At 43.7% G+C, this 72089-nt stretch overlaps 2 protein-coding genes across 5 annotated transcripts; both read left to right on the plus strand.

Moving 5' to 3' along the window:
- The first annotated feature begins 28714 nt into the window (after nucleotides 1-28714).
- On the plus strand, nucleotides 28715-31614 carry LOC123446687 (FT-interacting protein 3-like). Its single transcript, XM_045123249.1, has one exon. The coding sequence runs from the start codon at nucleotides 28859-28861 to the stop codon at nucleotides 31274-31276; it is 2418 nt and encodes an 805-aa protein (XP_044979184.1). The 5' UTR covers nucleotides 28715-28858; the 3' UTR covers nucleotides 31277-31614.
- Nucleotides 31615-57469: 25855 nt separating this feature from the next.
- LOC123415773 (carboxymethylenebutenolidase homolog) lies at nucleotides 57470-59150 on the plus strand. 4 transcript variants are annotated; one of them, XM_045106757.1, is made up of 3 exons: nucleotides 57470-57685; nucleotides 58089-58398; nucleotides 58510-59150. In XM_045106757.1, the coding sequence occupies exons 1-3, from the start codon at nucleotides 57547-57549 to the stop codon at nucleotides 59027-59029; spliced, it is 969 nt and encodes a 322-aa protein (XP_044962692.1). In that variant the 5' UTR covers nucleotides 57470-57546; the 3' UTR covers nucleotides 59030-59150. The 4 variants fall into 4 exon arrangements, with proteins under 4 accessions (XP_044962692.1, XP_044962691.1, XP_044962693.1 ...); XM_045106756.1 differs by having other exon boundaries at nucleotides 57502-57685; nucleotides 58083-58398; XM_045106758.1 differs by having other exon boundaries at nucleotides 57503-57681; nucleotides 58083-58398.
- Nucleotides 59151-72089: the final 12939 nt, after the last annotated feature.

The raw sequence follows: 72089 nt of genomic DNA on the forward strand, positions 1-72089 counted from the left end.
GCGCGGCAACCGAAATTTGAGGATCCCAGAAAATCCGCCGCTGTCAGTTGACCGGTCACGTCAAAAGATTCCGCGGAAGCACTCGGTCTCTGACGGTTCGTTTCACAGATATATCCACTCGGATCGCTGGTCAAGAGGATAAAACGGATCGAGGCAAACAACGCCAAAGTCGCATCCATACCAGTCGGATCCGTACTCCAAGCATCGCTTCATCGTTCCAACCCCGATCCATTCGGGGACTAATGATGGGGTTATAGTCCCAGGGTAGGGTCATAGGCCTGCCCTATAGGTCCTACCCAAGGACTACCCTTCATTAAGGGACAAGGCCCTTAGTCAGTTCCGACTGAATTAAGGACTTCCCATCATCCAGTCGGTGACGATTCCTCCATCATCCAGTCGGACATGAGCATTCGGAGCGTATCAAACTTACCGACTGGATTCCACTCTGTATATCGTAACCCCCCCTGGAGGGCAACGGTCATACGTTTTCATGTACCATTATTAGCATTTAAGGCATACGTTACCTGTAACGTAGGCATTTATTCGCCAATACACCACCCCTGTGTACCGAACCATTGTGAAGGGCAGCGCACTCTATATAAGCCGCCCTTTCCCACTGGTGCAGGGGTTGGTTTCTCAGTGTAACCCATATTCCACTCGACATCAAGCTCCCAAGAGCACTGAGACGTAGGGCTTTTACCTCCACCGTAGAGGGGCCTGAACTCATACAACCTCGCCGTAGCTAAGGCTCTGCCCATCCTTTCGTACCCTACACATCTACTGTCAGACTTATACCCACGACAATGGCAATGATCATGTATATATAGGCATCACGTCTATAAGCAAATAGGTTGACTGTTGCCTGCACCTATTACTGTTACTCCACCCATCAACCGCTATCCAACATGCATCTAGAGTATAAAGTAAAACGGAGTAATGCTTGGAGAACAATGACATGATGTAGACAAAGAGAACTCACTTAATATGAATTAACACCATCATTTTATCCTTAGTGGAAACAATAATGCAAAGACATGTCTTGTCCCTTTCTGTCACTTGGATATAGAGCACTGCCAGATTGAACCCACTACAACGCACACCTCCCACTCAAGAAATATTAATCTGGTGGGCCAAACCAAATCAATAGATTGGAGAGATTTACGAAGCTATAATAATCATGAAAATAAGAATCATATAATTCAGAGAAGACTCAAATCTTTTATCATGAATAATCTGAACATAAACCCATAATTCATCGGATCCCAACAAACACACTACACAAAGTGATTACATAGAATACATGAAATGGAAGATGCAATGATCATTGTATTGAAGATCAAGAGAGAGTGATAGCCATCCAGGTACTAACTATGGACACGTAGGTCTGATGTGAACTACTCACACATCACCATGGGAGCAGCAAGGTTGATGCAGAGGCCCTCCTTGATCGATCCCCCCTCCGGCAGGGCACTGAAACAAGGCTTCAGATGGGCACACGGCAAAATAGAGACTTGAAGAGGCGAAAAAAGTGTTTTCGGAGGCTCCTTACGATTTTTGGGATATATTGGAATTTCTAGGCCAGAGAGGGACGTCGGAAGACGTCAGGAGGGGCAAACACACATCAGGGCGTGGCCACCCCCTAGGCGCGCCCTATTGTCTACTGCCTCTCTCATGCAGGCTATGGTCTCCTCCTGAAGCTTCCAAGTCTTCTTTTGATCTAGAAAAATCGCCAAAACGTTTCGTGGCAATTGGACTTCGTTTGGTATTGTAAACCTGAAAAGCCAAAAACATGAATAAAACAACAACTCGCACTAGGCACTGGGTTAATAGGATAGTGCTAAAAATAATATGAATTGGTAAATAAATGCCCAAAAACTGTACTAGAATGGTAATTAGGGATGAAAATGGAGTGGAAACTTTCCGCTTTTCCGGAGGAAAAATGAAAAGGGAGAGGAAATATGAAAGCGGAAATGGAAATTTTCAAAACGGAAATGGAAATGGAATTTTTAATGCGAAAACGGAAACAAAAACGGAAGAGTGTTTTCCGGTGGAACATATGTGGAAATGTAACTTTCTGTTTTCGTCAATATGGAATTTCCCATTTTTACTATAGGCCTACAGCTACTTTGTAGCCCAACCACCAAATAACACACAATCACACAATGAGCATAATGGATCATTTGAGGCCCAACTTATACTACCATATATGTACTCATCTATACCCTATACACAATTGTCATGTACTAATACAATACTAGGATATGTTGTTAACATAATCAAATTATTTTGTAGACATGTTACCAATTCATTAATTTTTGTTGTTGTGTGTATTACTCTATGATTCAAGGGGTTTTAAAGTTCCTTTCAAAGCCCACTTCTATTTCTGTATCCGTTTTGCCTTTGCTCTGTGTCTGTTTCCGGTAGTATCTGTTTTCGTATTCATTTCCGGGGTTTCTGTATTCGTTTTCACTTCTGCAAAGCAATATGAAAAAAAATGTGATAGCACTCAGTTCCGTCCGTTTCCGCTCCGTTTTCATCCCTAATTGGTAATATTATAGCATGGAACAATAAAAAAATTAGATACGTTGGAGACGCATCAGCATCCCCAAGCTTAATTACTGCTCGTTGTGAAGCAGGTAAATGAAAAAGTGGAACTTTTATGTGACATGCTACCTAGCATGTAATCTATTGCAGGTATGATCATTGAGAAACGATGAATTAGTGAACATAAACATAGTAATATTCATAAACATAAGTAACATAATCATCAAGTTTCAAAATATGCAGTCCTTAAAGAATGGTTACCCCCTATTCATTTTATCATGTTAGCACGCATGGCTTCATCTTCACCACATAAATACAAATGTCAAGCACCACATTGTTAAGTCAGGCAATTGGATTGTACTTTTTAACGCGCTTCAGCTTTGTATTACTCATGCAGTATATGATGTGAACCATGGATATAGTACAAAGGTGGAATAGAGTATGGTGGTAGGTTTCAAAGGGATAAAACTAGAGAGGAAAGTCTCGCATCAACTAGGCGTATCAACGGGCTATGAAGATGCCCATCAATAGATGTCAATACGAGGAGTAGGGATTGCCATCCAACGGATGCAGTGATTTATGATATTCTTATTAACCAATGATCATGACTCATGCTTTTTCATATTACCACATTAATATCATTAACCATGATCTCTCTTTTATGTGCTACATGTGGTTTTGATTATGCATTCATTGAATACCTATTGTTTTTGGACTAGTCTTATAACCCATGCAATTTATTATCGCTGTTTATTAACTCTCAAATTAATATAAGTGAAGAACGGGAGTGCAATTATTTCTTTAAAATCTATATGCCATCGTGCTCTAAAAGATATAAGTGAAGCACTAGAGCAACTGCTAAGCTCAAGAGATATAAGTGAAGCACATAGAGTATTCTAATAAATCATGGTGATCTTGTGTCCCTCTCAAGTGGGTGTATTCAGGGAATAATGATTGTGGAAAACTAAAACAAAAACGAACTAAAGCAAACGACGCTCCAAGCAAAACCCATATCATGTGATGAATAAAAATATAGCTCCAAGTGACATATGGATGGACTGAGACGAAAGAGGGAATGTCGTTCAGGGCATACCCAAGCTTAGGCGCTTGAATCTTCCTAGAATATTACCTTGGAGTGCCTTGGGCATCCCCAAGCTTAATCTCTTACCGCTCCTTATTCCTTCATCCACTATGATAACACCCAAAACATGAAAACTTCAGCACACAAAACTCAACATAAACTTCGTGAGATCCGTTAGTATAATAAACATATCAAATACTCTAGGTAATGTTATAAATTGATTCATGTCTTATTATTGCGCAAGGCATTGTAAACAAACTTATGCATGTCTTATACCCCCCGATAAAATCCATGGCATCATCAAAACAACCAAACTATGCAAGCAAAAATAAAATCGATCTAAAACAGAACAGTCTGTAAAGATATAATTAAGTACCATGTTTGTGTAACTCCAAAATTTCTGAAACATTAGGAAGGGGTGAGGAATTGTTTTATATAAATATTTTGTAAAAAAAATTGGCTAAAAAAACGTTCTAGTAAAATCAGAAAAATTCTGCATTGGACATCAAAGTTTTTGTTTTTTGCATCGTATCAATTCTACTTATCATTCAAATCATCCCAAAGGCTTCACTTGTCACAAACACGAATTTAAATATAAAATCACAATCGTTACAGAAGCAATAATCATGTTATCACATACAAAAATAAAGTAAAAACAAAAAAATTAAGATAACTATTGGGTTGCCTCCCAACTAGCACTATTCTTTTACGCCCCTAGCTAGGCATAATGCATATGATTCAAGTGTTGTCATCTTTGACACTCCACCCATAAGTAGCCCTCATAATAGATTCATAAGGTGGTTTGATTCTCTTTGTAGGGAAGGTTTCCATCCCTTTCTTTAATGGGAATTGGAACCATGTGTTTCCTTCTTTCATATCAATTATTGCACCTATAGTTCGTAGAAAAGGTCTCCAAAGTATTATTCTACAAGATAGATTGTGTTCAATGTCATGAACTATAAGCAATTAATTTTTATAAGAACATCATTTATGCTTCCCACAGGTTTCTTGATAGTAGAGTCTCGAAGATGTAAATTAAGGGAGCACCCATGAATATCAATGAGACCAAGTACATCACATAAAGATTTAGGTATAGTTGAAACACTAGCGCCTAGGTCACACAAAGCATTGCATTAATATCCCTTGAGCTTAATTCTAATAGTAGGTTCCCACTCATAATTCAACTTTCCAGGAATAGAGACTTCTAACTCAAGTTTCTCATCATAGGCTTTCACCATAGCCTCTACTATATGTTGAGGAAAAGATTTTTTTGTTCATAAGCATTGGATGAGCTAATAACAGATTGCATCTAGGAAATACATTCTACTAAAGAGAAACTCTCATAATTAAAGTCCTTGTGGTCCAACATAGTGGGCACATCACTAGTAAAAGTTTTGACCTCTCCAAACCCACTTTTTCAGTTTTATCATTAGGATCATCACCCTTCAAGAAAACGAGACGCCTTCTAGCTAAAGTTGACTCTTCTCTATTCCCTTTATCATCTACTTTCAGGTTAGTAAAGAAATATTTAATGGGAGAAGTACCAAGCATTTTAAGATCTTCATCATGATTACGGTAAAAACCGGGTGGAACAACTTTTTCTAAAAATTCCTGGTTAGCTTTCTACTTAGCGATCCTCTCCTTACTTTCATTGATAGTAATTTGGATAGATTTGATAGTCTCATTAAAATAATGCTTTGGTGGCACATTTTTATTTTTAAGAGTTTCCACATCAAGAGCAATTCTATCCATGTTCCTAGCCATATCATCTACTTTACGCAAATTTTCCTCTACCATAGTATTAAAAACTTTTTGAGAACTAATGAATTATTTTATGGTGTTCTCAAGATAATAGGATAACTTATTATTATTGGTAGAAGGATTCCCATAAGAATTACCATATGAGTTGCCATAACTATTAGAGTAGTTACCGGATATGGCCTAGCATTGAAATTACCTCTATAAGCATTGCTATTGAAATTGTTTCATGAGAAAAAGTTCACATCAATGGCATTATCATTTTGCTAAATCAAAGTAGACAAAGGCATTCCATTAGGATCAACATGAGCATGTTTACAAGCAGCCATATTGATAAGCGCATCAACTTTTTCACTCAAAGTAGCGATTTCCTCAACAAAATTTACCTTTTTACCAGTTGGAGCTCTTTCGGTGTGAAATTAAGAGTAGTTTGTTATGATGTTGTTCAAAAGTTTGGTGGCATCTCCTAATGTCACCTCCATGAAGGTATCACGTGCAGCTGAATCTAGAAGATTTCTAGTCACAAAGTTTAGTCCAACATAGAAATTTTGGATAATCATCCACAAGTTCAAACCATGAATATGGAAATTTCTAATCATCCATTTCATCCTTTCCGAAGATTGTGCAACATGTTCTTGGTCATGTTGTTTAAAATTCATAATTTGATTTATAAGGGAGATGATCTTAGCAAGAGGAAAATACTTGGCAATAAATCATATTTACACTTATTCCATGTGCCAGTACTATTGCATGGTAAAGATGAGAACCAAGATTTTGCTTTATCTCGTAAATAAAAGGGAAATAATTTTAATTTCACCACATCATTATACATGTACTTTTTGATTTGCATATCACATAATTCAACAAAGGTATTAAGATGAGCAGCGGGATTTTCATTAGGACATTCCGAAAATTGTTCTTTCATCACAAGATTCTTAGCTTTTATAGCTAAATAAAGCGGCAATGTTAACCCTAAAAAAACTTCAATATTCAGGATATTTCTAATTCTTTTAATGTAGAAAAAGGAGATGTCCCAATTTAGTATTTAAAAGACCAATTAACTTTATTCTCCACGGTGATAATGTGTTGGAAAAGATAATATAGATTAGAGAACAAATAAAATGACAGCTAGATAGTTGGGGAGTTCCTCTGCACCCATGCCATCAGACTACTATAGGCCACTCCCATATTCAAGTAAGACAATTCACATAGAAGTTATTTACATCGTTTGACATTGAACACAAGTCATCCTACTCCAATAAGCCCTTACGCCACTCCTACCTGGCTAGGAAACCAACTAAATAGTTAATATATATAATCTTTCCCCAACATATGATGCTTGCCAACTAGAGAGTTAATAGGTAGGAAGAGGGATAGACATTTGTTGACTCTTGCATAAGAATAAATACCTACAAGTAAAAGAAAGGCCCTTCGTAGAGGAAATCAAAGGTTGTCATGCGCTTTTAGTTTTTGTGTAACATCCCAAAATTTTCTAAATTTTGGAATGTTAATGAAAAGATAATGTTGAGTGGATTGCTATGATTTTCAAGGGAAATTAAAATCTTTTTGAGTCTTGTTCAAAAATTTTCAAATTAGTTTTTTTATATTTTAGACAATATGAAAAATTCTAAAACCATATTCAATATTTTGGATTGAGAATAAAAATGGCTTTATCAAATGTGCTGGATGAAAATTTCATTCGAAGTTCTTTGAATTTTGGAGTTCCATTTTAAATTGGGTCTTATTTGGAGTTTCAATATCATTTAAATATTTCCAAATTATTCAAATAAAATTAATGAGAGGATATAATTTGAATTCTCCAAAAATATATTTGTAAATATTTAACAATGCATAATTACAATTTCGGGAATTTGGAAAACTCAAAATTAAGTTCTTGCGTAATTCATTTATGTCCATAAAGCATTAATAGTAGTTTGTGTAGAAAATGTATTTTATTAAATTCTAAAATGGTTTTTAGTGCACTCTAAATAATACTTATATTAAAGTATACATTTTTATTTTCTGTTTTAGTTAAAAACATTGGTCACTTAAATAAATAATAAAGCAGGCGTGGGACTAACTCCTATTGGGCTGAGCCTACTAGGTCTTCTTCTACCTCTAGCTCTGTTCCTTTGAATCTTCAGAACACATAGTTACACCCAGGGCAGTTACACCTAGCACTTGATTCGTTCGCCCTATCCACTTCTCGTCAACACGAAAAATCTTTAGAATTGCATGGAGAACCCATTCAGAGGATTGAAACGTCACTTTGATGCCTTCACTGTGCGGATCGACTTCACGCACCAGGCAGCCATTAATGGCCGCACTTACCTCGTCCTAGTACTACTCCAAACGAACGCCTCTTCTCCTATAAATATCATATGGATGTGAGTCTTGTCCCCCTCCCTTGTATTCCATAAAACCCCTCTCCCTATTCCGTTGTACACAGAGGAATCTCTCGCTGAGTTCCTCAATGTAGCCATGAATTGACGAAGGTAGCATCGCCGTACGTGGGACTCATGCCCTAATTCCTGCAAAATTATTATTCTATGTCACATGTTCACCTCTCTGACCCTTCAAACCTCTCAATTTCACAGCGGGAGCACTTGCCCGACGAGATCAAGTTCCACCGCCGCGCCGGTAGGATTCCAGCAAGCCCGTGGTGCACGTGCAGAACGAGTTCGTCTCCATATATATCCTACTCCATAGTCTTCAAAGAGACCTCCTCTCCACCGTCCACCACTCCTAATTCGCCGGAGCAGCCGTCTACTTCGTCGCCGGCAGTCAACTTCGGTGAGCACCCAGCCATTCATCCTCAAACGTGTTCTTATATGAAGGGGTATGCACCAACCACATCCTGCCACGTGGAGTATCTCTGTAAAATCTCGTAATTGATTTCCAGAAACATACCCAAACTTTGAAAATCCATATCTCCTAGACCGTAAGTCCGAATTTGACAAATTTCATATCCCCAGATTCCTTGGAACTTGTAGTTTATCATGGAACAAATATATTTCACTTTTGGTTATTTAAATTTGATACAAATTTAATATGTTAAATTGAGTAATTTTGCAATAACATCCAATCTATAGGCCTAATACCTCATGGCCTTTGACCTCACAGGCATCATGGAGGTGGCGAGATCGTTTAGGCCCCGATGTGCCCTCCTGCTCTTCGTGGCCCCGTCGAGGTGAGCTGGTGATCTTGGATGAAGCCTTGCGGCGAAGGAGGCATCGGTAGAGGGGAAAAGGTTTAAAACAAAACTTGAACTTGTAGACGAAAGCTAAATCGAACCTTGAAATTTCAATCTCTGAAATCAGCGCGCTAAACTTTTTGATCCTGGTCTATTTTAAACATTCGAGTGTTAGCTTGGATTTGCTGACGTGGCAAGTCAAATCGGACTAGCCCATTACTGCGGTAACTCGCGCTCGCTCTTCTCTCGTTTTTCTTTAATTTTTGTTTCCTTTTCATTTCATTTATTTTTTGGTTTTTACTTGTTTTCTCATCAGGATTTTTGGCTTTTGCTTGTTTTCTCATCAGGATTTTTGGCTTTCTTTTTTTCTTCTATAAACTTTTCTTTATTACACGTGTCTAAGTTTTCTCACTACACAATGTTACACATGAAACAATTTTTGATAAACATTTTGTATTTTTAAAATAGGTTATGTGCATTTGAATAAAATACATGTGTTTCTACACTTTTTGAATACACAGTAACATTTTTTCATATACATGTTTTAAATTTTTTGAATGACAACAAACATTTTATAAAACTATACAAACATTTGTTTACGTTGTTCTTACAAATTTTATGAAATTATAAAACAATATGAATTTTTTTATATTGTAAAAACATTTTTCTTACACATTTCTTCAGGTTCAAATTTCTTCTATTTTAAAAAAAATTCAAAAAGTATTCGCACTTTAAAAGTTTGTTCAGGATTCAAAAAAATACCATTTTATCAAAAAAGAATTTTTAGAAAGAGTTAGCTTTTCAAAATTGATTGTGTATTCAAAATGTTGTTTGTTTTTACAAAATCTATTAGGAATTTGAAAAACTGACCACACTTTAATTTTTGTAGAAGATTTACAAAATGGTTTACGTTTTCAATATTGATCTCCTCTTAAGAAAATGTTTTCAAATGTTGACGTAGTAATTTGTTGTTAAGTTGTTCTGGCCTCTCACTATAGCAGTAATAGTCATTAGTTCTAGTGGCTAGCGTGTGGACGAGAATAGCCAAGCTGCAATTTCGACTCCTCTGGTTGTCTCTTTTCTCTTTAATTTTACATTGCACGTTATGAAAACAAATCGCTTCGCAACTGGTTGGCCATCCCAGTATTTTTACATCGCGGGTTAGGAAAAAAAGTCGCTTCGTGGCTGGTTGGCTGGTCCAGTATTTTTTCATCGCAAGTTACTTAAAAAAAGATAGCTTCGGGCCTGGTGGGCCGGCCCTGTCATTTATGCAGTCAACAATCCCGGGATTTGTCGTGCGGTGTCGACAATCCTTGTTTGGAAACTCCGAAGGTTCAAAATAGACCGGAATCAAAGAGTTCGGTGTGCTGATTTTAGAATTGAAAATTCGGGGTGCAGTTTAGATTTTATGTACAAGTTCAAGATTTGTTTTAAACTTTTTCGTCGGTGGGGTCAACTACCCTGCTTCTCCTTGCATCACATCCAAGATGCTGAGAACCTTGGCGTGTTTCAGACCTTCAGCCCATTGTTCTTAAGATGACATCTCTGCTACTTTAATGGTGCTCTTCTTGGTATATATGCAGGTTCATTAGGCCATACAAGTACATCATACTGATGGTTCTACAACTTGCGGGTGATGGTGTTTCGGCAAGGGAAAATATACAGCCTTATCTGGTTGTCTCTTTTCTCTTTAATTTTACACTAGCAAAATGGCCCGTCCGTTGCCACGGAAGAAAAAAAAATTATCTTCAATGATGGTGACCACATTATGTTCACATATCATCGTTTGATTTAGAATTTTTATGCACAAATGCAAGAAAATATTTCTTCTTTTAAATTTATTCACAAGTTGAAGCAATCTTTACATTTTCAAAAAATATATATCATGGTTGTTAAAAATCTTGGTAACTCAAAGATTTATTCTGAATTTCAATGTTTTTTTTAGAGAACATACAATAATAATCCGATCCATCCAAGAGTTAATTCTTCAAAATTCATACAGGTATATTGTCACATGTATATACATTAGATCTTTTGTCAATAATTTTACAAATATAAGAACAATTTTAAAATCGAGAACATTTTTTATAATTTAAAACATTTACTAAAAATCGTGAATATTTATTATACTTTGAACGGGTTTAAATATTTTCTTTTGAATTGGCGACCAATTCAAGAAAAGACAAACATAGTTTTTGCTGTTGGAGGATTCTATTTTAAATTCACAAATATTTTTTGAAACGCATGAAGTTTTTCTGAATAAACAAACATTTTTATAAATCAGTAATATATTTATTAAATTCATGGACATTGTTTTGGAATTTGCAAAAAAGATATAAAAATCCGTCGCTTTTTTGAATCCTGTTTTAAATTCAAAATAAAAAAATTCAGCATTTCAGTTCAAATTTCCTATTTTTGAATATGCGAAAGTTTTTGTAATTCTAAATTATTTAAATTATAAGTAAACAAAAATAGAACAGAAAATTGTAAATAAAAAAAAACTATCAAAACATGCATTAGCCATTTTTTAAAATTTAGGACATTTTTTAATGAATTAATATATTTTGAATTAGAAAGATTTTTGTTAAATGCCTCTAATAATTTTTAATACATGGAATTGTATTTGAGATCATGGAATTATCTTATTGTACAAACATTTTTCTAAAATTACAAACATTTTATTGTATATGCGAGCATTTTTTACAAAACTCCGAGCAGTTTTTAAAGTCACAAACATTTTAGTTTTTTAAATATTTTGATTTATATTTTTCAGTTTATTAAAATTTAAAGATTATTTTAAGTTCTAAATTATATAAAATAAAAAAAATAAAACAGAACTGAAAATAAATAAATAAACGAAACTAAAAGCACGCGCCTGTGCATGGGCCAGCCCATACAGTGTGCTAGATATTCTCCCAGCGTGCAGAGTGTAATATAGGAGGTTTTTACATGGGCCGGCCGAGTTCAAGATTTTTTGCTTTGTGAAACGTTTTCTATTACTTACCAGTGGCATGGTGGGTAATTTATGCAAAATTTAGTGGTAATTTCCAAGACGGACGACCATGCTTTATTATCAGGGAGAGATTGCTCGTTATGAAAACAAATCGCTTCCCAACTGGTTGGCCATCCTAGTATTTTTACATCGCGGGTTAGGAAAGAAAGTCGCTTCGTGCCTGGTTGGTCGGTCCAGTCTTTTGAATTAATATATTGTCTGTTGATAAGAGGAATGATCTAAATAATGGATGCTCAATGATTGGGAAGTTGAATCAAGCAAATCCAGGAGCTGATGAGAATTTCGTGATGGTGACTACTCCCTCCGTCCAAGTGTATAGGAAATGCACGTAGTCTTAGGTCGTTAATTTAACTACTTAAATATGTATTATATGTAATAAATAATATATCATTAAATTCATGAAGAGACGTAGTTTTTAAGTATGTAATTTTATCGCATATAATATATATTTAACTAGTTAAATTTACAACTTAGAACTACGCGCATTCACCTTCTCGTGTTACATTATCATATTGTTTTGATCTCAACTATTCTGATGTTTTAGATCATGTAATATTAGTTTCAAACACGACTTTTATACCGATTGATAGATCGACTATGTTTCTTTTTTACCTAAAAACAGTAAGGCCTCACCTTACTGTAATTTTCTATTCCATCGTCAAGAAAGAAAAACAAACAAGGGTATGAGAAGAAAACTAGAATCTACATTGGATGATTGACTTAATGTTAGCAGTAAAATAACTCTTTATTTAGTGTCATGATTTCATCCGTTTACAAAGTGTGCTACCTATCATGCTATTTATTCCACGCCTATACCCCCTACACTGCTAATGATGACGAGCCAGGGAAGGTAAGTTTCCTTTGTTTGTTGACTAGAGGGGGGGTGAATAGGCAACGACAACTTTTTAATTAATCTTAGCAAGTTAGGGTAAGCAACATACGGGTTCACAAAAATAGCAACAACGGGGTGAACCTATATGAAGCTAACAACAAGAACTACTAAGACAAGTAAGAGATAGACAACAACATAAGCATACATGAAGTAAAGGTTAGAGATAACCACAAGTGGAACCAATGAAGACGAGGATGTGTTACCGAAGTTCCTTCCCTTTGACAGGAAGTACGTCTCCGTTGGAGCGGTGTAGAGGCACAATGCTCCCCAATAAGCCACTGGGACCACCGTATTCTCCTCATGCCCTCACACGATGCAAGGTACCGTGATTTCACTATAGGTGCCCTTGAAGGCGGCGACCGAACAATTACAAACAAGGTTGGGGCAAACTCCACACAAAGCTTGGAGGCTTCCAACAAGACCATGAAGCTTCACCACAATGGAATGTGGCTCCGAGGTGACCTCAACCGTCTAGGATGCTCAAACACCCAAGAGTAACAAGATCTGCAAGGGATTGGTGGGGAATCAACTTTTCTCTTGATGGAAGTGTAGATCTAGGCCTTCTCTACCAATCCCTAAAGAATCAAGTTTGATTGGCTAGGGAGAGAGATCGGGCACTTTTGAGCTTAGGTAGCAATAATGGAGCTTGGGAGGGTCAAAGGTAGGGTTCCACAGCTAGAAGAACCCCTTATACAGTGGGGGGGGGAATCCAACCGTTTTCCCACTCACAGCCCGAGCCTAGCGGTACTACCGCTGGCTGCAGCGGTACTACCGTTGGGCCCATGGTAGTGCATAAGCACTACCGGGCCAACCACCGCCAAGAAAGCTTCGCAAAAAGGTCCGTCGAAGTACAACCGCTAGGAAGGCGGTACTAAGCTCCTGGAGCGGTACTACAGCTGATCAGGGGTGGTACTACCGCCAGCACAGCGGTACTACCGCTAGGGCGAGCGGTACTAGCGCTAGGCCCAGCGGTACTACCGCTAGGCACAGCGGTACTACCGCTGAGGAACCATTTGCTTAGAGAGATAAACACAGAGGCGGGAGCCACTCCAAAGTTGCAGGTAAGGGGAAAGGAGAGATAAAGTGTGTGCGTGCAAAATTGATTCCACCCAAACCTTTCCACTACGGGCCCCCTCTTAATAGTACGACGTTCCTATGACTCAAAGAAAGAGAATCGTAGAGTACACCGTGCTTCTGTTCCATGGAAAGAGGGGGCGAGTCGTCTTGTGCCGTTGACATGTGTTATCTGAAATTTTAACACACACGGTTAGTCCTTGGCGGTACTATCATCAATCACTAAAATTACTTAGGCATAAACTATGCCCTAACAATCTCCTCCTTTTTGGTGGATTGATGACAATACCGGATTTGCATAGTGAATAGCATGTGAACATAAAGATAGTGATATATAAACATAAGGAGCATATGACTCACAGCATATGATGGAAATAAATCTGACACTAGTTCAAGTCTCACATCGCACAAAGCAAATATAGCAAATAAAAGCAAACACGATAAGATAAGCAAAGCTAAGGAAAGTTTAAATCTCAAATCTAGCTCCTAGACTCTCTCCCCCTTTGGCACAAGACACCAAAAAGGGGCACACCTAATGAGACAGGTGGTCACTCCTCATCCTCATCAGCCCCAGACCCGTCCGTGGCATCCGGATCGTCCTGCTCCTCCTCATTGTCCTCCTCAGACGCCTCCTCCTCTGCATCAGACCACGGATAACCTTGAGCCCGCATCCAAGCACTCTGGAGTGATGTCGTCCTCTGAGCCACTGGAGATCTCAACATCAAGTGTCCTCAGGACACGCTTGTGCCTCTGACAGTTCTCCTTCTGGGCCACATGAGTCTGATACTGTCCCTTGGCCTGCATACAGAAGAGAGTCTTCATCTTATCCTTCAGTTTCACTGCCCAAGATGGCATAGCAGAAGAGTGGGAGTGAGCAGCGGTGCCTCTGTCAGCAGTAGTCTCTGTGTCAGTGTCCATGTGCTAAGACGAAGTGGATGGGTTGGCCCATTTGTCCTTGATGCGGAGCCTGATAGGATCGTGCACAAAGTAATCAGCCTGAAGGTGGAACTCCTCAATTAAATAGGTGTCGTGCCACTTCTGGCGAATATAGGCAAACAAGTAGGGCCCGTAGATGGGAACCTTGCGGTTCATGATGCATTTCCAGAGCTCAGTGAACATCACGTCAGAAATATCGAGAGGGGCAGAGTCCTTAGTCATAGCCTCCTCACAAAGCAGAAGCATCTCACCTAAAGAACCATGCACCTCGTCAAAGTTGCCAATGTGAGGAAAGAGGGTGTTGCGGAAGATCCGATGCATGATATCCAGATGCTTGGGGAGCACACCTTTCTTCACATAAAGTTGCTGCAGCCTGTCCTTGGCGGGGGCCCTATCAGTGGAAGCTGGAGCATGAGGACGCAACCCAATAGGATTGTCAGCTCCCTGAAAGTCGACCTTGAGAAACTGCATGAATTCAGACCAGGAACCTGTCATCTTGTGAGTACCAGTCATCCAAATCATGGTGCGCTCTTCATCAGGCGAGAAGTGAACAGTGACATAGAATTGGGCGACAACATCTGAATCAAAGTCTTTCTTGAAGGAGATGATCTCCTTAATACCAAGCTTGTCAATCAAAGAGAGAGCATCACCAAAGTAATCCAGGTGCCGCTGAAGATGAGCCAAGTCAATCCATTGAACTGGAACAAAACTCTTCTTGAAGTTCTTGATGATGTCGCGATAGATCCTGCAGTGATCCCGCGACCAAACATGCTCGATATCCTTGATCACAGCCTTCTCTTCTAGATAGTGATTTTTGGTGCGGAACCGCAGAAAATCCTTAGGGGCATAGTGTGAACGTTGACCCCCTTGTCCTTGTGAGCTGCCTTCTTGAAAGACTTCTTTTTGGCTTGCAAACCGGAAGTGGCGGAGCCCTCTGGAGCCTCTTGATTGCGATACTGTTTCGACTGGGTGTCCCGTGGGGGGTTCGAGCGGCGAGCACCACCTGTGACACACAAGACACACACCGAAAAAGAGCGACAGAAGGAGTCAAGGCAATGAACAAAAAGAGGCATAAAAGTAAACTCAAATTGCCAAGAAAATGAAAAGAAGAAAAAAAATATCCTCCTGGCGGTAGTACCGCTACCCCTCGCGGTAGTACCGCTGGGGTCCTAGCGGTAGTACCGCTACCCCTGGCGGTAGTATCGCTAGGGGGTTGACTTTCAGATCTGAATAAGAAAAAGACCCATAGGAACGGCTAGATTGGAATTACGAGAGCCATGGGTACTGCATATACTCACTACAAAAGCCACCATAGCCCTAACCACATTAGGATCACAAGAAACATCTAGATAAAGACATGCCTAGTCAAGGGATTTAAGTTTTAGATTTAATCCAAAATAAGAAAAGAAGTGCTTGATCTAAAACATGAAGAACCTAGAGCATGGCAATATAACCGCAATGAATCATAGGACCTACACTCCCCTAGAATATCTCCTTCGTTCCATCCAAGAACAAAGCACAACCATAGCCATGGATCAAATCACCAATGCTCCTAACCCTAGAACAAGAAAACACCAACCAAGAGAATAAAGGGAGGAGATTTACCGGAGTCCATGGCACGTGGTGGAGGAAGGAGTAGTGGAGCAAACCCTCCAACTCAACGGAGAGAAGGGGCTCCACAGATAGAGATCCAAATATGGGGAGTTCGGGGTTGGGGAGGGAAGAGCCACGAGGAAGAAGAAAGAGGGCAGGAAAAAACGGGCTCCCCTCCTTTATATAGTCCAAGGGGTACGGGCCAGCGGTAGTATCGCTGGGGTCCTGGCGGTAGTACCGCTACCTGGCGGTAGTACCGCTGCCTGCAGCGGTAGTACCGCTGGGGTCCTGGCGGTAGTACCGCTCCCCCTAGCGGTAGTACCGCTCCCCCTTGAGACAGCCCTAAAAGTCCTAGTCAGGTCATGGTAGATTGGGGTCCTGGCGGTAGTACCGTTACCCCTGGCGGTAGTACCGTTGGGGTCCTAGCGGTAGTACCGCTACCCCTGGCGGTAGTACCGCTGCAAATGGCACAACGAGACATAGGAGATGAGAAAGACATGGGCAAACGACAAGTCAGTGAAAATAAGAAGATAGAACCAGCAAGACATACTGACTTGTCATTTTGTATCCTTTCTTACATATGAGAGAAAGGTGGGGGCGGTGGCTGAGGCCACCTATGTTTGAGACAAAGGTATGACACCGCGAAGAATTATCCTTGGGTTCATGACCAACGCTCGTCTTTGAAGCACAAGTGCAATTTGGTAATGGCTAAAGTGAAAGACTAGATCAATTTATGCATAATGGGGGGAGGAAGAGTTCATTGAGAGAACAACACTCCCCCTATGTCCATGCCTACATCTAGAACAAGATCGAATGCATAGTGAGGTACAAGGTGCCTAGCTTCAATCCACATTACTTGAATCAATGATATTTAGCTCATGCCTTAACTCCCGGAACCTTGCTTCATCTAGGGGCTTAGTGAAAATATCTGCAAGTTGCTCTTTAGTGTGGATGAAGTGAACCTCAATATCACCAAGCTTGATATGTTCATGAATGAAGTGATGGCGAATATCAATATGCTTGGTCTTGCTATGTTGCACTGGGTTGAGGGAAATCTTGATAGCAATTTGATTGTCACATAGAAGAGGCACTTTGTCACAAGTGACACCGTAATCCTTCAAAGTTTGCCTCATCCATAGCAATTGTGCACAATAACTTGCAGCTGCCACATACCCAACTTCGGTGGATGATAGTGAGACACAATTCTGCTTCTTTGAAGACCAATTTACCAGTGAACGACCAAGGAATTGGCATCCTCCAGAAGTCGACTTCCTCTCCACACAATCTCCTGCCCAATCTGAGTCAGAATAGCCAACTAGGTTGAAGTTTGCTCCTTTGGGATACCATAGACCAAAGTTTGGGGTATGAGCCAAATATCGAAAGATTCGCTTAACAGCCATATAATGACTTTCTTTTGGTGCGGATTGAAACCGTGCACATATCCCTACACTCAACATAATATCTGGTCTAGATGCACAAAGGTAAAGGAGGGATCCAATCATGGAGCGATATACCTTTTGATCCACTGCTTTACCATTGGGATCACTGTCAAGCTTGCATCTTGTTGGAATGGGGAACTTGACCGGCTTGACATCTTCAAGCTCGAACTGTTTGAGCATGTCTTGAGTGTATTTGGCTTGTTTGATGAAGGCCCTTCTAGGCCTTGTTTAATCTCGAAGCCGAGGAAGAACTTCAACTCTGCCATCATGGACATCTCAAATTTCTCGGTCATTAGTGCAGCAAATTCTTCATTGAAGGAAATGTTAGGAGAACCAAAAATAATATGATCAACATATAGTTGGCATATGAACAAATCCCCTTTAACCCTCTTAGTAAAAAGAGTGGGATCTATCTTCCCAATTTCAAACCCACGATCTTGTAATAACTCAGTAAGATACTCATACCACACACGTGGGGCTTGTTTAAGGCCACAGAGTGCCTTATTAAGTTTGTACACATGATTGGGGAGCTTGGTATGTTCGAATCCCGGGGGTTGTTTGACATAGACCAACTCATTTAACGGACCATTAAGAAAAGCACTTTTCACATCCATTTGATGTAATTTGAAATTATGATGAGAAGCAAATGCAAGCAACATGCGAGTAGATTCTAGACAAGCAACAGGGGCAAAGGTTTCACCATAGTCGATACTCTCGACTTGGGAGTAGCCTTGAGCCACCAATCTTGCCTTTTTCGAATCACAATCCCATTGGCATCTTGCTTGTTTTTGAAAATCCATTTGGTCCCGATGACATTATGTTCCTTCTTTGGTCTTGGCACTAAATCCCAGACTTGGTTACGCTCGAAGTTGTTAAGCTCTTCATGCATGGCCGTAAGCCAATACTCATCATCGAGCGCTTCCTGTATCTATTGAGGTCCACAATACAAAACAAACGCATGATGTTCACAATAATTCCAAATTTGTTGACGGGTGGATAATCCCTTTTTCGAACTGCCAAGTACATTCTTCATAAGATGTGACTTGACTCTCAGCTTGTTCGCAATCTTGGCTGCTCGACGCTCCAAGAGTTCTTCATTGGATAACTGGGGAGCATCGACTTGTTTACTTTGCTTGCCCTTGCGTCTTGAACCTCCCTTGGCACCGGCTGTTGGTGTTGCAGAAGGGAATTGCGAGACAGTATCCTGATTATCTTGACTTTTGACTTGAGCAGGTTCACTTGTTTGTCCTTGTACTTGTGGTTGCTCTTGATCTTGATCTTGTGCTTCTACTTGGTCTGGATCTTGTGGTTGCACTTGATCTTGATCATGAGCAGGTTCGGAACCTTGGGTAAGTGCTTGAATATCATGGGACACACCATCATTGTTGGGCAATTGATCTTGACCTTGAGCTTGTTCATCTTGTTGAGAGTCTTCTCTTTGTTCATCGGAAGCGTGTGGGGCTTGTGGGGGTGATGGCTCCACTTGAGTAGAGCATTGTCTTTCTCCTTCAGCCACAAGGGGTTCCTCAATGGGGAGTATTTGACCAATCCCCATTCTTCTTATGGCTTGGGGAGGAATTTCATCACCTACATCACAAAGACCACTTTGCTCCACTTGCGAACCATTATTTTCATCAAACTCCACGTTACACGTCTCCTCAGTGAGTCCGGTGGACTTGTTGAGGACACGGTAAGCATGAGAGTTTGTAGCATAACCAACAAAGATGCCCTCATGTGCTCTAGAATCAAATTTAGCTAAACGTGCACCTTTCTTGAGAATGAAACACTTACAACTGAATACCCGGAAGTACTTGAGATTGGGTTTGTTTCCAGTGAGAATCTCATATGGAGTCTTGTTCAAGCCTTTGCGGATATAGAGCCGATTGGACGCATGACATGCTATGTTGATGGCCTCTGCCCAAAAGTTATATGGAGATTTGAATTCTGCCATCATTGTTCTCGTAGCGTCCATCAAGGTCCGGTTCTTCCTTTCTGCCACGCCATTTTGTTGAGGGGTATATGGTGCTGAATATTGATGTTTTATTCCCTCATCACCTAGAAACTCATCCAAGGTGTAGTTCTTGAACTCGGTGCCATTGTCACTTATAATCATCAAGATCTTTGCTTCATGTTGATGTTGAGCTTCATTAGCAAAGTTGATGACAGTTTGTTGAGTCTCACTCTTCCTTTTGAAGAAATATACCCAGGTGTATGTTGAGTAGTCATAAACAATCACCAAGCAGTATTTTCTGCCTCCAAGACTATCAAATGATGGAGGGCCGAAAAGATCCATATGGAGGAGCTCCAATGGCCTCTTAGTGTAAATGAGAGTCGTTGGACGATCTCTAGCAAAACTCACATTTGTTAGTCCACGAATATGGTCCCCTTTTAGAAGACTTTGCAAAGATCTCATATTGACATGAGCTAGTCGACGATGCCAAAGCCAGCCCACATCAACTTTAGCCATTAAACACGTCGCAGTCTTAGTGGGTCGCTTTGAGAAGTTCACCAAATAAAGACCATTTTTGACATATCCAACATAGGCTACTTTAAGAGTCTTGCTCCACAGGAGGACCACAGTATCAAGATTAAAGAATGTGGGAAAACCCATAATTGCAAGTTGACGAACCGAAAGTAAATTGTAGGCAAGAGACTCAACAAGCATGACCTTCTCAATAGATAACTCTTGAGAGATGACCACCTTACCAAATGCCAATACCTTTGACGAGGATGCATCGTCGAATTGGACATGGGTGGTAATAGATGGAGAAGGATGCACATCCACCACTAAGTCCTTGCTTCCGGTCATATGATTTGTTGCTCCACTATCGAGCAATCATGACGCCCCACCAGAAGCAAACTCCTGCAATAGATTAAGGCTTGGTTTTAGGTACCCATTTTGTAATGGGTCCTTTCATGTTAGAGACAAGGGTCTTAGGAACCCAGATAGCCCATTCAATGGACTCATAGTAGGAACCAACAAATCTGGCATAAACATGCCCATCACTAGCACGACATAAGACATAGGAAGAATTGAGTTTGCCGGCTGTGTTAGTAGGAATGGTTTTTCCCTTCTTGACGTTACCATCGTCCACCTTGTTCCTGTTCACCTCCTTAGTCCCTTCGCCCTCTTTGACAAAGATGTCCATGAGGGTAGGGGATCGTTTGTTCCTATTCCTCATTTTTCCTTTTGACTTTGAGGTAAGTCCAAGTCCCTCCTTTCCTACAACACCCTTTTGATTGCTCAAGAGGTCGTTCAGGCTCTTCTCACCTTGTATGCATGCCACAAGGCCCTTCTCAAGTTTCTCCTTTAACTTGGCATTTTCCTCCACAAGATGTACATGCTCACAACAAGGATTAGTTGTACAAGCATTATCAATTAACACAAACGGAGGACAAGTAGAGATCTCCTTGGTAAGCTTTGCTTGGAGTTGATCATGAGACTCTTTTAGAGAGAAATGAACACCTTTCAAGACCTTGTGAGCCTTGTCAAGCGTGTCAAACTCCACTTTGAGTCTGTCATGGCCAACCCCAAGAGCATACTTCTCAGCCTTAAGCATACGAGTAAGAACAGTATCATGATCTAGTTTCTTTTGCATTTTAGCGCAGTCATCGTTGTATGAATCCTCAAGAGCCAAACGAAGGTTGCGCTCCTTTTCTAGAGCAATAGATAATTCAGCAATTTATCGGCATAGTCACGACTGTGTCCCTGAAGCTCGAAGATGGTCTCCTCATGAGACTCGATGAGGTCATTGGCCTCACCCAGTTGTTCCAAGAGAGCAACAAAGTGCTTCTTGGATTCTCCCTTAATGGTGCACATAAACTTGTCAAGATCATGCTCATTAAGTTCCCCAACATCACTATCATCAACACAATTTAACAATGAAGGAGCAGTAGCGATGTTGGTCTTAATGATGGGGGTTACCTGATTGATACCTTTTGCCATGAGGCACTTGGTGGTGTGGTTCTCGTTGGGGGCGTTGAAGAGAGACACCTTCTAGGGAGAGGGAGTGGCAATAGCAACAGTTGCCGTTGCCACTATATCATCATCATCATCATCATCATCGGAAGGGTACTCTACAAGGGCCACCATGCCCTTTGGGTGAGGTTTCTTCACAAAGTTGTTCTTGATTGGGAATGACTTGGTTTTGTCTTTGCGAATGAGCTTGCCCCCGTTGTCTTCCCTTTTCTCATAGGGACATTCGGCCACGAAGTGACTCACGTTGCCACAATTATAGCATGTCCTCACTCGTTGCTTGGGTTTGAACCCACTCGAGTTGTTCTTGGTGAGGGTGGGTCTTGAGTTCCTCTTGTTGCCCCAGAATTGCCTTGACGCAAGAGCCATGTGCTCATGATAGGCATACTTCGTGTCTTCAGGGCAGCTCTCCTCTTCCTCATCCTCTTCTTCTTCTTCAAACGTTGCTTTTGCCTTTAACGCAAGGTTGGGTGAAGCTGTCTTTGAGCGAACACGAGCAAGTGCATTGTCAGCTGTTTCGTTCATGATTGACATTGCAATGAATTCATCCAACACCTCAGTGGAAGACAAGGAGTGGAAGTCTGGTCGCTGACGAATGACAGATGACATGGCTTTATTGAAAGGCATGATGGCTTTGAGAAACTTGCGCTTGACCCATGTATCATCCACATCCTTGCTCCCATGGTCCTTGAGTGCCACAGCAATAGCAGTCACCCTCCGATAGAGATCACGAGGGTCCTCGTCTTCCTTCATCACAAACTCATCGGCCTTATCAAGTATCACTTCATAGTTGGACCGTTGAATGCTTGAGCTTCCCTTGTACAAAACCATAATGTGCTCCCAACAGTCCTTGGCCAAAGTGAAGGGACGCAAGTGAGGAAGATCTTCAGGTGGCACTGCAGACTGGAGAATAAACAAAGCAGAGTGATTGTATTGATTGTCCGCATCTTCTCTTGGAGTGAGGTTGCTTGGGTCATGGGGATAATATCCTTGCTCGGTGATTCTCCACAAGTTTTTTGAGCTGTGATTCAAATGAGACTGAATAGAAAATACCCAGTTAGCAAAATCACCTTTTACAAGCTTAGGAGGAGGACCAACAGGATTAAGACGCGGTGTGGGAACCTATCCTCCATAGACTAAGGGTGGTGGAACAGATGCATACGTCCCATTCCCATCATTTTCGAGAGGTTGGGAAGGTTGCATACCTTTAGCCGTTTCCCTGACGGAATTGGCCTCTGAATCCATGGTGGTGGGTTTAACCACCAATGCCGGTTCGGGAGAGTTCCTAATTCCCTCAATTAACTCTTTAAGCATGGTCTTGACCTCATTCGTCCTGGACGTCTTGAGTGCGGCCATAGTCGTATTCAAGTCGTCCCTTGTGATCGAAGTCAAGTCCATGCCCTCGGTTTGTGCACGGGGAACTCCCTCATCATCTTCCATACTCTTCGGGTGGTTAAACCCTTAATAAAGAGACGTGGCTCTGATACCAATTGAAAAGATCGATATGGTTGACTAGAGGGGGGTGTGAATAGGCAACGACCACTTTTTAATTAATCTTAGCAAGTTAGGGTAAGCAACATACGGGTTCACAAAAATAGCAACAACGGGGTGAACCTATATGAAGCTAACAACAAGAACTACTAAGACAAGTAAGAGATAGACAACAACATAAGCATACACGAAGTAAAGGTTAGAGATAACCACAAGTGGAACCAATGAAGACGAGGATGTGTTACCGAAGTTCCTTCCCTTTGACAGGAAGTACGTCTCCGTTGGAGCGGTGTGGAGGCACAATGCTCCCCAATAAGCCACTAGGGCCACCGTATTCTCCTCACGCCCTCACACGATGCAAGGTACCGTGGTTCCACTATAGGTGCCCTTGAAGGCGGCGACCGAACCTTTACAAACAAGGTTGGGGCAAACTCCACACAAAGCTTGGAGGCTCCCAACAAGACCACAAAGCTTCACCACAATGGAATGTGGCTCCGAGGTGACCTCAACCGTCTAGGATTCTCAAACACCCAAGAGTAACAAGATCCGCAAGGGATTGGTGGGGGAATCGACTTTTCTCTTGGTGGAAGTGTAGATCTAGGCCTTCTCAACCAATCCCTAAAGAATCAACAAGTTTGATTGGCTAGGAAGAGAGATCGGGCACTTTTGAGCTTAGGGAGCAACAATGGAGCTTGGGAGGGTCAAAGGTAGGGTTCCACAGCTAGAAGAACCCCTTATATAGTGGGGGGGGGGGAATCCAACCGTTTTCCCACTCACAGCCCGAGCCTAGCGGTACTACCGCTGGCTGCAGCGGTACTACCGCTAGCACTCCAGCGGTACTACCGCTGGGCCCATGGTAGTGCATAAGCACTACCGGGCCAACCACCGCCAAGAAAGTCTTCGCAAAAAGGTCCGTCGAAATACAATCGCTAGGAAGGCGGTACTAAGCTCCTGGAGCGGTACTACCGCTGACCAGGGGCGGTACTACCGCGAGCACAGCGGTACTACCGCCAGCACTAGTGGTACTACCGCGAGCACAGCGGTACTACCGCCAGCACTAGCGGTACTACCGCTAGGGCGAGCGGTACTACCGCTAGGCACAACGGTACTACCGCTGAGGAACCATTTGCTTAGAGAGATAAACACAAAGGCGGGAGCCACTCCAAAGTTGCAGGTAAGGGGAAAGGAGATAAAGTGTGTGCGTGCAAAATTGATTCCACCCAAGCCTTTTCACTACGGGTCCCCTCTTAATAGTACGACGTTCCTATGACTCAAAGAAAGAGAATCGTAGAGTACACCGTGCTTCTGTTCCATGGAAAGAGGGGGCGAGTCGTCTTGTGCCGTTTACATGTGTTATCTGAAATCTTAACACACATGGTTAGTCCTTTGCGGTACTGTCATCAATCACCAAAATTACTTAGGCATAAACTATGCCCTAACACCGTAGGGATGAAATGAAGTGGAAACATTGTGCTTTTTCGGAGGAAAAATGAAAATAAAGAGGAAATATGAAAACGGAAATGGAAATTTTCATAACGGAAATGGAAATGGAATATTTAATGTGAAAACGAAAACAAAAATGAAACAATGTTTTCGGTGGAACATAGGTGGAAACGGAACTTTTTGTTTCCGTGAATATGAAATTTTCATTTTTTGTATAGGCGTGTGGCTACTTTGTAGCCCAACTACCAAAAACACACAGAATGACACAATGGTCATAATGGGTCATTTGAGACCCAATTATCACATACGTACTTAACTAACCCTATACATAATTGTCGAGTACTATTACTATACTATGCTAAGGTGTCAATATAATCATATTATTTTTAGTCATGATAACATTTCATTATATTATTTGTTTTATGTTTATTTCTACACGACTCAAGGGTTTTAAATTTCCGGACAATGCCCACTTAAGTTTCTGTGTCTACTATGTATTCGCTCTATGTCTGTTTCTGATAGTATCTGTTTTCATATTCATTTTCGGCGTTTTTGTATTCGTTTCTGCAAAAGAAAATATGAAAACAAATTTGATAGCTCCATTTATGTCCATTTCCGCTCAGTTTTGATCCCTAGTTTACCGTGTTTTGGTGATGAGGCAGCGAAGACAGGGAAGGCAAGTTTCCTTTGTTAGGAGATATACTACTATGATAATGGCAACCAATGCACATTCTCAACCACATCAAAGAAGAACATGGTGGCCACACATCTGGAACAAACCAGAGAAGAAACATGCCATATGCATGGGAGGGCACTAGAGTCGTACTAATCACGACCACGACGAGGAAGAAGACGGTAGCCCGGGAGCTGCTCACACTAGAGTCGATGGATGGTCGCCACTCTGACCACCATGGCCACGCGGTCGTACCACACCCGTGGATCATGTTGGCAACATACACGGCCAAGCTGGTTCCTATACAAAGGAAAATGGAATAGACGGGTGCATTTTTGCTTGTCACGCTGAATTAAGTTTTCTTCATTTGCATAAAGTTTTGCTGAGAATTACGCACTCGGACTCTTCGACCGGAGGGCTGTAGAGATGTTCATGTGAACATTTGTGCTCTTCGGAAGCTTGAGTACATGCTAATTGTATGTTTTTCTCACTGAACTAATCTTACCATTTTATGAATATGCATATCTAACATAGTTTCCATCTGTACTGAAACATGATGTATCATTTTTGTATACTTATTATATTGTGCATATTTACAACAATTTTGATATATTAATGTATATATGTAGCAAAATCTGCAGGAAAGTCACAACTAATGGTGGGCACAAACTATTGGTAAGTGGAGACTGTCAGCCAACCTGGTGCCTGAGGCAAAATAATGGTCAAAGACAGGAAAGAAAATGAAGGCTCTCAAACCTTGTTTTTAGGGTAAAGTTTTCCATGAACATGTCCTGCTTTAGATAACCTCACAATAGTTGGTCATTCTTCTCGTGGTTCATGCATTGCTTAAAATGGATATTTTCACAAAGAATCTTGATGGGGAAAGTTTCTACTCACATACAAAGTTTCGCAAAGTAATGATTTTATGTGTTCGTTGGGGCGGAAATAAAATAAAACTACAACTTCTATATAGAATCGATTTTGTTTCTTTTGCACAAAAGGTCGTGGAAGTTATTTTTTATGAGACTTTTCACGTGCGTTTAAGATAAGGCCATATTTTTTAAAAAAATGGGCATTCTCGTATTGTTTGATCACTTCATATTTTCATTTTTCCGTTTCGTCTTGTTTGATCATTATATATATTGTTTGGTCATTATATATTTTCTTTCTCCCATAACAACGAGCACGGACATTCAGCATTCAGCCAGTAATAATAATAATCATATTTCTATGTAAGACTTCTACAAAAACTGTATGTACTAGTTTCTCTAAGGATTTCCTTGAACAGGAGAGAAAGTTCTTTTAGGATTGTAACTGCTCCACAGCTGTAGTAAACCGTTCTCAATTTGAATAGTATACGTAATTGTTTTTTGTAGAAACTGTACATATCAATAGCATCGCTCTATTCTAGTACTCAGTTTCTCCCACGCTTCGGCCAGCCATGTGATCTTTTTAGAGGTACACGTAGACCCTCGAACACTGGTCGCGCGCACATGAGAGTCCCTTTTTATACCCGGGTTTCTTCTCGGACATCATGGCTAGGTTGTAGCCGGAGCAGTTTATACTACTGTACTGTATACTCCAGTAACAAGACGTCGGTCGTGGATCCGGAACGGAATCAGCGACGAAGGACCGGTCTGCCTCGGCGACCGCGTCCCTTGTTTTGCCCGGCGGCCTGGGCGCCGGTCCCGCTGCCGTGCGCGGCGCCTTTGAACTGTTCCCGCCGCACGGCACGGCAGCGCCCATCCATCCCCCCTTACCCCATGCGCTGCGTGTATAGCGCGGCGAGGAGGTCGCTCCTCCATGTGCCCACTGACTCAGCGCTCTCCTGGCCCTGGGCCCTGGCCTAAAATACAGGTCGCCACCAACGTCTCTGGACCCTGCTTCGGTGACTCGGCGTGCCTTTCGCCATTGCCAGTACACCACCGCACGACACTCCACTCCACCGACGCATGCATTGCATATTCTACCGTTCGCCGTGCTGCCAAACTAAACCAGGCACGGACGAGCGAGAAATGTCCACAGGCAGGTGAGCGCCTGCGTCGCATTCATGGTACATGACATGACATCGACCCTAACTTGTTGTCAATGACCCGTTCCCGTCTAACCTAAAAGAAATGCCCAAGTGAAAGAAGAGAAACATCTGAAAGTGACGCGACCTACCCGTGGCGCTAAATTCTCCCTGCGGAAATGGGCGCGACACGGGTGACCGAGTCACCGGCGTACGGAGGAAGCGCTCCGGCCGACTTTCTTTAACCCGACAGCAGCGGTCGCCTTTGTATATTCATGGAAAAGAGAAGGCCGCTTTCGGAAAAGCCAGCGTGAAATGCCTACGCTCTCCTCTATGGCACCAGTAGTAGCCCGTGGCACGGCGTTAAAGCGAGCGCGAAACCTATTCCCGTCTGGCACAGTTGCTGCCTGTTGGATAGACGTGCAGGAGCAGTGTGGCCGTCCTGTCCTGCACATGGAAGAAGGAAAAAGTAAAGGAAAGGAGACGATGCATCATATGCACGGAAGGGAGAAGGAAATCGGCAGCGGACGCACTGGACGGATGTCCGGAAAAAAATTACGGGAAGTACGTAGGAATAAATATGCTACCAGTACCGGTGAGGAAAGTGGAGCTTTATTTTTCCGGTGAGGGGGATAGGACGGGGGGGAATGTTTTGAAAACGCAATTTGAAAGCAACGGGTCGCGTGAAGGCGTGAAGCCATCGGCAACGGCGTTCGTTTTCCGGGGGAATGGTGAGAGGGACCGACGGTGCTAAGCGTCCACGTTATCCCAACAACCCCCGTACGTATCCCAGGCTCATTGCGACGCGCCCAGATCGTCTGCGGCGCGCATCTCTGTCTCCTGAAACGAGATTGTCAACCATGATGAACTGAACGTCGCTGAGAAGTGATGACAAGTGCAGAACGGCCGCACGCACGCACGCACGCCGCCCTCACGTGACTGCCCGTCCGTCCGTTTGTTCGTTCATCGGAACCATGATTCGTTGGCAGGAAAATTTTTGGTACAGGATGGGGGAGGAGAGGAGAGAATCCCCTCATCAATCATCCTTGGCGTCAGGGCCCACGTGAGTGAGTGACCGTGCGAGATGGGGTGCACGTAAATGGCTAGGATCTAGAGTAGTACAAAAACAACCGTAATGGGCTAGGAAAAGAGAGGGAAGGGCGGCCGAGAGAGAAAGCGAAGCGAAGGGCACGCTCGCGTCGCGTTGCGGGGGCCCTGCCCGGTGGGAGCGCACCCGACCCGACCCGATGGATCTCATCTCACAGGGGAGGGGATCCGTTCCGACGCACACCGCACGCGCCCGTCGAGCTGTCCACCACCTCGCTCGCCGCCTGCTGAACCGGACCCCACGTTTCCCCGCCCACATCGCAACAGCCCACGCCACGCCTCCCACCACGCCAGCGCTTTCCGCACCCGCGTCCCTAGCGTCACTGACACGGCGACCACCGGCCGCGCAGACCTACACGTCGGTGACGTAGCGGTGTTGTATCGTGTGAACCCTTTTTTGTCCCAAGGGGAGCCGCTGGATGCGGATCTAGCGGCCGGGATACGTTTCGAGGTGCTGATACAGATCGCTCTGGCCGTCTTGGCGTACGCTGCAGACACACGCTCTCCTCCATTGCGCTACCACGGCACCAACCAACTGCTCGACGGTATGCCACCACACTAGGCCACTCACCCCACCCCCACCCCACTCCCCTCCTCCCCCTACCCGCAGAGCGCCGCCGCCGCAGCCGCCGAGATGAGGGGGCAAATGCAGCCGCGGCCGTTCATGATGCACGGCGGCCCGATGCCGCCGCCGCAGCAGCAGTTCGGGCTGACGGAGACGCGCCCGCCGCTGGCCGCCATGCTGCGGCCCCGCTTCAACATCCCGGGGCTCAACCCCTCCGCCGCCGCCGCCAATGCCGCGGGCAAGATCTCCTCCACCTACGACCTCGTCGAGCCCATGCGCTTCCTCTACGTGCACGTCGTCAAGGCGCGGGACCTCCCCGGCGTGTCCCCCACCGGCTCCATCGACCCCTTCGTCGAGGTCAAGCTCGGCAACTTCAAGGGCAGCACCGCCGTCCTGCCCGGCAACCACACCCCTTCCTGGCACCAGGTCTTCGCCTTCTCCGCCACGCACCTCCAGTCGCATCTGCTCGAGGTCGCCCTCAAGGCCAAGGATCTCGCCGGCGGCGACGACCTCGTCGGCCGCATGGTGTTCGACCTCTCCGAGGTGCCGGTCCGCGTGCCGCCGGACTCCCCGCTTGCGCCGCAGTGGTACAGGCTCGACGGCAAGCGCGGGGAGAAGCTCCAGCGCGGGGAGATCATGCTGTCCGTCTGGCTAGGGACCCAGGCCGACGAGGCCTTCCCGGAGGCCTGGCATTCCGATGCCCATGGGGCGGCTAGTCCGTCGGCCGTCGCCTCCACGCGCGCCAAGGTCTACTTCTCGCCCAAGCTCGTGTACCTCCGCGTCGCCGCCATCGGGGCGCAGGACCTCGTGCCCCACGACACGTCCCGCCCCATGAACGCCTCCGTCAAGCTGCAGCTCGCCGGGCAGGTGCGCCGCACGCGCCCGGGCGCACCGCCTGGGACGCCCAACCCGATGTGGAACGAGGAGTTCATGTTTGTGGCGTCCGAGCCGTTCGACGAGCCCCTGCTCGTCACCGTGGAAGACCGCGTCGGGCCAGGCCGCGACGAGCCGCTCGGCCGCATTATGCTGCCCCTCAACGCTGCAATGCCGCGCCATGACCACTTCGGCAAGCCCGTGGAGCCGCGCTGGTACAGCCTTGCGCGTCCCAGCGACGACGGTGAGAAGAAGGAAGGCAAGTTCGCGAGCAAGATACAGCTTCGGATGTCGCTCGACTTTGGGTACCATGTTCTTGACGAGTCGACTTACTACAGCAGCGATCTCCAGCCATCGTCAAAGCACACACGGAAGCCGAGCATTGGGATCCTTGAGGTGGGGATTCTGGGTGCGCGCAACCTGATACCCATGAAGGCCAAGGATGGTCGCACCACCGATGCTTACTGTGTTGCCAAGTATGGTCCCAAATGGGTGCGCACAAGAACCATTCTCAACACACTGAATCCGCAGTGGAATGAGCAGTATACCTGGGAGGTGTTTGATCCATGCACCGTGATCACAGTGGTGGTGTTCGACAATACACAGATTGGGAGCAAGAACGGTGATGCCCGGGATGAAAGCATTGGCAAGGTCAGAATTCGTCTCTCGACGCTGGAGACTGACCGGGTGTACACCCATTTCTACCCTTTGCTAGCTCTCAAGCCAAGCGGTCTGAAGAAGACCGGTGAGCTGCATTTGGCCGTGCGGTTTACGTGCACCGCGTGGGTGAACATGATGGCAATGTATGGCCGTCCCCTGCTGCCGAAGATGCACTACTCACAACCAATATCAGTGATGCAGTTGGACTACCTGAGGCACCAGGCGATGCAGATTGTTTCGGCGAGGCTGAGCCGTGCCGAGCCTCCTCTCCGCAGGGAGGTTGTGGAGTACACGCTCGATGTGGGCTCACACATGTTTAGTCTCCGGCGCAGCAAGGCCAACTTCTATCGCATCACTTCGCTGTTCTGTGGTTTTGCCTCGATGGCCAAGTGGTATGATGGCATCAGGAGCTGGCGAAACCCGATCACAACAATGCTGGTGCACATGTTGTTCCTGATACTGATCTGCTACCCGGAGCTCATCCTGCCCACCATCTTCCTCTACATGTTTATGATCGGAATCTGGAACTATCGTTACAGGTCAAGGCACCCACCACACATGGATACCAAGCTATCACAGGCTGAGTTTACGCACCCTGATGAGCTCGATGAGGAGTTTGACACATTCCCATCCAACAGACCGGCTGACATTGTGAGGTTGCGCTACGACAGGCTGAGGAGTGTCGGAGGTCGTGTGCAGACGGTGGTCGGGGACCTTGCGACGCAAGGCGAGAGAGCTCATGCTCTGCTGAGCTGGAGGGACCCTCGCGCCACCGCCATCTTCATATTCCTGTCCCTGGTCGTGGCCATCGTGCTGTATGTGACGCCGTTCCAGGTTTTGCTGGTCATCACTATGCTCTACTTGCTGCGCCATCCCCGGTTCCGCAGCAGGATGCCCTCTGTCCCGTTCAACTTCTACAGAAGATTGCCTGCCAAGTCCGATTCGCTCATTTGAGGCCAGAGCACCCGATGGAAGATAAAATGGGGGAACCCTGTAACATTGTCTCCCTCTCTCATTCTGTTCCTTCTGGTAAGCTTCAGATCAGATGTGAATATACTTGGTGAGTTGATTAATTAGAGGCAGTTTGGTGGCCCTGTAATAAGGTGTCGGTTTTATATGTTTTACTGTCTGCTTATAGTTAGGCAGATAGCGAAGGGAATGACCAGATAAGATCCCTTCATAGTTTTGGATGAACATTGTTGGCTCTGGGGTTTCTGGCGTAGAGCAGTGGGGTGGGGCACATGATCAGTTCCATTGTGTTATGTTAAATGTATTGGTGCCAGTTTTGTTAATTTCGTGTTCTGTTGATCATGTCCCTGGCCGTGACCATGTTCTTTCTGTAGTAAGTATATCCATGTGTTGTTCCTATCGCTTTCTTTAGAAATCTATTTATAATTTGTTCTGAGGCGTTCGCACTTTTTGCAGAGGGCATTGGGCAAAATGGACACAATTGACCTATAGACACAACTAATTCACATATCTATAATTTCTAGGGATTGTTGTAGCATGACGTTTGTTGTAGCATAGTTGGTGGAACAATATTGGTTGAAGTTCAGCATCGCATGGCACGGGAAATGTGCCGTGATCTTAGCGCGATCTGGTGTTACTCCGTGCCTCCGTGGTTCGGTGCAGGATTGTCGCAGCGGTTGCTCAGTTACTGAATGTGCAGCAATTTCCGTCTTGTAGGTGTTCGGTTTCTGATACGCACCGAAGGAACCACAAGAAAGGTTGCGCCCCGCCCCTTTGAACCAGGAACTTTGTTGTGTTTCCTCGACAAACAATATAAACCATGGAACCCTTTTCTTGTCGGCAGAACAAAAGTATGAGACCGTTTGCGGGAAAACTGAACGTGTGTGAATGCAGGACGGAGTATGTCGTCTGTAGTCTAAGTGGAGTCATCGGGTCATTTTCCACGGCAGTTTTTGAGATTTATTGTAGTAGTGACGCAATGATTAGTGTGGCCTACAGACATGGCTACACATTGCTGGAGGTACATGGCACGGTACTGTTCCTACCAGTGTTGAATCCACTATTCGCCAAGGGTCCCTGATTCTACAATTTGAGCAGAGCCGGAGGATAGAAAACGTTGCGGCAATGTTCAACTCCACATGGATTTTAAGACGCGGGAAATGTTATGTAGTTGAACTCGATGTATTTTTTTTCATTGGCATTGCAGGTAAAGTAGTCCATATGGAAACTTCAGGTGGTTCTTTATATAGTACTACTACAAATCAAACGAGTCAAGCACACAATAACGTAAGCAGAATCGTCGTAAATTCCTATAAGATATTTTTTTCAAACGAAGGGCTCTAAAGCTCGGGAGAACATTTAATTTGCAGGGCTCCAAAATGCTAAACTGTGTACAGATACATCCGTATCTATAAAAATCTGTTGATAAATACTCCCTCTGTTCCAAAATATAAGACTTTTTAGGGATTTTACTAAGAGACTACATACGAAGCGAAATGAGTGAAGCTATGCTCTAAAATATGTCTATGTACATCCGTATGTAGTTTATAATGCAATCTTTAAAAGGTCTTATATTTAGGAACGGAGGGAGTAGTATGGATCGAAGGAAGTAATATGTTATATTTACACACAAAAAATGACGTCATGGCTTGTCAATTTTAACATTTCCGAGCACAAAAAGAAAACCTACTTGTAAAGAGCAAACGCTATTCAGCTTTTATTTTAGGCAACAAAGGCTATTCAGTTTTTTCTTTGAGCAAAGTATAATCGAAGTCGCTCACATACACGAGCATACATTCATTCTTACGAACGCACGCACACACATCGTACTCCTATGAACATCTTCGAGAGATTCAGCCGACACATCATCTTGAAACTAACGAAGTCGCCATAAACGCCTTCGTAGTCGACGAAAACATCTCCTCCCACTAAACACACATCAACTGAAGACCTGAAATAAATCCAAAAAAATACAAGTAACAATGTCAAATCTAGAATTTGAACTCTGATGGGCAGCGGATACCAAAGCCTTCCTAACCATCCAACCACGAATTGATGTATTAAAGGCTATTCAGCTGCGAGGCCTCCGATTCAACACATGTTCGCCTAAAAATAGTTTGAGGCTTCACACAGGTTGGAGCTTAATGGACCGGGCCCACTCTGGAGATGTATGGCTCCTTGAACGGTTTGTTTTCTCCTCCCTTTTGCAGTCCATTTTCTCCGAAAACAGACACTTGATTTTTTTAATGCTGTTAAATACTTTGCACGGTAGGCAAAATAAATTAGATCTGTATTCGGAAAATGTTCAGTGTGTGCTACAGAAATCTTTAGAATATATTCTAAAAAGTTTGTTGTATATTAGACAAATGTTCAACATGTATTCGGAAAACGTTTAGTATGTGTTTGAAAAGTTCAGTTTTTATTTAAAAATTGTTTTCTTTATATTAAAAAACTTCACCATATATTTAGAATAAATAAATATATAATAAAAATAATTGATGGTGTGTGTTTGAAAGATGTTAACCATATATGAAAAAAAGTTCAATGTGTACTAAAAAATGGTGCATATTTTAAAAGTGCTCACCATATAATAGAAAAGGTTAATTGAATAGAAATATGATAATGAAAGTAAAAGTGCAAAGAAACCAAAAAACAAAAAGGAAAACATTAATAAAAATAAAGAAGAAATAACATAATAACAAAGCAAAAGGAAAACATTGATAAAAAAGAACAAAATAACAACGGAAAGGGAAAAGACAAACAAAACAAAATAAAAACGGAAAATACTGAATAAAAATATAACATGAAAAAACAAAAGGATAGAAAAAATGATGCAGAAACGCTATGAAGGAAAACATTAACAGAATTGCCCAAGTGGGCTAGCCCAAATCACCGTGCATCAGGGCATTTCCAGCCGTTTGGCCTTCCAGGGCCATTTTTTTCACCGGCAAGAGGTGAGCCGGCAGAAGTTTTGGGCCGTAGGCTTGTTTATTTACAACCGTCCCCCATGCCATGTGTTTTCCTTGCTTCCGATTGATGCATGTCACTTGTTGGTCTTGCTCCATCGGTGGTCCCGCCACATTCACATGAGAGAAAAAGAGAGGAGAGAGGAGAGAGAGATTCAATAATCCCATAGCCAGTCATGCAAAAGAGTAACGCCGGCGACCCCAGGCGCCCCCCAGGGGGCTGGGTTCGGCATGGGTTCGCCGACGCTATTTTTGGTCAAATCCGACGAAAAACAAGCTCTTGGGGACATGATTAGGGCATTTTTCTTTCGTTAGCGTAAAAAAACATGGTCCTGAAGGGCTTGTTGGGGGCACGACTGAAGATGCTCTTAGGCGTCAGGGCACCTATTTAACACCCATCCCTAAAAAACCCTATTCGACACCCATCCCTAAAAAACCCTATTCGACATTCACAGGGGTCAAGTAGGATTTCCATTCAGTTGCACAACATGAAAACCCATGTGTTGGATCTTTTTAAGTGAAACTAGGTTCTTTATTAAAACTCGATGATGTTCAGAATACAAATGATGTGTGGTAATACTCTAGCCACACATGGCGACCAACTCGCAATGAAACTGATGCCTTAACTAAAGAACGTGCTTCGAAATTACACTCCCTATCACCCTATGCTTAAACAAGAAAGATGCACCTACAATTTCACTTCGCATGTGCTTGATTTTAGCTAGTATTGTTCATAAACTGATGCTGCCCCTTTGTTGATGTTCGTCACGACCTAAACGCAGTCTCGTGCAATTACCACCCGATGGATATTGAGATCCTTAGGTAGAGCCATTGCTATTACACACATGAGCCTCCACGGATGTAACATCGACGTGACCATCAAAGACAGCAGCCGAGCCTAAAAGTTTCCTCTCTAATCCATTTTTGGATGTTTGGTAGAATGTATAGAGGAGGCATGAGTTCATACTAGCTTAACACAAATACACTAGAAGCATGCATGAAAAGGGGTGTTGAGATGAGCATGCATGGGGAGGGAACAACTATGTTGAGATGAGAATGCAATCAAACACAACATAAACAATGACCATCATTGTCCCTACAGATCATTGTTGCTCCACCCCGGTCATTTCACTTTTGCTGCACCCCGGTCCCTACCGCCATTGCTTCATTTCACTGCATGTGGCGGTAGGGTGTGTATGCCTACCGTCACAGCCGATCGCAGTAGAAAAAAGGTCAAATTTGAAAAAAAAACATAAACAAAGTCAGATGGGGCTAAAGTTATCAAAAAGGTTCAAAACCGTGAATTTGTCCTTCACTGGGTAGGATAGACCACCATCTACATTGAATTTCGTTGCCGTTCCTGCTAGATCGTTGAGAGCATTTGTTTGTCTTTGACGTCCATCGATACGCTAACGATTTTATATTACGTTCATGGATGATGTGCATATCATTAGACGCAATGTACATTCACGCGTGAAATAAATCATGCACGCGCTGTCAGAAGAGCCTATTTATGTTCCTACATATGAGATCCTCGGATACGTCCAACCACACTTCACACAACAACCCAAGCTCCATGCTTACCCCATAATTCTTCATAGTCTAAAAAATCAAAATCAAGTTAAAAAATAAGCTCAATGACATTTGTGTTGGAATTATGCCCTAGAGGCAATAATAAATATAGTTATTATTATAATTCCTGTATCAAGATAATAGTTTATTATCCATGCTATAATTGTATTGAATGAAGACTCATTTACATGTGTGGATACATAGACAAAACACCGTCCCTAGCATGCCTCTAGTTGGCTAGCCAGTTGATCAATGATAGTCAGTGTCTTCTGATTATGAACAAGGTGTTGTTGCTTGATAATTGGATCACGTCATTGGGAGAATCACGTGATGGACTAGACCCAAACTAATAGACGTAGCATGTTGATCATGTCATTTTGTTGCTACTGTTTTCTGCGTGTCAAGTATTTGTTCCTATGACCATGAGATCATATAACTCACTGACACCGGAGGAATGCTTTGTGTGTATCAAACGTCGCAACGTAACTGGGTGACTATAAAGATGCTCTACAGGTATCTCCGAAGGTGTTAGTTGAGTTAGTATGGATCAAGACTGGGATATGTCACTCCGTGTGACGGAGAGGTATCTCGGGGCCCACTCGGTAATACAACATCACACACAAGCCTTGCAAGCAATGTAACTTAGTGTAAGTTACGGGATCTTGTATTAAGGAATGAGTAAAGAGACTTGCCGGTAAACGAGATTGAAATAGGTATGCGGATACTGGCGATCGAATCTCGGGCAAGTAACATACCGAAGGACAAAGGGAATGACATACGGGATTATACGAATCCTTGGCACTGAGGTTCAAACGATAAGATCTTCGTAGAATATTTAGGATCCAATATGGGCATCCAGGTCCCGCTATTGGATATTGACCGAGGAGTCTCTCGGGTCATGTCTACATAGTTCTCGAACCCGCAGGGTCTGCACACTTAAGGTTCGACGTTGTTTTATGCGTATTTGAGTTATATGGTTGGTTACCGAATGTTGTTCGGAGTCCCGGATGAGATCACGGACGTCACGAGGGTTTCCGGAATGGTCCGAAAACGAAGATTGATATATAGGATGACCTCATTTGATTACCGGAAGGTTTTCGGAGTTACCGGGAATGTATCGGGAATGACGAATGGGTTCCGGGAGTTCACCGGGGGGGGGGGGGGACAACCCACCCCGGGGAAGCCCATAGGCCTTGGGGGAGCCACACCAGCCCTTAGTGGGCTGGTGGGACAGCCCACAAGTGCCCTATGCGCCAAGAGAAGAAAAATCAAGAGGAAAAGAAAAAAAAAGGGAGGAGGTGGGAAGGAAGGGGGACTCCCTCCCACCAAACCTAGTCCAACTCGGTTTGGGGGGGGGAGAGTCCTCCCCCTTGGTTCGGCCGACCCCCTTGAGGGTCCTTGGACCCCAAGGCAAGGCCCCCTCCCTCCCACCTATATATACGGAGGTTTTAGGGCTGATTTGAGACGACTTTTCCACGGCAGCCCGACCACATACCTCCACGGTTTTTCCTCTAGATCGCGTTTCTGCGGAGCTCGGGCGGAGCCCTGCTGAGACAAGGTCATCACCAACCTCCGGAGCGCCGTCACGCTGCCGGAGAAATCTTCTACCTCCCCGTCTCTCTTGCTGGATCAAGAAGGCCGAGATCATCGTCAAGCTGTACGTGTGCTGAACGCGGAGGTGCCGTCCGTTCGGTACTAGATCGTGGGACTGATCGCGGGATTGTTCGCGGGGCGGATCGAGGGACGTGAGGACGTTCCACTACATCAACCACGTTCTCTAACTCTTCTGCTGTACGATCTACAAGGGTACGTAGATCACTCATCCCCTCTCGTAGATGGACATCACCATGATAGCTTTTCGTGCGCGTAGGAAAATTTTTGTTTCCCATGCGACGTTCCCCAACAGTGGCATCATGAGCTAGGTTCATGCGTAGATGTCTTCTCGAGTAGAACACAAATGTTTTTGTGGGCGGTGATGTGCGTTTTGCTGCCCTCCTTAGTCTTTTCTTGATTCCGCGGTATTGTTGGATTGAAGCGGCTTGGACCGACATTACTCGTACGCTTACGAGAGACTAGTTTCATCGTTACGAGTAACCCCCTTTGCTCAAAGATGACTGGCAAGTGTCGGTTTCTCCAACTTTAGTTGAATCGGATTTGACCGAGGAGGTCCTTGGATGAGGTTAAATAGCAACTCATATATCTCCGTTGTGGTGTTTGCGTAAGTAAGATGCGATCCTACTAGATACCCTTGGTCACCACGTAAAACATGCAACAACAAAATTAGAGGACGTCTAACTTGTTTTTGCAGGGTATGCTTGTGATGTGATATGGCCAATGATGTGATGTGATATATTGGATGTATGAGATGATCATGTTGTAATAGAAATATCGACTTGCACGTCGATGGTACGGCAACCGGCAGGAGCCATAGGGTTGTCTTTATACTAACGTGTGTGCTTGCAGATGCGTTTACTATTTTGCTAGGATGTAGTTTTAGTAGTAATAGCATGAGTAGCACGACAACCCCGATGGCAACACGTTGACGAAGATCATGGTGTGGCGCCGGTGACAAGAAGATCGTGCCGGTGCTTTGGTGATGGAGATCAAGAAGCACGTAATGATGGCCATATCATGTCACTTATGAATTGCATGTGATGTTAATCCTTTTATGCACCTTATTTTGCTTAGAACGACGGTAGCATTATGAGGTGATCTCTCACTAAAATTTCAAGACGAAATTGTGTTCTCCCCGATTGTGCACCGTTGCTACAGTTCGTCGTTTCGAGACACCACGTGATGATCGGGTGTGATAGACTCAACGTTCACATACAACGGGTGCAAAACAGTTGCGCACGCGGAACACTCGGGTTAAGCTTGACGAGCCTAGCATGTGCAGACATGGCCTCGGAACACATGAGACCGAAAGGTCGATCATGAATCATATAGATGATATGATTAGCATAGGGATGCTTACCACTGAAACTATACTCAACTCACGTGATGATCGGACTTGGGATAGTGTAAGTGGATCATGAACCACTCAAATGACTAGAGAGATGTACTTTTTGAGTGGGAGTTTAGCATATAATTTGATTAAGTTGAACTCTAATTATCTTGAACATAGTCTAAGTCCACTTTGAATATATTTGTGTTGTAGATCATGGCTCACGCAAGTGTCATCCTGAATTTTAATACGTTCCTAGAGAAAGCTAAGTTGAAAGATGATGGAAGCAACTTTGTAGACTGGGCTCGTAATCTTAAGCTAATCTTACAAGCTGGGAAGAAGGATTATGTCCTTAATGTTGTGCTAGGAGATGAACCACCCGCTACGGCTGATCAGGATGTTAAGAACGCTTGGTTAGCGCGTAAGGAGGACTACTCAATAGTTCAATGTGCAGTCTTGTATGGCTTAGAACCGGGACTTCAACGTCGCTTTGAGCGTCATGGAGCATTTGAGATGTTCCAGGAGTTGAAGTTTATCTTTCAGAAGAACGCCCGGATCGAGAGGTATGAGACCTCCGATAAATTCTATGCTTGCAAGATGGAGGAAAACTCGTCTGTCAGTGAACATGTGCTCAAAATGTCTGGGTACTCAAACCGTCTAGCTGAACTGGGGATTGAACTCCCGCAAGAAGCTATCACTGACAGAATCCTTCAATCACTGCCGCCAAGCTATAAAGGCTTTGTGTTGAACTACAACATGCAAGGGATGAACAAGTCTCCCGGCGAGTTGTTTGCGATGCTGAAAGTCGCAGAGTCTGAACTCCGTAAAGAGCATCAAGTGTTGATGGTGAGCAAGACCACTAGTTTCAAGAGAAACGGCAAAGGCAAGAAGGGCAATTCTAAGAAGAGCGGCAAGCTTGTTGCCAATCCGCCGAAGAAACCCAAGGCTGGACCTAAGCCTGAAACGGAGTGTTTCTATTGCAAGGGTATGGGTCACTGGAAGCGCAATTGCCCCAAGTATCTGGCAGATAAGAAGGCGGGCAAAGAAAAATCAGGTATATTTGATATACATGTTATTGATCTGTACTTAACCGGCTCTCGTAGTAGTGCCTGGGTATTCGATACCGGTTCTGTTGCTCATATTTGCAACTCGAAACAGGAACTGCGGAATAGGCGAAGGCTGGCGAAAGATGAAGTGACGATGCGCGTAGGAAATGGTTCCAAGGTTGATGCAATCGCCGTCGGCACAGTGTCACTTCAGTTACCGTCAGGATTAGTGATGAACTTAAATCATTGTTATCTAGTGCCTGCGTTGAGCATGAACATTATATCTGGATCTTGTTTATTGCGAGACGGTTACTCTTTTAAGTCAGAGAATAATGGTTGTTCTATTTCTATGAGTAACATCTTTTATGGTCATGCACCGAATGTGAGAGGATTGTTTATATTGAATCTTGATAATGATACCCATATACATAACATTGAGACCAAAAGAGTTAGAGTTAACAATGATAGCGCCATATTTTTGTGGCACTGCCGCTTAGGTCATATTGGTATAAAGCGCATGAAGAAACTCCATGCTGATGGACTTTTGGAGTCACTTGACTTTGATTCACTTGACACGTGCGAACCATGCCTCATGGGCAAGATGACTAAAACTCCGTTCTCAGGAACAATGGAGCGTGCAAGTGACTTGTTGGAAATCATACATACCGATGTGTGTGGTCCGATGAGCGTGGAGGCACGCGGCGGATATCGTTATTTTCTCACCTTCACTGACGATTTAAGTAGATATGGTTATGTCTACTTGATGAAGCACAAGTCTGAGACATTTGAAATGTTCAAGCAATTTCAGAGTGAAGTGGAAAATCATCGTAACAAGAAGATCATGTTCCTACGGTCTGATCGTGGGGGTGAATATCTGAGTTTCGAGTTTGGTACTCACTTAAGACAATGTGGAATTGTTTCACAGTTAACACCGCCTGGAACACCACAGCGTAATGGTGTGTCCGAACGTCGTAATCGTACTCTATTAGAGATGGTGCGATCTATGATGTCTCTTACTGATTTGCCATTATCTTTTTGGGGCTATGCATTAGAAACAGCTGCATTCACTTTAAATAGGGCACCATCAAAATCCGTTGGGACGACACCATACGAACTGTGGTATGGCAAAAGGCCAAAGTTGTCGTTTCTTAAAGTTTGGGGATGTGATGCTTATGTCAAAAAGCTTCAGCCTGAAAAGCTGGAACCCAAAGCGGAAAAGTGCGTCTTCATAGGTTACCCAAAAGAAACAGTTGGGTACACCTTCTATCTCAAATCCGAGGGCAAAGTGTTTGTTGCTAAAAACGGAGCTTTTCTCGAGAAGGAGTTTCTCTCGAGAGAATTGAGTGGGAGGAAGATAGAACTTGACGAGGTTGCCGAACCTCTCATCCCTCTGGATGGTGGCGCAGGGCAAGGGGAAACCCCTGTCGTTGCGACGCCGGTTGAGGAGGAAGTTAATGATGATGATCATGAAACTCCAGTTCAATTTTCTGTCGAACCACGCAGGTCGACGAGACCACGTGCTGCTCCAGAGTGGTACGGTAATCCCGTCTTGTCAATCATGTTGTTAGACAACAATGAACCTGCGAATTATGAAGAAGCAATGGTGGGCCCAGATTCCAACAAATGGCTAGAAGCCATGAAGTCTGAGATAGGATCCATGTATGAGAACAAAGTGTGGACTTTGGAGGTACTACCTGAGGGCCGCAAGGCTATTCAGAACAAATGGATCTTTAAGAGGAAGACGGACGCTAACGGTAATGTGACCGTTTATAAAGCTCGACTTGTGGCAAAGGGTTTTTCACAAGTTCAAGGAATTGACTACGATGAGACATTCTCACCCGTAGCGATGCTTAAGTCCATTAGAATCATGTTAGCAATAGCTGCATTTTTCGATTATGAAATCTGGCAGATGGATGTCAAAACGGCGTTCCTTAACGATTTCCTTAAGGAAGAGTTGTATATGATACAACCCGAAGGTTTTGTCGATCCTAAGAATGCTAACAAGGTGTGCAAGCTCCAGCGATCCATTTATGGACTGGTGCAAGCATCTCGGAGTTGGAACAAACGCTTTGATGAGGTGATCAAAGCATTTGGGTTTATACAAGTGGTTGGAGAATCTTGTATTTACAAGATAGTGAGTGGGAGCTCTGTGGCGTTTCTAATATTATATGTGGATGACGTATTGCTGATTGGAAACAACGTGGAGTTTTTAGAGAGCGTAAAAGATTACTTGAATAAAAGTTTCTCTATGAAGGACCTAGGAGAAGCTGCTTACATTCTAGGCATTAAGATCTATAGGGATAGATCAAAACGCGTGATAGGACTTTCACAAAGCACATACCTTGATAAAGTTTTGAAGAGGTTCAAAATGGAACAGTCCAAGAAAGGGTTCTTGCCAGTTCTACAAGGTACGAGATTGAGTAAGACCTAGTGCCCAACAACTGATGAAGATAGAGAGCATATGCGCTCCGTCCCCTATGCTTCAGCCATAGGTTCTATCATGTATGCGATGTTGTGCACTAGACCGGATGTTAGCCTAGCCATAAGTATGGCAGGTAGGTTCCAGAGTAATCCAGGAGTGGATCACTGGACAGCGGTCAAGAATATTCTGAAGTACCTGAAAAGGACTAAGGAGATGTTTCTCGTGTATGGAGGTGACGAAGAGCTCGCCGTAAAAGGTTACGTCGATGCAAGCTTTGACACAGATCCGGACGACTCTAAGTCCCAAACCGGATACGTATTTATTCTTAATGGGGGTGCAGTAAGCTGGTGCAGTTCCAAGCAAAGTGTCGTAGCAGATTCTACATGTGAAGCAGAGTACATGGCTGCCTCGGAGGCAGCTAAGGAGGGTGTCTGGATGAAGCAGTTCATGACGGATCTTGGAGTGGTGTCAAGCGCACTGAATCCAATAACCTTGTTCTGTGATAACACTGGTGCCATTGCCTTAGCAAAGGAACCACGGTTTCATAAGAAGACCAGACACATCAAACGACGCTTCAACCTCATCCGCGACTACGTCGAGGGAGAGGACGTGAATATATGCAAAGTGCACACGGATCTGAACGTAGCAGACCCGCTGACTAAACCTCTTCCACGGCCAAAGCATGATCAACACCAGAACTGTATGGGTGTTAGATTTATTACAATGTAATTCACATGGTGATGTGAGGGCTAGATTATTGACTCTAGTGCAAGTGGGAGACTGTTGGAATTATGCCCTAGAGGCAATAATAAATATAGTTATTATTATAATTCCTGTATCAAGATAATAGTTTATTATCCATGCTATAATTGTATTGAATGAAGACTCATTTACATGTGTGGATACATAGACAAAACACCGTCCCTAGCATGCCTCTAGTTGGCTAGCCAGTTGATCCATGATAGTCAGTGTCTTCTGATTATGAACAAGGTGTTGTTGCTTGATAATTGGATCACGTCATTGGGAGAATCACGTGATGGACTAGACCCAAACTAATAGACGTAGCATGTTGATCGTGTCATTTTGTTGCTACTGTTTTCTGCGTGTCAAGTATTTGTTCCTATGACCATGAGATCATATAACTCACTGACACCGGAGGAATGCTTTGTGTGTATCAAACGTCGCAACGTAACTGGGTGACTATAAAGATGCTCTACAGGTATCTCCGAAGGTGTTAGTTGAGTTAGTATGGATCAAGACTGGGATTTGTCACTCCGTGTGACGAAGAGGTATCTCGGGGCCCACTCGGTAATACAACATCACACACAAGCCTTGCAAGCAATGTAACTTAGTGTAAGTTACGGGATCTTGTATTAAGGAACGAGTAAAGAGACTTGCCGGTAAACGAGATTGAAATAGGTATGCGGATACTGACGATCGAATCTCGGGCAAGTAACATACCGAAGGACAAAGGGAATGACATACGGGATTATACGAATCCTTGGCACTGAGGTTCAAACAATAAGATCTTCGTAGAATATGTAGGATCCAATATGGGCATCCAGGTCCCGCTATTGGATATTGACCGAGGAGTCTCTCGGGTCATGTCTACATAGTTCTCGAACCCGCAGGGTCTGCACACTTAAGGTTCGACGTTGTTTTATGCGTATTTGAGTTATATGGTTGGTTACCGAATGTTGTTCGGAGTCCCGGATGAGATCACGGACGTCACGAGGGTTTTCGGAATGGTCCGGAAATGAAGATTGATATATAGGATGACCTCATTTGATTACCGGAAGGTTTTTCGGAGTTACCGGGAATGTACCGGGAATGACGAATGGGTTCCGGGAGTTCACCGGGGGGGGGGGACAACCCACCCCGGGGAAGCCCATAGGCTTTGGGGAGACACACCAGCCCTTAGTGGGCTGGTGGGACAGCCCCAAGGGGGCCTATGCGCCAAGAATAAAGAATCAAAGGAAAGAAAAAAAAAGAGGGAGGAAGTGGGAAGGGAGGGGGACTCCTCCCACCAAACCAAGTCCAACTCGGTTTGGGGCGGGAGTCCTCCCCCCCTTGGCTTGGCCGACCCCTTGAGGGTCCCTTGGACCCCAAGGCAAGGTCCCCCTCCCTCCTCCTATATATATGGAGCAATTAGGGCTGATTTGAGACGACTTTCTCACGGCTGCCCGACCACATACCTCCATAGTTTTTCCTCTAGATCGCGTTTCTGCGGAGCTCGGGCGGAGCCCTGCTGAGACAAGATCATCACCAACCTCCGGAGCGTCGTCATGCTGCCGGAGAACTCTTCTACCTCTCCATCTCTCTTGCTGGATCAAGAAGGCCGAGATCATCGTCGAGCTGTACGTGTGCTGAACGCGGAGGTGCCGTCCGTTCGGTACTAGATCGTGGGACTGATCGCGGGATTGTTCGCGGGGCGGATCGAGGGACGTGAGGACGTTCCACTACATCAACCGCGTTCTCTAACGCTTCTGCAGTACGATCTACAAGGGTACGTAGATCACTCATCCCCTCTCGTAGATGGACATCACCATGATAGGTCTTCGTGCGCGTAGGAAAATTTTGTTTCCCATGCGACGTTCCCCATCAGTGGCATCATGAGCTAGGTTCATGCGTAGATGTCTTCTCGAGTAGAACACAAAAGTTTTTGTGGGCGGTGATGTGCGTTTTTCTGCCCTCCTTAGTCTTTTCTTGATTCCGCGGTATTGTTGGATTGAAGCGGCTTGGACCGACATTACTCGTACGCTTACGAGAGACTGGTTTCATCGTTACGAGTAACCCCCTTTGCTCAAAGATGACTGGCAAGTGACGGTTTCTCCAACTTTAGTTGAATCGGATTTAACCGAGGAGGTCCTTGGATGAGGTTAAATAGCAACTCATATATCTCCGTTGTGGTGTTTGCGTAAGTAAGATGCGATCCTACTAGATACCCTTGGTCACCACGTAAAACATGCAACAACAAAATTAGAGGACGTCTAACTTGTTTTTGCAGGGTATGATTGTGATGTGATATGGCCAATGATGTGATGTGATATATTGGATGTATGAGATGATCATGTTGTAATAGAAATATCGACTTGCACGTCGATGGTACGGCAACCGGCAGGAGCCATAGGGTTGTCTTTATACTAACGTTTGTGCTTGCAGATGCGTTTACTATTTTGCTAGGATGTAGCTTTAGTAGTAATAGCATAAGTAGCACGACAACCCCGATGGCAACGCGTTGATGGATGATCATGGTGTGGCGCCGGTGACAAGAAGATCGTGCCGGTGCTTTGGTGATGGAGATCAAGAAGCACGTAATGATGGCCATATCATGTCACTTATGAATTGCATGTGATGTTAATCCTTTTATGCACCTTATTTTGCTTAGAACGACGGTAGCATTATGAGGTGATCTCTCACTAAAATTTCAAGACGAAATTGTGTTCTCCCCGACTGTGCACCGTTGCTACAGTTCGTCGTTTCGAGACACCACGTGATGATCGGGTGTGATAGACTCAACGTTCACATACAACGGGTGCAAAACAGTTGCGCACGCGGAACACTCGGGTTAAGCTTGACGAGCCTAGCATGTGCAGACATGGCCTCGGAACACATGAGACCGAAAGGTCGATCATGAATCATATAGTTGATATGATTAGCATAGGGATGCTTACCACTGAAACTATACTCAACTCACGTGATGATCGGACTTGGGATAGTGTAAGTGGATCATGAACCACTCAAATGACTAGAGAGATGTACTTTTTGAGTGGGAGTTTAGCATATAATTTGATTAAGTTGAACTCTAATTATCTTGAACATAGTCTAAGTCCACTTTGAATATATTTGTGTTGTAGATCATGGCTCACGCAAGTGTCATCCTGAATTTTAATACGTTCCTAGAGAAAGCTAAGTTGAAAGATGATGGAAGCAACTTTGTAGACTGGGCTCGTAATCTTAAGCTAATCTTACAAGCTGGGAAGAAGGATTATGTCCTTAATGCTGCGCTAGGAGATGAACCACCCGCTACGGCTGATCAGGATGTTAAGAACGCTTGGTTAGCGCGTAAGGAGGACTACTCAATAGTTCAATGTGCAGTCTTGTATGGCTTAGAACCGGGACTTCAACGTCGCTTTGAGCGTCATGGAGCATTTGAGATGTTCCAGGAGTTGAAGTTTATCTTTCAGAAGAACGCCCGGATCGAGAGGTATGAGACCTCCGATAAATTCTATGCTTGCAAGATGGAGGAAAACTCGTCTGTCAGTGAACATGTGCTCAAAATGTCTGGGTACTCAAACCGTCTAGCTGAACTGGGGATTGAACTCCCGCAAGAAGCTATCACTGACAGAATCCTTCAATCACTGCCGCCAAGCTATAAAGGCTTTGTGTTGAACTACAACATGCAAGGGATGAACAAGTCTCTCGGCGAGTTGTTTGCGATGCTGAAAGTCGCAGAGTCTGAACTCCGTAAAGAGCATCAAGTGTTGATGGTAAGCAAGACCACTAGTTTCAAGAGAAACGGCAAAGGCAAGAAGGGAAATTCGAAGAAGAGCGGCAAGCGTGTTGCCAATCCGCCGAAGAAACCCAAGGCTGGACCTAAGCCTGAAACAGAGTGCTTCTATTGCAAGGGTATGGGTCATTGGAAGCGCAATTGCCCCAAGTATCTGGCAAATAAGAAGGCGGGCAAAGAAAAATCAGGTATATTTGATATACATGTTATTGATGTGTACTTAACCGGCTCTCGTAGTAGTGCCTGGGTATTCGATACCGGTTCTGTTGCTCACATTTGCAACTCGAAACAGGAACTGCGGAATAGACGAAGGCTGGCGAAAGACGAAGTGACGATGCGCGTAGGAAATGGTTCCAAGGTTGATGCAATCGCCGTCGGCACAGTGTCACTTCAGCTACCATCGGGATTAGTGATGAACTTAAATCGTTGTTATTTAGTGCCTGCGTTGAGCATGAACATTATATCTGGATCTTGTTTATTGCGAGATGGTTACTCTTTTAAGTCTGAGAATAATGGTTATTCTATTTCTATGAGTAACATCTTTTATGGTCATGCACCGAATGTGAGAGGATTGTTCATATTGAATCTTGATAGCGATACGCATATACATAACATTGAGACCAAAAGAGTTAGAGTAAACAATGATAGCGCCATATTTTTGTGGCACTGCCGCTTGGGTCATATTGGTGTAAAGCGCATGAAGAAACTCCATGCTGATGGACTTTTGGAGTCACTTGATTTTGATTCACTTGACACGTGCGAACCATGCCTCATGGGCAAGATGACTAAGACTCCGTTCTCCGGAACAATGGAGCGTGCAAGTGACTTGTTGGAAATCATACATACAGATGTGTGTGGTCCAATGAGCGTAGAGGCACGTGGCGGATATCGTTATTTCCTCACCTTCACTGACGATTTAAGTAGATATGGTTATGTCTACTTGATGAAACACAAGTCTGAAACATTTGAAAAGTTCAAGCAATTTCAGAGTGAAGTGGAAAATCATCGTAACAAGAAGATCAAGTTCCTACGGTCTGATCGTGGGGGTGAATATCTGAGTTTCGAGTTCGGTGCTCACTTAAGACAATGTGGAATTGTTTCACAGTTAACACCGCCTGGAACACCACAGCGTAATGGTGTGTCCGAACATCGTAATCGTACTTTGTTAGAGATGGTGCGATCTATGATGTCTCTTACTGAATTGCCGTTATCATTTTGGGGTTATGCATTAGAAACAGCTGCATTCACTTTAAATAGGGCACCATCAAAATCCGTTGAGACGACACCATACGAACTGTGGTATGGCAAAAGGCCAAAGTTGTCGTTTCTTAAAGTTTGGGGATGTGATGCTTATGTCAAAAAGCTTCAGCCTGAAAAGCTGGAACCCAAAGCGGAAAAATGCGTCTTCATAGGCTACCCAAAAGAGACAGTTGGGTACACCTTCTATCTCAAATCCGAGGGCAAAGTGTTTGTTGCCAAGAACGGAACTTTTCTCAAGAAGGAGTTTCTCTCGAGAGAATTGAGTGGGAGGAAGATAGAACTTGACGAGGTTGTCGAACCTCTCATCCCTCTGGATGGTGGCGCAGGGCAAGGGGAAACCTCTGTCATTGCGACGCCGGTTGAGGAGGAAGTTAATGATGATGATCATGAAACTCCAGTTCAAGTTTCTGTTGAACCACGCAGGTCGACGAGATCACGTGCTGCTCCAGAGTGGTACGGTAATCCCGTCTTATCAATCATGTTGTTAGACAACAATGAACCTGCGAATTATGAAGAAGCAATGGTGGGCCCAGATTCCAACAAATGGCTAGAAGCCATGAAATCTGAGATAGGATCCATGTATGAGAACAAAGTGTGGACTTTGGAGATACTACCTGAGGGCCGCAAGGCCATTCAGAACAAATGGATCTTTAAGAAGAAGACGGACGCTGACGGTAATGTGACCGTTTATAAAGCTCGACTTGTGGCAAAGGGTTTTTCACAAGTTCCAGGAATTGACTACGATGAGACTTTTTCTCCCGTGGCAATGCTTAAGTCCGTCAGAATCATGTTAGCAATAGCTGCATTTTTCGATTATGAAATCTGGCAGATGGATGTCAAAACGGCGTTCCTTAACGGTTTCCTTAAGGAAGAGTTGTATATGATGCAACCCAAAGGTTTTGTCGATCCTAAAAATGCTGACAAAGTGTGCAAGCTCCAGCGATCCATTTATGGACTGGTGCAAGCATCTCGGAGTTGGAACAAACGCTTTGATGAGGTGATCAAAGCATTTGGGTTTATACAAGTGGTTGGAGAATCTTGTATTTACAAGAAAGTGAGTGGGAGCTCTGTGGCGTTTCTAATATTATATGTGGATGACATATTACTGATTGGAAACAACGTAGAGCTTTTGGAGAGCATAAAAGGTTACTTGAATAAAAGTTTCTCTATGAAGGACCTAGGAGAAGCTGCTTACATTCTAGGCATTAAGATCTATAGGGATAGATCAAAACGCCACAAACACAAAGCACATACCTTGATAAAGTTTTGAAGAGGTTCAAAATGGAACAGTCCAAGAAAGGGTTCTTGCCAGTGTTGCAAGGTACGAGATTGAGTAAGACTCAGTGCCCAGCAACTGATGAAGATAGAGAGCATATGCGCTCCGTCCCCTATGCTTCAGCCATAGGTTCTATCATGTATGCGATGCTGTGCACTAGACCGGATGTTAGCCTGACCATAAGTATGGCAGGTAGGTTCCAGAGTAATCCAGGAGTGGATCACTGGACAGCGGTCAAGAATATCCTGAAGTACCTGAAAAGGACTAAGGAGATGTTTCTCGTGTATGGAGGTGACGAAGAGCTCGCCGTAAAAGGTTACGTCGATGCAAGCTTTGACACAGATCCGGACGACTCTAAGTCTCAAACCGGATACATATTTATTCTTAATGGGGGTGCAGTAAGCTGGTGCAGTTCCAAGCAAAGCGTCGTAGCAGATTCTACATGTGAAGCAGAGTACATGGCTGCCTCGGAGGCGGCTAAGGAGGGTGTCTGGATGAAGCAGTTCATGACGGATCTTGGAGTGGTGCCAAGTGCACTAGATCCAATAACCTTGTTCTGTGACAACACTGGTGCCATTGCCTTAGCAAAGGAACCAAGGTTTCACAAGAAGACCAGACACATCAAACGACGCTTCAACCTCATCCGCGACTACGTCGAGGAGGAGGACGTAAATATATGCAAAGTGCACACGGATCTGAATGTAGCAGACCCGCTGACTAAACCTCTTCCACGGCCAAAACATGATCAACACCAGAACTGTATGGGTGTTAGATTTATTACAATGTAATTCACATGGTGATGTGAGGGCTAGATTATTGACTCTAGTGCAAGTGGGAGACTGTTGGAATTATGCCCTAGAGGCAATGATAAATGTATAGTTATTATTATAATTCCTGTATCAAGATAATAGTTTATTATCCATGCTATAATTGTATTGAATGAAGACTCATTTACATGTGTGGATACATAGACAAAACACCGTCCCTAGCATGCCTCTAGTTGGCTAGCCAGTTGATCGATGATAGTCAGTGTCTTCTGATTATGAACAAGGTGTTGTTGCTTGATAACTGGATCACGTCATTGGGAGAATCACGTGATGGACTAGATCCAAACTAATAGACGTAGCATGTTGATCGTGTCATTTTGTTGCTACTGTTTTCTGCGTGTAAAGTATTTATTCCTATGACCATGAGATCATATAACTCACTGACACCGGAGGAATACTTTGTGTGTATCAAACATCGCAACGTAACTGGGTGACTATAAAGATGCTCTACAGGTATCTCCGAAGGTGTTAGTTGAGTTAGTATGGATCAAGACTGGGATTTGTCACTCCCTATGACGGAGAGGTATCTCGGGGCCCACTCGGTAATACAACATCACACACAAGCCTTGCAAGCAATGTAACTTAGTGTAAGTTGCGGGATCTTGTATTACGGAACGAGTAAAGAGACTTGCCGGTAAACGAGATTGAAATAGGTATGCGGATACTGACGATCGAATCTCGGGCAAGTAACATACCGAAGGACAAAGGGAATGACATACGGGATTATATGAATCCTTGGCACTGAGGTTCAAACGATAAGATCTTCGTAGAATATGTAGGATCCAATATGGGCATCCAGGTCCCGCTATTGGATATTGACCGAGGAGTCTCTCGGGTCATGTCTAGATAGTTCTCGAACCTGCAGGGTCTGCACACTTAAGGTTCGACGTTGTTTTATGCGTATTTGAGTTATATGGTTGGTTACCGAATGTTGTTCGGAGTCCCGGATGAGATCACGGACATCACGAGGGTTTCCGGAATGGTCCGGAAACGAAGATTGATATATAGGATGACCTCATTTGATTACCGGAAGGTTTTTCGGAGTTACCGGGAATGTACCGGGAATGACGAATGGGTTACGGGAGTTCACCGGGGGGGGGGGGGCAACCCACCCCGGGGAAGCCCATAGGCTTTGGGGAGACACACCAGCCCTTAGTGGGCTGGTGGGACAGCCCCAAGGGGGCCTATGTGCCAAGAATAAAGAATCAAAGGAAAGAAAAAAAAAAGAGGGAGGAAGTGGGAAGGGAGGGGGACTCCTCCCACCAAACCAAGTCCAACTCGGTTTGGGGGGGGGAGTCCTCCCCCCCTTGGCTCGGCCGACCCCTTGAGGGTCCCTTGGACCCCAAGGCAAGGTCCCCCTCCCTCCTCCTATATATATGGAGCAATTAGGGCTGATTTGAGATGACTTTCTCACGGCTGCCCGACCACATACCTCCATAGTTTTTCCTCTAGATCGCGTTTCTGCGGAGCTCGGGCGGAGCCCTGCTGAGACAAGATCATCACCAACCTCCGGAGCGCCGTCACGCTGCCGGAGAACTCTTCTACCTCTCAGTCTCTCTTGCTGGATCAAGAAGGCCGAGATCATCGTCGAGCTGTACGTGTGCTGAACGCGGAGGTGCCGTTCGTTCGGTACTAGATCGTGGGACTGATCGCGGGATTGTTCGCGGGGCGGATCGAGGGACGTGAGGACGTTACACTACATCAACCGCGTTCTCTAACGCTTCTGCTGTACGATCTACAAGGGTACGTAGATCACTCATCCCCTCTCGTAGATGGGCATCACCATGATAGGTCTTCGTGCGCATAGGAAAATTTTGTTTCCCATGCGACGTTCCCCATCAGAAGGTGGATATGATTTTCACTAGAGCTAAAGGTGTGGCGAGGATGCTAGTCAACGTCATTGATATTCAGTTGGTGCCGGATGAGGTTATGTGGACCTTTGAGGGGGCTAGATACACTTTGCTATTGGAGATAGAGAGTCCGGATCTCTTTAAGGACTCGGTCACTAATGGAGATGTCGATACGACAGATAAAGATGATGATGCGGGAGCTAGGGAATCCGAGGAGAAGGATGACCTTTTTGACTCCTCTAAGCAGAAAGCGCCCGACAGTAAGGCGAGCAAGGGAGTAGGAGGTACGCCACCGTCACTGCCTCCGACGTCCCAACTGAAGTTTGGCTCGTTTGAGCCGGCGTCGACTCCGGCGAAGATTGACGTCTCTAGGTCATCGCCGACTTACAGGGCTGCGGTTACTCCAGCGAAAGATTTAAGTAAAGTGCCAAAGCCGGGAGGAGTGGCTGCAGCAAATGTCGTGCTACCGGCCGTCTCGTTGTCTGCCTATCTGGCTAGTGCTAAGCAACGGGAGGATAGAAAGCTGGGTCACTTGGGAGCTGAGCAACTCGAGCCTAATATGCATGCGGTAGCACACATGCAGCTACAGGAGGTGGATATTGGGGTAGTACACCAAGTGGAAAGTGATGGACATCTTGCTGGGGAAATACATGATCATGCAGGCCTCACGTTCGGGTCGGTTAGGCCGGTGCTGGGAGATGCTGTGGGAGTAGCTGATTCCTCTGACGCACTTGGACCAGAGACGAGCTCGGCGCAAGTATAGGGGTCCGCTGTCGATGGAGCCAGCATGCCGGACGAAGCCGTGGACCCGATGGGCGTTCAGGCGCAGGCAACACCAGCTCAGCGCGGCTCCTCATCAGGGGTGCAGGGATCGGGTATCGGATCGCAGATGCCGGAGGGCGTTATGATTCCACATGATGTGCAGGAGGGACTTGTTCAGACTGCAAAGGCACAAGGCATCATTGATTTATTTTCTGCGGACCAGGTCATAGCGTATGGAGGTATAGCTAATCCGATGACGTCGGGCATGAGGTCTAGTCAGAGGATTCAGGAGCAACCTGACACGGATGACTTGCAGATGGGACGGGCTAAGCGTGTGGCAAAGATGAGAGATGTTGAAGCTTCCACAGGTATGTCCATTGACAAAGCCCATTCTATTTTACATTTTACGCCTCAAGAGATTATCAATAATGCTACTTCGGTTGGGGTTTCGCTGGGGAGCACGGGTAAAGAGGTTGCCAAATCGATTAATGATCTACTTGACTTAGAAGTAGATAGGGCCTTGGACATAGTCAGGAATCTGGCAGCGACTAAACCTTTGAATAATTCTGAAAATTCTGCATTGGGGGAGTTGAATTCTCTATGTGAGGATCTCGTGCCAGATGAGGATTCAGAGAAGGGTGATGATCACCTCTTCGATGAGTGTAGTCACGATTTGATACCTAAGCAAGATAAAGACTGCCAGCCGGGTTATATGGACCTGGGGATTGGCAGTGAAAAACCTAAACGCACTTGGAAGCGGAAGGTGTATCCGGTTTCGGCCGTGCGTAGGAGTGCACGGTTTAAGACTGCTAATTTTTTTATGATGAAAGATGAGAGGGATCTTTTGGAATAGCAGAGGTCTAAAAGACTTGGCTAAAATTAGATTTCTCGCGGAGGCTACGTTAGAGTATAAGTTAGATTTTATCGCGCTCATGGAGACTGGACGTGATAATTTTACATCACAGTTCCTGAAAACCTTATCCGCAGGAGTGGACTTTGACTGGCACTGTCTCCCCCCAAGAGGAAGATCTGGTGGGATCTTACTTGGAGTGCGGTGTGAGTCACTTCACGTACGCGAAGTGGTGTTGGGGGAGTTTGCAGTTAAGTATAGGCTGCGATCGAAAAATGACGGTTTTCAATGGGCTCTAGTAGCGGTGTATGGTGCTGCCCAGGCAGAGCTGAAACCAGATTTCCTAGCTGATTTGGTTCGTATTTGTGATGACAAGTTACCTCTATTGGTTGGGGGTGATTTTAACATTACTCGACGTTCAGACGAAAAAAACAATGATAAGTTTGATGGCAGATGGCCATTTATGTTCAACACTATTATTGAAAGTCTGGATCTCAGGGAGATTGAACTTTCAGGAAGAAAGTATACCTGGGCTAACTCCTTACAAGAACAAAGGTTCGAAAAGCTAGATAGGGTCCTCATGAGTACGGAGTGGGAACAGAAGTTCCCGTTAGTCTCTGTTTGTGCACTTAATCGGGCCCTCTCTGATCATACACCATTGCTTCTGGATTCCGGGGATGCAATCCATTCGGGTAACAAAAACAATTTTTCATTTGAGTCCAGTTGGTTCCTGAGAGAGGGATTCATGGACATGATTGCTAGGTAATGGAAGGTCGGGTGTGGAGGGATGGCCAATGTTGAAAGATTCCAAAACAAGATTAGGCATCTTCAACAGTTCCTCCGGGGATGGGCAAAGAATCAATTTGGGATATACAAAGAGGACCAGGATAGACTCTTAAAGTATATTGATGATCTTGATCGAAAAGCGGAGAATGGTGTGTTGGATGCAAATGAAAGAGCATCCAAGGATGAAGCCGAACAGAGAGTTCGGCTACTCCTTCGAGAAGAGGAAATGAAATGGGCCCTTCGAGCTAAAGTACGTTCGATTGTCCATGGGGATAATAATACGAAGTTTTTCCATTTGATAGCGAATGGCAAGCATAGGAAGAAGAGGATTGTGCAGCTCGAACAGGATGAGGGCACTATAGTGGGCCACGAGAACTTGAAATTGTACATCACAACTTATTATGGACAGCTCTTTGGAGCGTCGGCTAACTCTTCTATCACTATGGATGAGCAAATGGTAGCGGATATCCCTCAAATCGGAGATGCCGACAATGAGATACTATCTGCTCCTTTCATGGAGAAAGAGGTGCTTGAGGCAATTAGACAAATGAAAAATAGCAAAGCTCCTCGTCCGGATGGCTTTCCGGCTGAGTTTTATAAGAAATGCTGGTTTATTATCAAGGATGACCTAATGCCACTGTTTCATGACCTATTTTGCAGATGACTAAAACTCTTTCATTTGAATTTTGGTACCATTACGTTGTTACCGAAGAAAGAGGGGGCGACACGTATTGAACAATTTCGCCCTATTTGTCTGCTCAATATTAGCTTTAAGATATTCACAAATGTGGGTACTAATCGGTTAGCTCAGGTCGCTCACTCGGTGGTCCAGTCGACGCAGACGGCGTTCATGCCTGGACGGAACATCCTGGAAGGGGTAGTTATTTTGCATGAAACATTACATGAAATCCACTGGAAGAAACTAGATGGGGTTATCTTCAAGGTAGATTTTGAAAAGGCGTACGATAAAGTAAAATGGTCTTTCTTGCAACAAACCCTACGTATGAAGGGGTTTGACCAGCTATGGCGAAAGCATGTAGACTGTTTTATTAAAAAAGGCAGTGTCGGAATCAAAGTTAATGATGACGTCGGTCATTTTTTCCAGACACTTAAGGGTCTATGACAAGGGGATCCTAAGTCGCCGATTCTTTTCAACATTGTTGCGGACATGTTGGCCTTGATGATTAGGAGCTCTAGTGACAAAGATCTAGTAGGAGGACTTGTACCGCATCTCGTGGATGGGGATGTCTCAATCTCACAATATGCCGATGATACCATTATCTTTATGGAGCGTGATTTAGAGAAGGCCCGAAATATGAAACTCATCTTATGCTTGTTTGAACAGTTGTCTGGGTTAAAGATTAACTTCAACAAAAGTGAAATATTTTGTTTTGGAAGGGCAAAGGCGAAACAACATACTTATAACCAATTGTTTGGGTGTGAGTGTGGGACCTTTCCGTTTACTTATTTGGGTGTGCCTATCCACCACCGGAAACTAACAAACAAGGAGTGGAAATGTATTGAAGACCGATTTGAAAAGAAGCTCAGTTGCTGGAAAGGCAAGCTTTTATCTTATGGAGGATGTTTAGTACTTGTTAATTCAGTATTAACCAGTATGCCGATGTTCCTCTTATCCTTCTTCGAGTTACCTAGGGGGGTAAGGAAGAGGTTAGATTTCTACCGGTCATGTTTTTTTTGGCAAAGTGATGAAGTGAAAACAAAGTATAGGCTTACTAAATGGGACATCATTTGCAGACCCAGAGATCAAGGGGGTTTAGGGATGGAGAATTTAGAGGTTAAAAACAGATGCCTGCTAAGTAAATGGCTGTTTATAATTTCGGTAGAAACCGAAGGCATGTGGGTGCAAATTCTAAGGAATAAGTACTTGCAACATAAGACCTTAGCTCAGGTGACCGTTAAACCGAATGATTCTCCATTCTAGAAAGGATTGATGAGGTGTAAAAACGTGTTTTTTAACCAGACTAGGTTTGTCATTGCTAATGGTGAATCAACTAGATTCTGGGAGGATACATGGTTAGGGGATGTGCCCCTAGCACTGGAATATCCGCAGTTATACAATATTGTCCAACGCAGACAAGCGTCTGTTGCGGCAATTTTGAGCCACACGCCTCTAAACATCAGGTTCCGTCGATCTTTGATCGGGGAAAGATGGACCAGATGGCTACACTTAGTTAGAAGGTTAATGCAAATCCAATTGTCGGATAGGCCCGACACTATTCATTGGAAGCTAACTAAGAATGGATCATTTTCGGTAAAGTCTATGTACCTTCATCTTATTGATTCGGGGTACATTCCAAGATCCAAACATATCTGGGAGGTCAAAGTTCCGTTGAGGATAAAGATCTTTATGTGGTTCGTCCACAAAGGTGCTATCTTAACGAAAGTCAACTTGGCAAAACGTAAATGGAAAGGCAACCAGCGATGCAATTTTTGTGACAATAAGGAAACTATCAAGCACCTCTTTTTCCAATGTCCGATGGCTAAAATCCTATGGCGTTCTATACACATTGCTTTTAATATCAACCCCCACTAGTGTCAACACGTTGTTTGGGACGTGGGTAGAGGGAGTTGGTGGTCATTTGACAAATAGTATCCGTGTGGGAGCCTGTGCATTGCTGTGGGCAGTTTGGAACTACAGGAATGATTTAGTGTTTAACAGATGCACGTCTATCAATTTTTTGCAGGTTATTTACAGGGCTACCGCACTGACCAGCACGTGGTCATTACTCACTCATGCGGAATCCAATGAGCTTATGGTTACTGGGTGTGTCCGCTGGGAGATGGTAGCACAGGGTATCTTCAACCGTTTTGGATGGCGGCAAGCTAATAGGATAGGTGGCTAGTCATCTGCTTATTATACCATCGCTGGTTGGACGCATTGGGCGCTTTGTATCTCTTCTTTTTTGTTCTTTGTTTTCAGATTGTTGTACTCGTTCCGGACTTGGTTTCATTTTTTTAATAAAAGGCTGCATGCATCTCTCGATGCAGAGGCCGGGGCTTTGCCTCCTTTTTAAAAAAAAAAATCGTCCGGACATTATTATACACTGAAATACCCGACGAGTCAGCAGGAAAAATATCCAGACGCGCGGCTGTGCTAGGTCCGAACCTGTGGTGGCCAGGCTATCTCCCGCGCTCATCTCCAGTCTCTTCTGGACTAAGCTCCATGGCGGCCACGGCGGCCGCTGCCGCAGTGCGCCCGTCGCTCCCCCGCACGTCGCCGCGCCGCGAGCGCAGCACCTCCTGCTGCTCGTTTGCGCCGGCGACGAGCGCCCCACGGTCCACATGCCTGCCGTCCTCTGTAAGTACGTGCTCGCTTACTTGGTTCCCCCCTTTGCACAATCTGTATCCCGTGAGGATTTCACCTGCCGCGCACCGCCCGTCGATTTTGAAGTGCCACAGTATATCTGTGCCGTACCTGCTTGAATTGGCCGTGCCGTGTGATCGCAAGTAGCATAGCACTTAGCTTCGGAGCACAAACTGGTGCTGGTCTATAAATTGCTCTTAGGATGTTCGGGGTAAACTTGGTGCAGTTACCAATTGTACACTCTGATTGCGCAAAAGCGTTGCTCGCTGAGCTCATTGCTACAATGAGGAAGCACTAGTTTCAGAAATCGCAACTGGAACAATTTCAGAATGGTGTGAATTTCAGAGTGCATTCTAGCAAAGCCAGCGTTTCTCCCCGCTCTGACGATGTAACAGTTTCAGTCCCCGTGCAAAGATGGCGCTGCACCGTCACCCATACCGGGACCTGGAGTCGCCGGCTTCACGGGCCGCGCTGGCGCTGCACCCAGGCCCAAGTGGCGAGCGGCACCGTCGACGACGACGAGGCGTGCGAGCTGGTGAGGGGCACGGACCTCGTCATCGGGCAGGGCGACGACGAGAGCGTGCGCGCCTACCTCCTCGAGGCCGTCAAGAACAACAACGGCACCTGCGTCCTCTTCCTCCCCGACGTCTTCGGCTTCGAGGACTCCGCCACCAGGGACTTCGCCTACCGCATCGCCTGCCACGGCTACAAGTAACGCAACCATTGCCGGGACTTCGAGGGTTCCTAGCTTCTTTCAGATGCTGTGCATTTGCACCTCATCGTGCATGCTTTATTGATCGACGAATGCATTCATGTGTGCAGCGTTCTGGTGCCGGACTTGTTCCGCGGGAACCCGTGGAAGAAGAGCCTGCCGATGGACGGGTTCCAGGCGTGGCTCGCCGAGCAGGCCCCGGAGAGGGTGTCCGGCGACATCGAGACGTGCAGGAAATGGCTGGTTGACGACTTCTTGGCGGCGGCGCCGTCCAAGAAGCTGGGCGTGGTCGGGTTCTGCTACGGGGGCGGCCGCCTCGTGGAGACGCTGGCGCGCGACGCCGACTCCTGCTTCAGCGCCGGCGTCTGCTTCTACGGATCACGGATGGACGCGTCGCTCGGGGCGCAGATCGCGGCGCCCGTGCTGTTCGTGTGCGGCGACGGCGACCCGCTGTGCCCCGTGGAGACGGTGCGGGAGCTGGAGAGGCGCGCGAGGGGCGCCAAGGCCGCCGTGTACGCCGGCAGGGGCCACGGCTTCGCGCACCGCCCGGAGTCGCTCGAGGACGACGGCGACGCCGAGGACGCGTTCGCTAAGATGAAGAGCTGGTTGCACGACCACCTGCTTGCTTGATCTGTTGTGCAATCGTGTGTTATTTGTACATTCTCTTTGTTGTGTTCGTTGTTCTGTTTGATTACTACCGTTGTACGAGTTGCAAGTTTTCATCAACTGGTAAAGAGAAGAGGTTCTTCAAGATGTAGTGTCATAGAGAGTGATAAGCCAAACATGATCTACACTCAACAAAAGTGCGCTTAGCTGGGTTGTGGGCTTTGAAATTACAATTTCTCAATTCATGGACATAAGCAACAAATTTAAAATTTGGCGTCCAAGCTTGAATCTTCCTTATGATAGCTCCCTATAACATCCCAAAGAGCATTATGAGATCTCGTCCACGACGACCCTACAATCCAAAGCCACATGGATTCGCCGTTGGGAGGGGTCCTCAACTAGCGCCAACGCTTCCATGCATGCAAGGGTTTCGAGTGAACCTGGTCGGTTAGATGGGGGATGAAAACTCCAGAAGCTCCAAGATATACATCATTCTGATCTCCACATATTGCACCAACCGCTTCACACTCATTACCCTGAACCGTGCCATCAACATTGTTTTTCGACATACCATCTGGAGGGGTCTACCATTGTGCAATAGTGTTACACATAGGTCTAGTTACCGTGGCGTGTGGTTCACCGACAACCCGAAGATCAGTGGCACCTCTGAGAAATAGACTCATGAAATGCTTTCGTCCGAGTTGTCCAAATCGCCCGTAGTGTGACCATCATCCTTGTAAAATTATCGTGCGAATTGTTGTCATCTAATTTTAGGCCCAAGCCTTTTTAGACAAATTCTAATTTGGGATTTGGCCTACTCTTTTTTTAGGCCCAAGCCTTCTTAGTCTATTTCTTGTTTGGGCCTCGGCCTTTTTGCTGTCCAAACTAACTTTAGTGCCCAAACAAAATGGTCCAAACAAAACTTAAATAATTGACAACTTCACAGGTGCACAGCTTCACAAAATACTTCATCAGGTTCACAGGTTCAAATAGAGCAAGACATTGTTTCATCACCAGCATGACCAATCACTTAAATAATTGACAACTTCACACGTGCACAGCTTCACAAAAACTCATAACGCATTTCCACCAAGCTCTCAAAGTCCATGCCCAGCGGACTTTCCTGATGGTCCGTCGCAGCCGCCATAGTTGCTTTCTGCCTTGTGACTCTATCAGGTTCATCAGGTTCCAGGATCTTCTTTGTTTGTCCTGGAGGTGGGGCCATCACCCTTCGTGGAGGCATTGCAACGGATGCTTCTGAGCTCTTCCTCTTCTTGCTGGCTGTCTTCTTAACACCAGGCCTCTTCGTTCTAGATTCCTTCAGTGTCTTGTATAAATAGCACATAAAAAATTAGATCACAATATAAATATGTGAGCACAAGGAAACACAGAGCATACAAGAACCCGAACCCTCCAAGGAAGACAGAGTTTGCACCTTAACAGTCTTGTGCACTACAACTTCATCCTCCTTAGGATTGTACTCTCGGTCATCACTAATAACTCCACTACCTTTTTGAACCCCATTAGTTGTACCTTCTTGTATATCATTTGTTTTCCTAATCATTGACGCTATTGCATCAATGCCAAGGGACTGGAATATCCGATTGTTCCTCATCATATTTCTAGCCCTAACCTTCTCGTACTCGGTGAGAGGATGCTCATCTTTGCAAGGCAAAGTGAACATAATTATTAGGTTAATTGTTGGAATGAATGGACAGACAGCCAAACATATCTTATGATATTTTATTATCATTTAATCCTACTTATTCAGCTAAGAAAGAGTAACAACACACAGGCACAGCTAAGCCAGCTAATTCAGATTACAGCAATACATTTGCATAATAAAATCTGACAGTATTTTACATCACCAGCCTCCAAGATATTTTACTTAGCATATTACATTTCACTTAGCATATTAAGAAATATTTTATAAATCTGACAGTATAACCACAAGGAGAAACTTGCATACCACTGGTTGGCCTCGGGTTTGACCTTGTCATCCTTGACATGGATGATCTTGAGGTGGTGCTTGCAAAATAGAATAAACAACAATTAGATACAACAAGGATAAAGTAAAATGATGCACTTATATCAATAAAGGAAAGCATTTAGACGAGCATGCACATACATGTAATACATGTGAAGCAAACTTGTTGGATCAACAATATAGTGATGTAGTTAATGCATCAGTACTAATACATGTAAAACACTTGGACCAGCATGCACATACACGTGTAGCAATGCACATACAGTTAATGCATCAGTACTAAACTGACAGTTGAAGCAAGCAACTAAATTGAAGCACTTGGACTAGCATGCACATACAAATGTAGCAATGCATCGGTATTAAAACATGTGAAACAGGAGGTAGTAATGTACTAAACTGATAGTTGAAGAAAACTATATATGTGAAGCAATGCATTAACTATTTGCAACAATTACTTTTATGTTTTAACTTGCAATTTTATCCATGTACCTGCAATCATCTACAAGCAAAGTAATTACTCAACTGTATCCCTAATGGAGGCAAACGTATGCATTCATAGCAACATGTTGCCCAACATTTGGTGAATAAAGAAGCAAGCAAGCAAGCAAAGTGCATAAGTGCTACTAATACAAGCAAGCAAGCAAGAAAAGTGCATAAGTGCTACTAATACAAGCAAGCAAGCAAAAGAAGTGCTACTGATAGAAACAAGCATAGTGCTACTGATAGAAACAAGCAAGCAAGGAAGAAAATTGAAGAGGAGCAAGCAAGCAAGTACTGTTGATACCAACCCTAGTAGCTTCTTCTCCAAGTGCTACTGATACAAGCAAGTATTGCTGATGGAAACTCTAATTAACCATGTATGCTAGCAAGCAAGCAAGCCATAGTAGTCAAGCAACATGAACGTGAACCCTAACCCCATGAAGGAGACTACCAGAGGGGGATAGAACGAACCACTAGGAATAAATCCCATGAACATGAACAAGAACCTCCAGGAGCTCCTAGATTGACTGAATCCTAAACCTAGATCAACCAGGTGGGGGATGTACCCCCATTTGTTACCCATCACAAATGCAAGACACCATGATCCAGCCCCATTGATCCAGCCCCATGACAACTACAACCCTAACCCCATGAATCTACAGAACCACGTCAGCGGACATATTTACCCCATGAACTCTAACCCTAACCCCATGAATGTACCGAACCATCCCCATGAACCCTAGAAGAACACATGAGGGGGATCTATCAAACCCTAGAAGGTCTACTAGAAGAACACATGAGGGGATCTATCAAACCCTAGAAGATCTACTAGAAGAACACATGAGGGGATCTATCAACGGGAGATGTGTCGAGGGGAGAGGTACCTATCGTCGTCGACTGTTTATTATGTAGATGTACCCGCTGTCGACGTCGATGTAGTCGTAGTCGTCGACGTCGATGTAGATGTAGCCGTCGTCGTCGATGTAGATGTAGCCGTCGACGTCGTCGATGTAGATGTAGCCGTCGACATCGTCGGGGAGAGGGGAGAGGGGCGGCGCGACGGCGCGGAGGAGGGGAGGGGCGACGGAGTGGGGAGTGGAATGGATCCCGCGTGGGTAGTGGGGAGTGGAATGGAGAGGGGAGTGGGAGAGGGAGTGGTGGGTCCCGCGTGGTAGTGGGAGAGGGAGTGGAGGGAAATTTTGGTGGGGTGAGAGAGAAAATTTGGTGGGGTGGGAGGGAAAATTTTCACTAGTTTTTTGGGGTTTGGAGACAGACTTTTTCTTTTTCTTCTTTATAATCATTGTAGAAATAATGGTTAAAATCATACCGAATAGTTCAAGAAGACATCGGTACTCAAATTTATATATCTTTTCTAGTTGTCAGGTCACATGTGATGATGCGACACAAAGGTTTCCCATTTTTTTGATTTTTTTGAATTTTTCATGGCCATTTCAAAATGCGGTCGAAACGGCGGGCATGACCGTTCCTACCTAGTGGTTGAATCATGAAAACCTTTTGGAGTTTCTATAATTAAATAGATACTTGTGTACCTAGAAATGATTTTTGGAAAAAATAAAGAGCAAACTATAAGGCAGCTCCAGTTCAAATTTGACCCGCTTCGAGCTGATTCGACATAGATTTGTCTTTTTCACGAGAGATGGATAAAAGCTTTTGACACCCAACCATTTTGTCAATTGTACATTAAATATGGCCTAGTATGTTAGAAAAATGATTTGGACCAATTTTGAAACAAATATATGGTAGGTCCTTCACAAAAAAACTCATTTCGCGCACTTGAAAAACGAAAAATGAATTTTTCATACAAGGAAGATGAAAACTTCCTTAATCAACATTGTTTGTCATTCCAACATGCACCACTATGCAAAATATGAGACCATTTCAACAAACTATGCCATGAATATAGCCATGAGATTGATCATGTGGCTTGAAAGCCATGAATCTTCACACATGATAGCTCATTTGTGTGAACACTTTTTAAAAATAATTGTCGTATTACAAGTTTATTATTTTACATGGTAACTTTATCACATATTATGACATAATGCAAAGGTTTCCAATTGTTTTGAATTTTTTGAATTTTTCATGCCCGTTTTAAAATGCGGTCGAAACGGCACGCATGACCGTTCCTATCTAGTGGTTGAATCTTGAAAACCTTTTCATGTTTTTATGATTAAATAGATACTTGTGTATCTAGAAATGATTTTTGAAAAAAATAAAGAGCAAACTATAAGGCAGCCGCAGTTCAAATTTGACCCGCTTCCATCTGATTCGACATAGATTTATCTTTTTCACGAGAGATGGATAAAAACTTTTTACAGCCAACCATTTCGTCAATTGTACATTAAATACGACCTAGTATGTTAGAAAAATGATTTGAACCAATTTTGAAACAAATATATGGTAGGTCCTTCACAAAAAAACTCATTTCGCGCACTTGAAAAATGAAAAATAAAATTTTCATACAAGGAAGATGAAAACTTCCTTAATGAACATTGTTTGTCATTCGAACATGCACCATTATGCAAAATATGAGACCATTTCAACAAACTATGCCATGAATATTGCCATGAGATTGATCATGTGGCTTGAAAGCCATGCATCTTCACACATGATATCTCATTTGTGTGAACACTTTTTAAAAATAATTGTCGTATTACAAGTTTATTATTTTACATGGTAACTTTATCACATACGATGTCATAATGCAAAGTTTTCCCATTTTTTTGAATTTTAATGCCCGTTTCAAAATGCGGTCGAAACGGTACGCATGACCGTTGCTACCTAGTGGTTGAATCTTGAAAACCTTTTGGTGTTTCTATGATTAAAAAGATGTTTGTGTACCTAGAAATGATTTTTGGAAAAAATAAAGAGCAAACTATAAGGGAGCCGCAGTTCAAATTTGACCCGTTTCGAACTGATTCGACATAGATTTGTCTTTTTCACGAGAGATGGATAAAAGATTTTGACACCCAACCATTTTGTCAATTATACATTAAATATGGCCTAGTATGTTAGAAAAATGATTTGAACCAATTTTGAAACAAATATATGGTAGGTCCTTCACAAAAAAACTCATTTCGCGCACTTGAAAAACGAAAAATAATTTTTTCATACAAGGAAGATGAAATTTCCTTAATCAACATTGTTTGTCATTGAAACATGCACCACTATGCAAAATATGAGACCATTTCAACAAACTATGCCATGAATATGGCCAAGAGATTGATCATGTGCCTTGAAATTCATGAATCTTCACACATGATAGCTCATTTGTGTGAACACTTTTTAAAAATAATTGTCGTATTACAAGTTTATTATTTTACATGGTAACTTTATCACATATTATGACATAATGCACATGTTTCCCATTTTTTGATTTGTTTTGTATTTTTCATGCCCGTTTCAAAATGCGGTCGAAACGACACACATGACCGTTCCTACCTAGTGGTTGAATCTTGGAAACCTTTTGGTGTTTCTATGATTAAATAGATACTTGTATACCTAGAAATGATTTTTGGAAAAAATAAAGAGCAAACTATAAGGCAGCCGCAGTTCAAATTTGACCCGCTTTCAGCTGATTTGACATAGATTTGTCTTTTTCACGAGAGATGGATAAAAGCTTTTGACACCCAACCATTTTGTCAATTTTACATTAAATATGGCCTAGTATGTTAGAAAAATGATTTGGATCAATTTTGAAACAAATATATGGTAGGTCCTTCACAAAAAAATTCATTTCGGGCACTTGAAAAATGAAAAATGAATTTTTCATACAAGGAATATGAAAACTTCCTTAATCAACATTGTTTGTCATTCCAACATGCATCATTATGCAAAATATGAGACCATTTCAACAAACTATGCCATGAATATGACCATGAGATTGATCATGTGGCTTGAAATCCATGAATCTTCACACATGATAGCTCATTTGTGTGAACACTTTTTAAAAATAATTGTTGTATTACAATTTTATTATTATATATGATAACTTTATCACATATGATGACATAATGCAAAGGTTTCCCATTTTTTGATTTTTTTTGAATTTTTCATGCCCGTTTCAAAATGCGGTCGAAACTGCACGCATGACCGTTCCTACCTAGTGGTTGAATCATGGAAACCTTTTGGTGTTTCTATGATTAAATAGATACTTGTGTATCTAGAAATGATTTTTGGAAAAAATAAAGAGCAGACTATAAGGCAGTCGCAGTTCAAATTTGACCCGCTTCCATCTAATTCGACATAGATTTGTCTTTTTCACGAGAGATGGATAAAAGTTTTTGACACCCAACCATTTTGTTAATTGTACATTAAATATGGCCTAGTATGTTACAAAAATGATTTGGACTAATTTTGAAACAAATATATGGTAGGTTCTTAAAAAAAACTCATTTCGGGCACTTGAAAAATGAAAAATGATTTTTTCATACAAGGAAGATGAAAACTTCCTTAATCAACATTGTTTCATTCCAACATGCATCATTATGCAAAATATGAGACCATTTCAACAAACTATGCCAGAAGATCAACAACTAGTGGTCATGATGTCTTTTTATGTGTGATTGATGGTCATGATCTGTTTATAGCAATAGGTTAGGACACTTCATTGTCATGGACACTTAAACACATAATACAACAAATTAAGAGCTCTCTTTAGCTAGTAGATTTCACATAATACAACAAATAACATATACCAGTCTAGTTCTCTTTAGCTAGCAGATTTCTCAAAATTTTCATGGGCACTTAAAGACATTTGCAACAAATAAGAAGTCACTTAAACCAATCTATGAACAAATAAGATAAAACAAGTAAGACCAACCAATCTAACAACATACTTGGGTTGAACAAAGATAAAGTCACTTAATCATACATAATTAAGAGATTCTTCTCATCATGCATTACAACATTACTACAAAAGAGCAACACACCAACAATAGCATAGTACAGTTACAAACATAGCATAGTGGAGTCACTTAATCATACATAATATAGAGATTCTGATCATCTTGCATTACAACATTGGTACAAAAGAGAAACACAGCAACACAACAACACAACAACACATCAACCATAGCATAGTGGACTTCATCTTCATCTGATCAGCTCATCCATCCAAAATGTCCCTGATCATCTTCAACTTCTCTTGGTTCTTCTCTAATGCCTTCAATTGATCAGCAATCTGGATCTTCAGCTCGTCCCTGCGTTTAATCAGATTCTCAATTCCTTTCTTCATACCATCAATTTTGTCCTCAGATTTTGACAGTTTCTCAACCTGAAGCTTTAAATTATAGTTCTCTTCAGTAAGCTTCTCCTTCTCCTTCAAATGATTTGCGTTCTGGGTCCTAATGACCATGCCTTGAGCTTCTGCAAGGTTGAGTAGTTGATTCACATCTTCTACTAGTTTGTCATATTTTGCATCAATATTTCTTTTCTCCTCTGTGAGGTGGTGAATTTTCAGTGAATTCTCCAAATTATCATCCCTCCTAGCACTCTTGCTGTCTTCCAACATTTCCCACAGTTTTAAAAATGCATTTTGCATTGTGGGAGGCCACTCTTGGTCTACCCAACCAACAAAACCACAGTTTTGAGGTGACTGCAATACAAAATAACCAGTACTTCAGCAATACAAAACTACCAGAAAATAACAAGCCAGAATTCTGTAATAAACATGCAATTACAGTGTTGTAATAAACAAACAATGACAGTGGTGTAGTAAACACTGAGAGTCTGAATCTTTTGAGCTAAACAAACAATGACAGTCTGAATATTTTAGCTAAACAAACAATGACAGTGATGTAGTAAACACTGACAGTCTGAATCTTTGAGCTAAACAAACAATGACAGTCTGCATCTTTTGAGCTAAACAAACAATGACAGTCGGAGTATTTTGAGCTAAACAAACAAAATTGCAGGGAACAACCAGATAGAAAAACAGAAGCAACTTCATGCATGTCTAACACTAAAGAAGATAGAACTAACCGACTGAGCACACACTAAAAATCTTCTCCCTCTCTCAAATCCTTCGAATGCTACGCGACGCTCAGGCGGCAGCCCATGCTCCAAGCAAACATCCAGGGCAGAATTCTCGATGCCCATGTAGTCTTCGTCGTCAATGCTAGCAGGGATCTAAAGAAGAACCAAGAAACAAAGATAAATCCCAATGTGAAGAAACCGAAACCCTAAACCTAACTCTAGCTCTACAAATTACCCGGTACATTATGCCGTCCGAGGAAGACCTGATGTCCAGGCTCGATAGGTCGTTGCTACTCTCATCCTCGTAAACCATGGCGCGACGGAGGTGGTGGCGGCCGACGAGCTTCAACGACGAGGGGGGCAGAGCGCGAGCAGAGAAGAAGAGTTGATGCGGGAAGGAGTAGACTGGCTCGGTCGACCAGGTTCGAGCGAGACACAAAGACCGACCGAACCGGTTCGTGCCGACACTTACATGCGGGCCAGCTACGTCAGATTTTGATAATAAATTGTGTGACTCTGTACATTATTGATGTGTTAATGTGGATTTTTTTCATATTTTGTAAGATGTCTATGCCATTTGTTTTTTTTGAAGGTGTCGATGCCATTTGTTTTTTTGTAAGATGTCCCGGACAGCACGTGGCGGACGGGACGTTGCAGGAACTGTCACATCGTATAAAGAGGGAACTGCCACTTCGTCTTCTCGCTCTCTCCCTCGTCTCCCTCGTCGCCTCGTCTCACACTCCTCCCACTTCGTCTTCTCGCTCTCTTCCGTCGCACCATCTCCCTGTTGCTCTCGTCTCCCACACCCAATGGAGGGCGCTCGTCGCGCCGTCGCCGTTGCAGATCTTGAGAAGGAGGTGCCGAAGCTGCAGGAGGACACGACCGCAACCGCTGTCGCCGCTGCGGATATTGAGAAGGAGGTGCCGAAGCAGGAGGACACGACCGCAACCGCTGTCGCCGCTGCGGATCTTGAGAAGGAGGTGCCGAAGCAGGAGGACACGACCTCGAGCGGTGCTGCGCACGCTCACGGTGATGAGGTGGGTTTTTTAGATGAGGTTTTCTGGTTTTTTATAGTTGATTCGTGCTTGAATGCTACATAGATTTATTGAGACTTGGATTTCTTTAATTTCAATCTTGATTGGTGCATGTGGATGTGGTAGTGCTTCCCGTTCCCCTGCTTTCATAGTTATCGTTGATAAGCAGGAGATTTAGCATATATTCAGAAAGCAGAACACACTCTGCTTTTGCATGTGTTGCCGAACTTTTGCATTTTGTTGGCTTGAATCAACGGAATCTTTCTCTTATTAGTAAAGATTTCACCTAGGTCATGTGCTTGATATATACGAACACCCATTCCTAAATTTCGCCTAGGTCTGCCCCCTCTCTTGCATTTTATTTGGATTATTAGTAAGGATTTAATAAGAGTTAGGTTTTGAATTGGGATGTTGATTGCTGCATGTGCTTAGATTTTATTATGTGCCGGATATGTTGATAGATTTGTTGTGGTTATCCCCTCACCGGGGCACGGCAGGGGCTGAGCAGCCCAATTGTGCAATATTTAAATTTTATTTTGTATAAATCAGGCTATGTATGTTCCTGAATAGGGTGGCTGATGCAGCAACACTATGAATGTAATTAGAAGCACACTGTTGAATGCTTGACCTTTTGAATACTGTGTTACATAGTTTGTACTAATTGAATTACTTATATTGTAGGAAAAGGAAGCTGCAGGCATGAAGAGGAAGCTCGCCAAGACTGGGTTCAAGAGCCCGTATGACTCTGACTACGACGACGACCCGTATGAGGTAATCCCAACTAATTTAGTTCAGCGTAAGCACTATATGAATGCATGTTGGTGGGCTTTTTAATGAAATTGATGTAGAGAGTGTTTTAATGTTGTTTGTTTAATTAGATTATTACACATGAATTTTTTCTTTGTTTGTTCATTAAAATTTGGTAAATGGGAATTATCTGATGTTTGTTCATTGCATCATTCTAAATCAGAAGTGTGTGTTCTGGCTCCATAATGCCTATATGAATGCATAATGTGTTCCTGCAATTAATTTGTGTGTGCAATATAACTCTGGAGATAACGTGGAGGACGGCAACAAAGAGTCCTTCATTGAGAAGGAAGCCCAGAAGATCAGGGAGAAGGGGAAGGTGGCGTACTTCAAGAGGGGAATGCTCAGATGCCCATACTGCACCACAAAGCCAAAGCCCAATGATGGGATTTATGAACACCTTATGTCGCATGCACGCGATTTATCGACGTGTTGCAGACATCAAGACCAGGGCAAAGCATGCAACCCTCCTGAAGGCTCTAGGTCCCATTTAGTCACCCTCCATGATCTAGATGTCATTGTGAACTGTTTTACTTTTGCGCAAATGGCAGGTTGTTGTGAACTGTTGGAATGTTATGGCAGGTTGTTGTGAACTGTTGGAATGTTATGGCAGGTTGTTGTGAACTATTGGAATGTTCTACTTTTGATGTTGGAATGTTATGGCAGGTAGCTGCTTCTATTTTGCTTCACTGATCATAAAGAGTGGGTCGACTGGTTTGATGTATTGAAAAGAGTAGGCATAGAGTAGAAAACCAACATCCTGTTCCTAGCCGAGTGGTAGATACCCAGTGAAATGAGCGCCAGGTCGTGGGTTCGAGCCCCCGCTCGCGCATTATTTTTTTGTCAAAAAACAACAGTTCTGAAAACAACAGCAACACGCAGAAGTAGTTAGCAACAGCAACAGCTCTCTAATGTAGATAGCAACAACAACAACTCTCTGATGTAGTTAGCAACAACAACAGCAACAACTGCCGATGGGTGAGGTCGCCGTGGCGTCAGCACCACCACCGTCGGTCGCCGCCCCCATCCCCGTCGGTCGCCACCGCCCCCATCCCCGTCGATCGCCGCCGCCCCGTCCTCGTCGGTCGTCGCCGCCCCCGAGATCTAGATTTGCTCGTCCCTTGTCGGAAATTGGCTAAGTGTTGGCCCCTGTCGGAAATTGGCCAAGTGTTGGCCGTCCCCGTCGGTCCCACTTGTCAATGATACGATAGACCCATGATTTAATATAATATACCCCCAAATACCGATACCTGAGCAACAGTCCCTCTCTAGCCCACGGTAGCAAACACTTAGCGGAAACGCTCGGTCGTGGGTTCGAGTCCCCGCTCGCGCATGTTTTTTTCGGGAATTAAGCGAGGCTCGCGCATGTCCCCACTCGTGCTGTCCGCTTTATGACCTTTTCCAGTAAGCAAGTGATGACCTTTCTGATGAAAATGGTCGTTTGTTTTTGGGGCTAGGACCCCTCCAGACAACTTACGACCAAATGATGTCAAATGGTCACAGATTTATGACCATTCCTTCCAGCGTCACTGTCAAAAGGTTATTAGTTGACATATTTCTTGTAGTGTGTGGAGGAAAACTACTTGGCTCATGTCAGTATGACCAAGCCAAGAGCAAAGATTGGGCAACATGGATATGAATTCATGAATTGTGTGAATATGACCAAACCAAGAGTAAATATCAGCCAATATGGAGATGAATCCATGAAGTATGTCAATATGACCATATCACAAAACATCATATGAGAAAATGCTACTTGGCTCATGTCAATATGACAAAACCAAGAGAAAAAATTAAGCAAACATATAGATGATCACCAATAAAAGAGCTAAAGGATTAGGATAAAATCGTGAATCTCACCTTCTGGCTGAACTCCTCCAAGCCTCCTTTTCTCCACCGATGTGTGAGTGGGATTTTGTGTATGACAGTGTTTCTGTACAGCAATGACACTGAGTGCAGCGTCCAAACAAACAGTGTATCACCAATCCCTTGTACGCTAGGTAGGATCATGGGAGCACCTGCTCCTTTCTTTAATTTGTTTATTTATGTCTTAATCACTATTTGATTGAGATTTAGGGAGCTCCTACTCAGTGTTGTACGCGCTTACGCGTGGAACACAGCGATCTCGCCCAACAAGCTGTTGAAAAGCAAAACGTGAAGAAAAAACTCGAGGTTTACTCAGTCGGATAGGGAATCGAACTCTGAGTGCAAATTTGAATGTCACGTACGTTAGCCACTAGGATAAATTCACTTTGTTGTTTATTAGAGGAAACAACGCTCCTTGACCCTTCTTTTAGTACAAACATTAAACATATAGTAGTATCATATAAGAGCTATTAATTATTTGAATAAACAAAACATAAATTTTGAAAAGCATTCACAAAAACCACGAATTGTAAGAAATCAAAATTTTGAAAAAGGTTGTACGAATTGATTTTCTTTTGTGAAAAATACAAGAAGTTTGTGAATTTGAAAATAATTCATTGAATATGAAATAACTAGAAGTTGACAAAATGTTCATCGAATTTGAAAAAAGTTAATTGAATTTGATAAAAGTTCATAGATTTTGGAAAATGTTCATCGATTTAAAAAAAACATCAATTACAAAAAATAATTCATCGAATTTAACAAACATATTGAATTGGAAAAAATGTTCACGAATTTGAAAAGAAGTTCACCAATATGAAAAAAGTTCATCAACTTTGAAAAAAATTCATCTAATTTGGGAAAAGTTCAAATAACCTGAAACAAAAATCAATGATCTTGAGAAAGAAAACAT

This window comes from Hordeum vulgare, chromosome 1H (assembly GCF_904849725.1).
Source record: "Hordeum vulgare subsp. vulgare chromosome 1H, MorexV3_pseudomolecules_assembly, whole genome shotgun sequence".
NCBI classification, from domain to species: Eukaryota; Viridiplantae; Streptophyta; class Magnoliopsida; order Poales; family Poaceae; genus Hordeum; species Hordeum vulgare.

Coding starts and splice junctions, on each gene's coding strand:
- LOC123446687 (XM_045123249.1), top strand. CDS start 28,859: ATGAGGGGGCAAATGCAGCCGCGGCCGTTCATGATGCACGGCGGCCCG.
- LOC123415773 (XM_045106756.1), top strand. CDS start 57,547: ATGGCGGCCACGGCGGCCGCTGCCGCAGTGCGCCCGTCGCTCCCCCGC. Junction 57,686..58,082: donor ATGCCTGCCGTCCTCTGTAA/GTACGTGCTCGC, acceptor ACGATGTAACAG/TTTCAGTCCCCGTGCAAAGA. Junction 58,399..58,509: donor ATCGCCTGCCACGGCTACAA/GTAACGCAACCA, acceptor TCATGTGTGCAG/CGTTCTGGTGCCGGACTTGT.